The sequence below is a fragment of the Saccostrea echinata genome, unplaced genomic scaffold, assembly GCF_033153115.1.
Source record: "Saccostrea echinata isolate AGI-Se365-2 ecotype Australia unplaced genomic scaffold, CSIRO_AGI_Sech_v1 ptg000008l, whole genome shotgun sequence".
NCBI lineage: Eukaryota > Metazoa > Mollusca > Bivalvia > Ostreida > Ostreidae > Saccostrea > Saccostrea echinata.
The window spans coordinates 4,182,511-4,254,599 of NW_026889757.1; the positions used below are offsets into that span (position 1 = coordinate 4,182,511).

Genomic DNA, 72,089 nt, shown 5'->3' on the forward strand with positions numbered 1-72,089 from the left:
TTGCAAGAAGAGGTTTGTTTTTATATAAAAGAAAAAAAAAAACTTTTCTTCAGTATCCCATGCAATTAATTCGGAATGCTTATAATATACAACTGAAAATTTCGTCTTTTATAAATAAGTGAAGCGACATTAAGATTTGCAGTGCAATATGTTTTTAAATATTATATTACTGTACGTTAATTCATATCAAAAGTCTTACTGCATAAATTCGCTAGTCTTTAGGTCGAAACCGATCTTTTAAATCAAAAATATGATATGTTACAAGGTAAATTTGTAAACGACATGAAAAATTGTTATTTGGTCACGTTTTTATAGAATGACTGGTATTTCCTATTACATTTCCTTATATTCGCCCAGTAAACATTAGATCCGCCCAACTGTTTTTGACACATTACGCTATCATTGTATATAATGTATCCTTAATGTCCCGGTCGTCAGAAAACATAAACTTCCTTTCCTTGTCCACGCCAGGTCAAATCTCTATCTCCATATCCTCGTTATCGGTATTTCCCTTTCATTTGTTCCAATCACTTCTACCTGTTCGATCGGAACTCGGAATCTGGTTTTTCATTGTGTTAGTTTTAACGTGTTATGAACTTGTTTCGTTTAAATGCCTGTCATTCATTCATAAGGAATTTGGGTCGATACGGTAGAACTATTGAAATTCAAGGGAAAAAAAGCTGTGTAAAGTTCCACTCAAAGGAACCTGGGTGTATTCACCTAAAAATGGCGGAGCAGTATAGTAGTTAAATTAATTAGTGATAACCAAGACATATTTGATTAAAAGTGCGTATGTTAATGCGGACTATAATTGAATTCGTTGAGTAGCCGTGTGATAAGACTATTGTGTTACCAAACCACGCTTCTGTACGTTTACCTGAGGATTTTTCCGGGTAATTTAAGATCATTTACACATATACCAACTCTTTACAAACTGGTATACACGCCCTAGAGAGAGAGGGACACTGTAATAAGTTTCCGTATAATCTGCCAATGGATTGATTAACCAGTTCCTAAATGGCTACTGCACTCAATGGAACCAAGGTTTGTTTTGTTTACGTTTGCTAAACGAAAAGTGTAATGAAAAATGTAATGAAACACTATTGGATTCAACGTTTACACATTTGATGGTAATATTAACGTGAGAAAAAATTAATGATGAATGTTGCAAGACGATGACTGTGTACATATTTTATGATGAATGTTACTGTTGCTTCAGAGTTTTGAATCGAGTTTGTCGTCTGCAATCAATGAAAAGTTTACTGTCAAGTATGCAAATGACAATTTATGCATATGGCTTTTCTATATATGTCTTAAAAAATTAATTCAAAACATCAGAGCACAGAACGAACAGCAAATCACCTGGCTGTACTTTTTTGTTTTGCTCAAGTGCATGTAATTATAAATAATTAATAGTTTTAATTAATTCAAAATCTGAACCCGTATACAACTCAAACATACCCGAACGATGTGCATTTACTTTGTACTATTGAAAACATTTTTGATTTCTTTACAAAAAAAAATATGGAGAGTAGATGCTCTTTTCTGTTAACCCCCTTTCCCTAACGCTAAACGATTAAGAAATTTTCTGATTCTATATCTAGGATACAGTGAAGGGCAAGCTGTATTTAATTCTTGATATTGTTTTTAAGTTAAGATTAACACCTATCTGTTGCTTGTTTTTGGTAACATTTTTCTGTATCGCCGTACAAAGTAAGAAGAGGAATTTCAATAACTTTATCAGATGAAACCTTTACAACAGAGAGGTGTCTGGCTTATAGTGTATCATCTCTACATCAAATATCATTTCGAAGTCAGAAAAAAGGACTAGACTTCATTTCTTTCATATCACAAATAACAAAGAATAAATTACAGCTATTTAAAATTTCACAATAGTTCTGTTATATCACACACAAAAACTTGGAAAGGTTGTGTTTTTAAATTGTTTGGATTGGCCAATGTATTTGGTGTGTCATTGTCAATAGGACAATGAAGGTATATATAATGAAATGATGACTTGCTATAGGTAAGCTGTTAAGCTTCTTAACAATGTGTCACGTCCCTTGTAATTCATTCCCTAAAATTTTCAAACGCGGAACTGGTATGTAAAAGGATTGTATACATTGATATTTCTATCTAAAATTCTTTCCATTATTTTTCTTTAAAAAACGTTAGATTTTTTAAGATTCATATAACATGCCCCTCACCTAATCTACCCCTGCAATTTAATCATTTTCAATATGTATGTTAAAAATATGCTAATTCATAAGGTAATTGTAACCTGTTAGTCCAACAAGTTGCAACAAACGAACATCTGTCATGTCATATCATACACTGTTATAACTTAGCTATTAATAGATCTTTCTACCCAGTGACACACCTTTCAAAATGAAAAACAAGCTGTTTTCGAATCAGATAGGAAATCCTTTTTTTATGCACCAGTGAATACATTAAATGTGATACAACCTAATCCCTCCAGAGTTTCAAAATTGTATCAGTCGTGGAAAGTCGAATAAAAAAGTAAAATAATTTGAGGTAGTGCATGAAGACTTCAATTCTGTTCTTATGATTATTAATCTCCTGTTTTCTTTTGTTGTTTTACGTCGTCCGCCGATCACAAACTTTTGTCACATTTTCAGCTTCTTCTCTAGAATGACTGAAACAAAATTTCAACCAATTGTTTGGCATATAGCATCTATGAATAAAGTGAAACAAAATTTTCAAATTTCAATGTCCCTGCCTCCATGAGTCCTAAGAGTAGGAACCAAAACCAAATTAATGCAATCTTAAAAGAAAATCTTCTTCACACCTGAACATGCAGAAGGTAAACTATTTGCATTACAGAATTAGCAGTAAGCCCTTGCCGCTGCAGGGTTCAAACTCAAGGATAAGACTAACTCTTACATTAAAAATGTATTATATATATTAAGATAAAATCTTTACTCACTGACATCAAGCAGGAAATTAAACAGTTGGTATGATTATAGTAAGTACTCAGCGTTGAAATTCATTGCTCTCATGTTCATGTTTCAGGCCTTAAGGTTGGACCAAATCGATCTTGTATTGAAAATACATTACGACTTTGAAGAAAGTTCTTCTGTATCAATGGGTATTTAACAGGAAAACGGCTCTTCAATTCCAAAACTGTGAAATTCATGCCCCAAGGCCCATGCTTTCAGGCACCAGAGTGGGGCTTAGTTGGTCATGTATTGAAAATACAGACACACAAATCTTTTAACTCATGGATGTCCAGTAGATATACCTCTCGCATGATTATTTTAAATGCTTAGCACACATTCAAACTTTTAAATTCATTCCCCATCCCTGGCCGTGGGTTCAGGCACAAGGATGGGTCTAAGTTGATCATACTAGTTTATTGAAAGTGGATTACATATTTGAAATCTAAACATCTAAAAGGCAGTTTGTTGGATGAATAAAATGAGCAGCTAGTCCTCTACAAAAACTCATAAAATTCATGTATCCCCTGTTCAGGCCACATGATGGGGCTATAATTGGTAATAGATTGAAATTTATTGCACAGTATATCTTATCTTCTTTACTTCTGAACTTCTAAGAGACAAGCTGCATGAATCAGATAATAATTTTAAAGTCCTCACTACATTGTGAAATGATATGAGACCAGTTTCAGTTCCAGATGGGTTGATAGCCTAAGAAACTCATGATACTCAGGCTATTGTCAAAGTGTCTCAACAGGTGTCTCAAGCCTCCTGTTTTATTTTGGCCATGCAATAGTACATGTATGTTTATTTTTGGTCAAGTTTGCTTTTCTTTATGCTTTTTTAGAGGCTATCAATGAGTTTTTCTTTCCATACATGAATTTATGCATACCTGAAAACCATCAGCTTTTTACACTTGAAATTTGCTAGTCTCTTTATTTACACAATAACATAACACCAGCCCGATATCTTATCTATCTTATTGCCGTGTACATGACCAGAATATAATGTTATCCTTAAACCTTACCATTTACTTTCCTTTGAGGTTTCCAATTAGAACAGTAAAATTAAGATTTCTCTGAGCTTTCAATCTCTTTTAAGCTGTAAATGTAAGATACAAAATTTGAAAGATTTTTAAAGATACTTTGAATAGAGTCATTGTGACTTTTAAGAATGAACTTTTCGTGGTATTTTGAATGTCCGTATAACATTCCGTAACACAGAATTTAATGATAAGTTTAACGAAACTGACCACAATAGGAATTAAGGGATCGGAAAACTTAGGTTTAAAGTAATCTAAAGAGTTAATTCGAAATCGTAAACAATCTACAATTAACTTCTACTTCTTCAGGTTATGACCTTAATTTTTACCCTAGTAACGCTATGTTACAGTTTTTAGTACAGATTGAATTCACAAGGCGAAGCAGACTTTATGTTGTGTAGTAACAGATTATAAAAAGTATTGACATAGAGAATACACAATGTTAGCTTTGAAAGTAATGAAAAAATGACGAAGATGTGTATTGCTTTTCATGACGTTGACTTTTCAAATGAAATATGAACTAAGTAATCTTTTCGGCAGCCAAATGGATGCAAAACCTTTTTTTTGTTATCGTGATAAAGTATATTTTTAATTGTTGGCTTTTTCGTCTGACGACGGTATGGGCTGCAATCTTCTATAACTATTGAGCATTATATCTGCTGGCCACAATATATGCTACATATAGCGACATTATTGTTTGGCAACAATTCCGTTAAAATTTGTATATATTTTTGCCAGTGACAATATACGCTGGGCGATAGTTTGTAACTTTCAAAGGGATGAAACATGAAAGAATTATCTTATTGCATGGCATCAAATAAGAGATTGAAATGGAATATGACTGTGTTTTTCTGGGGAAAAATTGTTTCTCAATATCCAAACTATTTTAATTGCCTCAAGGAGCAGATTTTATTGAGAAACATGTAACAGCAGAGTCTTTGTTTCTAAGCCTCATAGATATTACTTTTGCATTATAGAAGAACTTGGATTTAAGGAAGCTCTAAACACTGCACACTAAAGAGTTCTAACTGTAGGGTAGTTTTATACAGTTAGAGTGATCTGCCCTTAGAAGTAAGATAGAAAAAATGGTTATTTATAGTTAATTACACAACTTGTAATAGATTAAAATATTCGTAGCATTATATTAGACCAAGAATAAATTGAATTCATTATTTCCATTAATTTCCCCCAATGTTGGTAAACAACAAAATACATAGCGGGATCTAGTCAATTTTCTAACAAGCCTCTTTTATCACTCCTCACGAATATATTAACAGCAGTAAATGAGAAACTTCACCAGTACTGCAAAACATATTCGAAAAGTGATTTTAAACAAAATAATGTGGATATAACTGTACCCCAAAAAAATATCCAAAGAATTTTGATATTAAAGAAAACAATTTGGATACACTGTACAAAAAAATCCAAAGAATTCTAAGATAATTTGAAATAACATGTTTTCCTAATATCAATATTAATATCAAAAGATGACTTTTCAGCACTTTATACAACAATCCATGATAAAAATCATTTGGCATCATAGAAAACTAATTTTTCAATGAAAAAGGTGAAGATAACAAACGGTGATCGATCTAAAAAAAAAAAATCAACGAACAATACAGATCTGTGAACAGGGCATAAAAACGGACCGAAAATATCAGAGGCGGGATCAGGTGCCTAGAAGGAGTAAGCATTCCCTGTTGACAGGTCACACCCGCCTTGAGCCCTATTTATTGATCAGGTAGACGGAACATTCCGTAGTCAAATTTAGTATAAAAACAAACGCCTAACAATTGATATGAAACACATCAGCCAAACTACCACCTATTGATAGATTATATTTGTTGACAAGGTAATTATAAAGACCATAAAATTTACGAAATGCTAACGAGGTTGTTGAAATCCATATAACATCAATATATCTGGCAATTGCCTTCGTCGATTTAAAAATTGATCGTACTCAGAGCATGCTCTTGAGTAGTCTTGTTTAAAGTCATCATTTCGTAAGTTCTATGATCGATACAATGGCCTTGTCAGCAAGTACAATCTATCATTAAGTCAAATTCTGACTGACGTTTTTCATACTTGTTGTAAGACCATTATTTACACACTGAATTGTCGACGGATTTTCCCGTTATTTCCCGATAATGACAAGGAGCACACGTCGGGTGTGACCGGTTGGCAGGAAATGCTCACTCCTCCATGGCACCTGATCCCACCTCTGATGTATCAGAGGTCCGTGTTTGCTCTGCTCCTGATTTGTAATGTTTAATGGACTTCTGAGCTTGAATACTGTTCGTTTTCTCCATATATTTCATTGCAAGACGTAAACACCAAAGCACTAGCAGGTGATAGAGGAATGTTACTACATAATATACCAGGGGATTTTTGCATATTTTGTGATTGGTCACCTAAAATTTTACTTTGTTAAAACCATTCCAAACATAAATACTCTGAAGTTGTTATTTAAAAGTTTCTTGGATTTCTAATCGACAATATCTGTATAGTCTTTGGAGATAAGGACTTCCAATAATCTGTTTCAAGAGAATTTTTTTGTTTTCTGATGAAGCAGAATTTATTTTTAAAAAACTTCTACATAAAAGCTGAATATTAAGCGAGACGCAAATTTAGCGATTAAGCCGTAATTTTAGCGATTTGACAATATTTTGCAAGATAGCCTTACCTCCTTAGTGCTGAATGAATTGTAAGTGATATGCAATTTTAGCGATCTCAACATCTTAATTCGCTAATAATACGAAAATTGAATCCTTGCTAAAAATGCTGCTAATACGATAAAAAGAAGTTTCCTGCTCTGGCCTCCAGTTCGACATTCGTATATATCAATAACATTCTATCAATTAACAATATCCACCTTCATTCATGCGTTGGTTCCATTTATCCCACTGAACTTGAAATAAGATGCCACAGAGTCTGACACATCTGTTTGATATTTGGATGTTTTACTAGAGTAAGACATTAATGCCAAACTAACAACTAAACTTTAAGATAAACGTGATGACTTTAAGTTTTCTTTCAGCAACTTCCCTTGTGAGTGTAGAAATATATCATATGCATATGGTGTTTTTGTCTCCTAATCTATTCGATACGCAAGAGCATAGCTTTTGATTGTGGACAATTTTTAAATCGACAGGCTACTAACAAATTTTGGTGTTATAAAGGTGCCAACAATCTCGCTTAAAGTCAAAATCTCGCAAATTTTATGGTCGATACAATGACATTGTTTGTAAATAAATCCTGGCCTTACGTCGAATTTTGCAGCTGTTTTTGATACAAATTTGTAGGTCGTTATTTTCATGCCGAATTATCTACGAATCACTCCGTTAACCCAAACAAGACAAAGGGATTACGTTGAGTGTGACCAGTAGGCAGGGGATGCTTACTCCTGCATGGTACCTGATCTCTCTGATGTTTTCAGAGATCCGAGTTTGTAATGTTCTGAATTTGTATTGTTTAAATGGACTTTTGAGAAGAACTACTGTAAATCACTTTTTATTTGCGAGAACTTTATTTTCGCGTAATTTCGCGAGACAGCTCGCGAAAATTTCATTCTCGCGTGTAATAGTATTCCTTAAGATTATATAGAGGAATAACAATAATCCGTGAAAATTATGTCTCGCTAATAAAGAATCAATGACTATATCGCGAAAATAAGGTGTCGCGAAAATTTAGTGATCTACAGTACATTAACTGCAAAACAATTTCAATAACTTCGATTGCTACATTTCTGTGCCCCTTTAATGAACTCTTTACTAATTTGTACCTTACTTTATAGATGATAGTGTTTTAATGTAGCAAATTTTTTAATAAGGCAGCCACTTTTTACAATATCTGGCCAACGTTAACAATGCTCTTGGCTAAAGTTAATTAAAAATCATTTCCTTAAGCAAAATAAACATACGCTCCGAAAATCAATGATAACAGTGTATATCAGGAACAAGGTATTTATCCTCACATCAAATTACTGATGTGAAAGAGGTAATAATGAATAAAATAAAGCAACATACATAGCTGTCTTCTGTTTATAAGAATAACGGCTTTATATGAACAAAAAATGAAAAACACATTGACCAATACACTTACTTGGCTGACCAGGACGAGCGGTCAGTTATCGTGTCCTGTAATTGACATATCTTGTTATACATGTGTACCTAATAACAGTAATGGCCCTTTAGTCCATGCAGGAAAATTATATCCACAGTAATGAAACACCCAAGTGGTCCCTATTGTTAACATCTATAAGAAGAAATTACAAATGATGTACATACGAATTTTGATGATATTGATATAGATATGTTAGTTATTACAAGGTGTTTTTGGTCAGAATAATTGCAGCTAATATAATGATAAACTTTCTAAGATTTTTGTTTGTCACAATTAGCGCTTGTTTACATGCTTCAACTCTGCTTAAAATAAAATCATTTCATCCTAAAACAACCCCCCCCCAAAGAAAATAACAAAAAACAAACAAAGAAAAAACAAAACAAAACAAAAAAAACCAAACAAAAAAAAAAACAAAAAAAAAACGATCAAACAAACATATATAAATACCCAACATACACATATAATTTCGTCTATTTTTCAAAATAAATAGAGCAGAAAACTTTTAATAATTTCATCTGAAAGAATTCTTACAAAATACAGATGGGGTATTGCATTATTCACATTTTACCAGCCACAAAATCAAAACCAAAGATGATAGATTTTTCAGTCGATATGGACCCATAAACACATTTTTGTTAAAACGTGTGGTTTAATACATATATTTGTGTAATATTACATTGTGTAAAGCTCCCTGAATGATGATTGTCTTATTTGCAAACCTCGAATTCTATTCTCTAAAAATTTGACAATATAATGCATTTTCTATCTATCAATCAATACCACTGTACATGTATATGGATAAAATTAAACATTTAAAAATGATTGATTGTCAACAATTGAATGAGTCATTTGTGTTTAGTAAGTTTGTACATATATTGTTCATTTTCTTGCACGTGGCCAATACTTCTTTACTTGTGGACAATAACTTCCTTTTTGTGGAATGGCCTTTAGAGGTATTCGTAAATGTGTAAGTAATGGTCTGCAAACCAAGACTAAGTTCCATATCAATACGTACATAAAAATAAAACTGGCGCGCATAGTTTATGTATTTGTTTTTGTTATAGGCTGCCAAGCATGTAAGCCAAATATCCGTGGGTGGATCAGCTGCCCCTAAAAAGAAGGAATCCCTGCCATCCACGCCAGCGTTTGGGGGAGACGAGAGACATTTTAACTTAGCCGTGATTAATGGGGAAGACACTCAGGTCAAACAACCAAGGAATGGCGAGAATGGGGAGGAAGAACTCGATCCAAAGTTTGGAAAAGCGACTTTGTCAAAATCAGCCCCAGTTGCAGACGTAGTGGTAAGATATTTTTGTTTGTTTTGCCCTAAATGGAATTATACACATTAAAAGTTACCAGTACCTTATTTTTCATGGAACTCGTAATAGAACTGTACTTAAAAATTTTTTTTCTCAAAAAATCAGATTATCCTATTGAATTTAATAATCAGGGTGTAGAGATATTGCATGTTAATTACCATAGGTTATGTCAATAAGTTTTTTAGCTCACCTGAGCTGAAAGCTCAAGTGAGCTTTTCTGATCACCCGTTGTCCGTCGTCCGTCCGTCTGTAAACTTTTCACATTTTCAACTTCTTCTCAAGAACCACTAGACCAATTTTAACCAAACTTGGTACAAAGTATCCTTGGGTGAAGGGGAGTGTAAATTCTTAAAATAAAGGGCCAAGTCCCCTTACAAGGGGAGATAATCAAGAAAAGACAAAAATAGGGTGGGGTCATTAAAAAATCTTCTTCTCAAGAACCACTGGGCCAGAAAAGCTGAAACTTATGTGGAAGCATCCTGGGATAGTGTAGATTCTAAATTGTTAAAATCATGACCCCAGGGAGTAGGGCGGGGCCACAATAGGGAATCCAAGTTTTACATTGAAATACGTTAGAAAAATCTTTAGAAATCTTCTTCTCAAGAACCATTGGGCCAGAAAAACTTATATGGAAGCATCCTGGGGTAGTGTAGATTATAAATTGTTCAAACCAAGACCCCCGGAGGAAGGGCGGGGCCACAGTAGGGAATCCAAGTTTCACATTGAAATATATAAGAAAAATCTTTACAAATCTTCTTCTCAAGAACCACTGGGCCAGAAAAGCTGAAACTTACATGGAAGCATCCTTGGGTAGTGTAGATTCTAAATTGTTCAAATCATGACCCCCTGGGGTAGGGCGGGGCCATAATAGGGAATCCAAGTTTTACATTGAAATACATAAGAAAAATCTTTACAAATCTTCTTCTCAAGAACTACTGGGCCAGAAAAGCTGAAACTTATATGGAAGCATCCTTGGGTAGTGTAGATTCTAAATTGTTCAAATCATGACCCCCTGGGGTAGGGCGGGGCCATAATAGGGAATCCAAGTTTTACATTGAAATACATAAGAAAAATCTTTACAAATCTTCTTCTCAAGAACTACTGGGCCAGAAAAGCTGAAACTTATATGGAAGCATCCTGGGGTAGTGTAGATTCTAAATTGTTCAAATCATGACCCCCGGGGGTAGGGCGGGACACAATAGGGAATCCAAGTTTTACATTGAAATATATAAGAAAAATCTTTAAAAATCGTCTTTTCAAGAACCACTGGACCAATAAAGCTGAATCTTATTTGGAAGCATCCTGAGGTAGTGTAGATTCTAAATTGTTCATATCATGACCCCCGGGGGTAGGGCGGGGCCAGAATAGGTATATTAAAAGGGGGGAAATCTAGTAAAGAACAGCATGGCCAAAGTTACGCAGGTGAGCGATGTGGCCCATGGGCCTCTTGTATTTGTATACAAAAGAAACCAATTTCACAATAATGAATATGATCCAGTCTCATTTTATTGTAATTCAAGAGAGAACGTCTTACAAGTGAAATACAACCACCAAATCAAGACGAACTCGCCAATGGTAACGGAAACCATGAAGCCGGACCGCCGTCCAGTGACTCCACGACATCAGATGAGAGATCTTCTCACAGTTCCACACAAGATTTCCCAGAACCATCAGGTTCGGCGACCAGCTGGACGATCTTCGCACAGTCCTACTTCCAGGTTAAAGGCTCCCATACATACCTTTGCTCAGCTTTGCAACAACCACTACTTCCAAAAAAAGACAAGGCAGAAATACTGGTAGGTTTCAAATAATCTGTTAGAAGTACACATTAGATAAATTCTTATTTTTTAATGTTTTTTTTTTTAATTTCAAAGATACAAACAATAAGATGTATAGCCTACTCATTTTAGGTTGTTAAAATTGTTTAAATTTTCAATCACTGGACATCTTAACAAAGCAAATAAAAAAAGTTTGTGATAATAATTGCAACTTTTTGGAATTTAATACTTATTGTTGTGCTACAGGCATCCCTTGCATCTTGGGTAACTATTTTAAGAATCATGGGAGATCTTCCGGAATCTGATCAAGGGGAGAGCATAGATGTGGCTGGGGTGAGTTATTTTATGTAGAAAACAATTTATGTCGAAAGCTATTAGATGAAAGTACATCTGCCTATTTGAAATTCAAATTAGATCACCAAAAGGAACTAATGGCAATTTCTCAAATGAATTATACTGAAGATGAAAGAACATGCATTAAAATTATAATCCAGAAAATTAGCCAATTAGAACGGATATAAAGTCTGCCTCGAAGTACTTCTGAAAAAAGTTGTAACAATTCATTTTTATCATCATGATAGAGTGCACCCCCAATTATAAGTCAAGTGAAGCAGAGTTTTCATAAGAAATACACAAAGCGTGATGTTGACGAGGCTTACAAGAAATACTCGGAGCTGGTGAGTTCATGCGATTAGACATAATTAAAACAGTCTTCCAAAAGTAAAGTATGACCTTGAATTCAAGAAAACAAGGGTCTAGAATCAGAATTATGTATTTATATTTACATATGATTTCAGCTAGGAAGTAAAATAGAAAACTTTATAAAACTCTAAAATGAAAAGGCACATTTTGATGAAACACAAGGTATAGTTTCGAAAAAAAGTATTAAATAAATGAATTCATGTTCAAAATAACATTATTTTTTTAATGATCAAAAATATAAATCATATCGAACCAAAAGAAATACAATATCTATGAGCTTAAAAGTTTGTTTATAATGCTCACCATATGTTTTACATTTTATCAGCACACATTTTTCAGAATTACACTAAAACAAATACAATAAAAATCATTTTTAGTTTAAGGATCCTTCACACTCTGAAGTTCGCAATTTACCATTTCTGTCCGAGAGGGTTAGCTCTATTCTGGAAAAAGTCCAGTATGTCTGTGCTGTTGGAATCTACAAACCAGAATTAAGGTAAGCAGCAGAATAGAAGTTCTTTCAAAATTTAGGTTTGTTGATTTTACAGATTGATAAGCAATCATATGGAAGATCCTCTTATATTAGTAATTTTATGCAAATGATCAAATTACCACGTAAAAACCTTTTATAAATTTTCATTTCAATTTCCATATTAAGCAACATAAAGATATATTTTCAGTTTGAATATGATAAAATTTTCTTCAAAGAAGACAAAAAAGACTTGAGGTGTTTCAAAACGTGTCTGTTACAGAGACGAGATTTTTTGCCAAGTTTGTAAACAGCTGACCAATAATCCCTCTCGGAACAGCACAGTTCGAGGCTGGGTTCTTCTGCATCTATTGGCGGGTTGTTTCACGCCCACAGAAAAAGTAGGTGTCTTGAATAAAGAAAATGTTATGATTTTTTTATATGAATGACAAGGAGTACAAAGGGTTTGTAGGTCGATGTTTCATGTCATTATAGTGAGAGACTTTGATCAACAATGATTCAGAAGAATATAAATCAAGTTCTGGAATTTCAGAATTTATACACTCACTCAATAGGTAGAATATTTTCTTTCAAATGAGGTATTTCTGCTTTCAGTTTTTCCCATGTTTCCTTCATTTCCTCAGAGAATCGTCTCCTATATTTGCATGTCGGGTTGAGCGTCTTGTTCGAAGAACTGCCATAGTGGGAACAAGGGGATATCCGCCCAGTTGGCTCGAATTCCAGGTCTGATCTGGTTAACACATTACGTAATAGCTATTTAAAGAAAGAACAAACAAACAAAATGCATTGTATGGTCTTGTGTTTGATTATGCAGGCTTCCAAGAACAGCAAACCTATACTAATTCCCATGTCTATGATGAATGGACAACGGTTGATAGTAGAGGCAGATTCAGCTTCTTCTGTTCAAGAACTAGCCATGCAAATCTGTCATAAAGCCGGCTTAAAGGATTCATCAGGGTTTTCCATATACATCACGCTCATGCAACGTGTATGTCCTGTTTCTATTTTTTGTAAAATTATCAAAACGCATCTCGACGAAATAAAAATTTAATACCAATTAAAATATTTTTAAGTGTAATATAATAACAATATTGATTAAATATCTTAAACAAGCAATGATTTCTGCACAGATTTCATGTCTTGGAAATGGTCTCCACCGTGTTATGGATGCTGTGGCAGAATGTGAACAACACACACGACAAATGGGCATGCGTGAAAGTAGTTCAACATGGCGGTTATATTTCCGAAAGGAATACTTTGTTCCATGGCATAATCCAAAAGATGATCCAGAAGCTACAGATCTGATTTATCAACAAATTATGCGTGGAGTCTCCGTTGGCGAATACAAATGTGAAAAGGTTAAAGACATTTTGATTTATCCCGATTCTATCCATTGTTACCGAAGGTTGTTACAATATTAAGATGAATAATACATAGTTTCAAAGAAGTAGAAATTATACTTTTTAAACAAAAGAAAAGGGATTTTAAAAAAAAATAGATATTAAAAAAACTTATAATCAAATATTTACCCAAATGAAGAAATATTTGTTAAATTTTGAAAGTAATGAAATATTTTTTTTTCTTAATAAAAAAAACCTAAGGATGAAGATATGGCAAAATTAGCAGCCCAACGTTATTTCATTGAAAATCCAGGAACTGTGGACACAACAAAACTACAGACATTTTTAACAAGTTGGCTTCCAGAATCCAATAAGAAAACCATAGACTTACCATATTGGACAACAAAAGTAATGGAAGTGTTACAAAATGACATAACGAAAGACCGCAATAAAGTTCGGGAACTCAAATGTGATGTAGTGAATTTTGCAAAGGAAAAGTGGCATTCTGTATTTTCACGATTTTATGACGCTAGCAAAATTCAAAATGCTACAATGACATGGCATAATGTAATTCTTGGACTGAATAGTAAAGGGTTACAAATTCTTGATGAGGAAGAGGACGTCAAAAGTTCCATTTCATTTATAGAAATCACAGATGTCTTTAAAGGAAGGTCAGTCTTATTTTTTAATCACTGAACAAATTTAGCCTAAAAATTGATCACGTAGTTAACTTTTTTCAAAGAAAATTAAGATATAGATTCTAATACATGAACCCTGATTCCGTTTTCCACCATTAAATACGAATTAAAGAGTCGGAAGCAAAATTACACAATGAAAACGTATCTTATGTCACAAGATTTGCAGTATAGGATCACAGTCAAATAAAAAATAGTACCACTTACAGGCACTCCGTTACCATTAGTACCCTTCGCTCTGAGGACTTTGTGGTCAATTCTAATCATGCTGACGATCTTTACTTGTTGGTCAATACGTTCATGGATGGTCTACGACGAAGGTCAAAGTACGGAATCGCTGTCCAGGATTCCACGCAAATCGGTGGGTTAAATTAAAATTAATTATTGGAATGATTGAATTTGAAAGATTTATAATGTAAAATTTAAGTAAATCTGTAATGATAACATGATCGTTCAAGTTTTGTTGCTTTTTTTTCCTTTGACATAATTATTAATCTTTCAGACATAAGTTAAGAAATCCAGACTGTTTTGCGTCAGAATGTGTATAAATTAAGTTTCTAAATCTAGATGTCAATTGATATGGCTATTTATGTAAATGTTCCTACAGCTGTAAATATCCCTTATCTCAAGCCGAGGACATCCTTCTTGATGCCATCTAACAATTATCATGCAGCTTTTTATACTTACTGCCATCTTTAACAAGTAGAGACAAACGAAATATGATTTCTTTAACGAAATAGTTTATATTCCCTGGTATTGATGATCATGTTCTAGATTATATGTTTCCTTAAATGTTAGCAGTTAATACAACTGCTGAAATACGTATTGAAAGACGAGACTTTTCCACAGCTGTTCTCTAGAGGACATTCTTGCGGGTTGTCCAAAATTTGTATTTATATTATAAAAATTAATCATGAGTCGTACATATTTTTATATTCTTCAACAAATTGTATTTATTCTTTAATCCGTTAGAGATTTTGAGTTGGAGTGCAGTTGATCAGTTTTTATATTACAGAGGGTGCAATAGGAGTAAGCCTTACCAAGGGCGACCTGGTTGAACTGGAGCAACCTTATGAACATTTTATGAATGAAGATGTATACAGCGCCACCTGTGTTAGAACAGGAAAACTCACAATGATGCCAAGGGACTTAATATACGTCATCCCAACTGTCGATTGTCCAGCTCACGATACCTTAGTAAGAATTAGAGAGCATCAACAATAATAACAGCAAAATATAATCATGAAATAAAATTAAAAATAAAAAAAAACCTACACGTTGTTCAGTTCATAAGACATATCAAAAATTCATTTTTTTGCAGGGCATGTTAACTGTACAATTACGCAAAGATCCTAGTGTTTTCCCCACCCATCGTTGTGTTCAGCGAGAGCATACGTTACAAATGTACTCAAAACTTCATTTTAGGTAGAGTATTGCTTGTATATTTTTGTAACAGACTTTATATAGATTACAATATATATTATTCTAATTGTTTACTAGTATCTAATGTTCAAACGAAGCCTAAAATCTTCTTGATAAAACTTTACAATTAAGATGGTAATTGTACAGGTAATATCATTACATCTTTGTTTAATTAAGACGGAATGATTTATGCTAGTTTGTATTTTAATTACAGACATAGCAGCGATAATGCGGTTACCAAGTTTTTATCCAAAGCTTCATTTAAATCCTCCAAGAAAGAGAAATCACAAACAAACTGGCAATTTCAAAAGGAACCAATCAAAAAGCCGCTACTAAGAAGAACTCATCTTAGGGAGGAGCTTAGAAGAGCCAGTTGTAGAAGTTTTCTTGATATCCTTTACATGTTTCATACTTGAAGCATAATCTATTAGAGATTAGAGGAAATACCAACTGTTTAAAATACTTTTGTCTAGATTTTATGATGATGTGATGTTACCGTACTTTTTTATGATATTGAGACATTGGTTATCATATAAAAGAAATACGCGTTAGGTGAAGATAACGTACAATGATCATCTTATAAAAAACCTACATACAATAAAATATGTAAACAGGGCATAAAACACGGACCTCTGGAAATTCCAGAGGTGGGATCAGGTGCCTAGGAGATGTAAACATTCCCTGTCGACCGGTCACCCCCGCCTTGAGCCCTATGTATTGATTAGGTAGACGGAAGAATATAGTGATGTAGATGACGTATTTTAAGTTATTCGTCCATAACCGGCTTACCTATTCAGCAGTACATGGGGGACAGCCCAATTCCTGACCAGATGTCGGAAATGGAATTATCCAATGAAAACATTATAGAACCAGCCATGAGAAGTGTATGTGATTGACAAATAAATCTTGTCATATTTTACCACTAAATGTTAACTCCGGTGATATTAATGAAAAAAGCATGTAAAATAGACTGATATTCAAAGATAATTAAAACTGGTGTAATGTTATAAACAAATTGCGCACACGTATATTACTTTCTTTCTTTCAGAGACACATGCGCGATGAAATATACTGCCAAATTGTCAAACAGCTTACAAATAACCCAAATAAGTAGGTATTTCTTTATGCCACGAATAACTCCGATTTTTTATGAATATATTACTAGTTCTTTTCCTGTCCATGTTCTAGGTCTGGTGAGGATAAAGGCTGGCGACTACTTTATCTTCTTTGTACATGTGCAGTGCCAAGTTCAGAACTTTATGATGAATGCGAACAATTCATGAGAGGGTGTACACATCACTTAGCCCAGAAATGTCTGAAAAGACTTAACCTCACTAAATCGTATGTTAATGATATCGTTATTCTATTTCGCTGTTATCAAGTATAAATGTAGAATACATTTTCATGATATTCTTTTTCTTCTCAGAGACGGAGCACGGCAGTACCCACCACATCCAATGGAACACGTTGCCATGACAAATAAAAGTAATACAATCAAAATCACCATAGGTTTCCCATTCCAACAACAGCAGGTGTGTATTTACGAAACACAAGCTACTACAATGTAGCCTGCTGTCCAATCCATTTCTGTTTCAGCACATAATAAAATATGTTCAAATCAAATTACTACAATGTAGTTAATAAATAAATCCATTTGTAAAGATAACTTCAATTCAACAAGAGGTCCATGGACCACAGCTCTCACCTGAGTCACTTTGGCTCTGCTTTCCTCATCAACAGATTTTTCCCCTATACATTCCTATGCTTAACTTTGATCATCTATTGGGCCCCATAATATTCCCAGGGTCATGATTTGAACAAACTTTATTAATCTTCACTTCCTTAGGATGGTTTGTTACAACGCACTTTGAAAAATTACGCACTTTGAAAAAAATTTTCAAAGTGCGTTAATTTTGGGACCACGTTAACGCACTTTGAAAAAAAAATATTTCTTTTCAAAGTGCGTGAATATCGACCATATTAACGCACTTTGAAAAAAAAATGTGCACGGTTTGGTCAATATTCTTGCAAATTTTACGTATGATATATAATTATTTGAGCCTGGTTGGATAACTTTTCGGTGATGACATCAGGATCTGGGATATAGACGTTTTAAATAATTTTTAGGAGTTGTCTTGTTTCCAAAGGTTCTCGTAACTGTTATAAAAGGGAAATAGGTCTTAGAAATAATGGAGGAATGATTGTTTAATAGCACAGTTTCGTTTCTTTTTTTCTTTTCTTTTCAAAATTTTATCAATCTCTTAAAAGTTCGGTAGATGTAGGTGTCGATAAGTGACTTAAAGCATCGCATTTTTCTTAGGGAAAAGGGAGCAATTATGATTTTTCCATACCATGAAAACTCTCTCTCTCTCTCTCTCTCTCTCTCTCTCTCTCTATCATATTCATCTATCTGTCTATTGTGAACATATATGAAACAATGGTTGACTCATTTATTTGATAATAAGAAAATAAACATTAGCCACATTACTCACTCGACTTAATTTTTTACCTCGTTCACTTTTTTTTCAAAAAGTTATGCAGTCAGATTACTTCTAAATCTGTAATTTGATATCATAAAAACGCTAGACATGTCAAATAGCATGTTTTAATTACCATGTAAATGCATTTTTTCTGAGGAATCATTGTGGACACATTTTGAATAAAGGTTATGCGGCTCTCTTCTTTAATATAATAGGGTGCGTAATTTTTTTTCCAGGAAAGCTTATCTCAGTTTTTTCATCTATTGTACGTTAACTCAAATTTGTTGAGAGAAATAATATCAATGTCATACCAGTTATGTAAATACATATATCTGTGTAGGAAAGATAGAGAGTTGGGCTGAGGGACTTTCTACCTGTCTTCTCCTCGTTCTCGATGAGGGTAGATCAATTTATCAGTTTATTGGAAGAAATATAACAAATTAATGCTGTCTATTAATATTATTAAAATCTAAGTCCAGAATTTTTGTTTTATACGTATTTTTTCAAAGTGCGTTAAGTGTCTCCATGGTAAAAAATGTTGGTGTACACTCTTAACGCACTTTGAAAAAAAATTTCAAAGTGCATTAATTTTGTCCAAAATTTTACGCACTTTGAAAAATCTTTTCAAAGTGCGTTGATTTTGTCCCAATTTTAACGCACTTTGAAAAAATTTTTCAAAGTGCGTAATTTTTTCAAAGTGCGTTGCCACAATGCTTCCATGTCAATTTGACTAAGCATACCATTGCTGTTCTTGAGTAAAAGAATTTCAAATCTTTTTTTATATACTTATATAAAACTTTGACCGCTTAATGTGGCCATATCTATCACCAGGGGTTATGATTGAACAAACTCGAATAAACACTTCCTGGGGATGCTTCTTTATTAATATGATTAATCATGCCTTTGCCATTCTTGAAAAAAAGATTTTTAAAGATTTTCCCCTATATATCCATAATACATTTATGTAGAACTTGGGTCGTTCACTATGGCCCTCCCCACCCCTAGGGTCATGAATTAAATCAACTTGAATATACATTTCCTGGGAATATCAATATGACTGACCTTGCTTTTGCTATTCTTGAGAAGAAGATTTTTAAAGATAGTTTTCTATGTATTCCTAAGTAAATCTCTGATCGCCCATTGTGACCTCACCCTACCACTGGGTGTCATGATTTGAACAATTTTGACTCTATACTATGCATTGAAATGTTCACATAATTCAACTCATCTGGCTCAGTGGTACCTGAGAAGTCTTTTTAATACAGCCATTATATTGTCGTTGTTTTATAATTATCTCCCCTTTCAAAAGGCCATGCCACATGAACCTTTGGTTGAGACCATCTAAAAAAAGTTTAATAGTTGCTTCTATGTATTTCTTATACATATTTTGCTTTTATTTCATACAGAAAAGTTCTCCAGTATGTATATATCTTCAAGATTAATACGGTTTTTTTCACGTAGCGATTTTGCTTTTGTTTTTGTTAGTGTGTGGAGATGCTATGTTACACAAGTTCCTAGAAAAAATGGACGTTGGTTATTTCAAGTTCTAGCTTTCATTCTTATTTTAAAAACTAATTTTCTCTTTTGACATGAATCAAATGTATACGTGTACGTCTGTACATTTATGAAAGTTTCATCCATCCTCAATTTAAAAACTAACTTTCTCTTTTGACATGCATCAGATGTATGCATGTACGTTTGTACATTTGTTAAAGTAATTACTTTAAAACTTTTTTTTCTTTTTTGACATGAATTAAATATATACATGTGCATCCCTTTCACTCTATACTTCTCACAAAAATATTAACAGCAGTGAAGTAGAAACTTCAGCAGTACTGATCCAGAATTGGTTTTAATGTGTCAGTAAAAACGTGCATACTAATAAAAAAAGATCTCTGTGAAATTTTATATGAAATTTTGTCAGAATTATTAATATCAAAACGTATGGCATTTCAACGCTTTTAATAACCATTCTCCAGGATTAATTATAGACCAGGCTTGTTAACGTTATAGACAACGGCTTCTTAAAAAAAATGGAACTCGGAAAATTTCGTATCCTGTGACTGGTCATCTAAATCACATAAGAACCTTGAGTTCCACATTAAGAATATTTGTAAAGTATCTAACAACAATCTGTTGGAATTTCCATGGGTACTATTTTTGCCCCTTTAATAGCAGAGCTGTATTTGTTATTCTTATGAGGCAGAATTTATAAAAACTTCATGAAAAGAAGTCTTTTGCTATGGTCTTAAATATGACATTTAGACATATTGACGGCATTTTATCAATTAACAATATTTATTTTCATGACGTTGATTGATATATCCCACTGATCTCGAAATAAAAGACGCCACAGTTTCTGACACGTCTGCTTCATATCTAGATGTTTTTCTCCAGAGAGACATTGATGAAAAACTAACACCTTAACTTATTATAAATGTGATGACTTTTCTATTGTCAACCTCCCTTATTTATGTAACAATGTACTTTTATCACCTGCATAAGGTGTTAATGTCTCCAGCTGATTCCATACTCTATACAAATAACTTTTAAGGTGATGACACAAGGGTATCAAAAATTTCGTTTAAAGTCATAATTTCGTAAATTGTATGGTCGATTTTGCTCTTCTTATGATATGTATTGTTGAAATGGACTTTTGAGCGTGATTACTGTCCCCTGACTACACATTTCATTTTAAATTATCTTCATCGTTTTAATAAAATATTTAAAGTAGTATGAAAGAAGATTTTTGTCACTGAATGATACTTACAAAAACAATATATAATAATTTTCATGATTACATTTACATGAAGAGAGAGCAAAATACATATATATAAAATAAAATATCTTTTTACATCAAATATTATATATGTATAATTTTAGAGGGAAAAAATGATTAAATAATTCAGACCGTTAGTTTTTAAAATAAGATCACTTTTATTGCGCACATTTCAAACATTCATGTGAGGCATAAATATTTAATTTAATTTATATTTAGAAAAAGTAATATTTGCTGCAATCTCAGACCTAGTCGCTACACTGCTGTTCTTAATTTATTAATTAATTAATATTCTTTACTACGTACATTTACTTTTACTTTCTGACTGATTGATACAACTGAGTATGCGCTCAACATTTAAATATGATAGTAGTGTGCCAATAAGTGTTTCTTTAAACACGTTGATGTGTTCTTGTTTTCTTTAAACAATAGTTTGAAGATATTGTTGACAGGTTGTTCACTTCATACATGTAACCTCGCTAACTTTTAACTTTGCATGAGTATTGTCATCAGAACAATATATTTTCTATAATTTCAGTCTTTTTTTTACTTGACAAATTATTGACTAATGACTATGTCTGAATACTCCTGTTACAGGACTTTGACGTGGAGGTCAGTTGCCGAGTGGCGGATGTCAAACGTCAGGTTATGGACAAATTCGATCTGGACGCTCCAGAGGAGTATGGACTCTGCTTCGGCCTCAAAGACCGAGGTTCTTCACTTTTTAAACCTAGTGTGTGCTCACATTTTCTTCTTTTCTTTCGTAGTTTTTCAACAAAAGTCTAGTTTTTATTTACCCATTGCCCTTGCAATGAGACATATTTAACTTCGCTATTTGATGTCCCTTTGATATGCATTCCATCGAGTGCAGTTAACAAAAACATTGCTTTTGCAACGCGAAAATAAAACTAGACTTTTTAGTACACAAGTTTTGCCAATTGGTGTAATGATATTAAAGATACGTGTATTCTTTTGATGTGGTGTTTAATGTAGTGCACGTGAATTTACTTTAGCTTAGCAAACGAATATTAATTGAATACATGCAATTAAATTGGTTTTGTTTTTCTTTAATGAACTTTAAATTGCAAACTTATTTTGTTGACAGACCAAAGCACTGGTTCGTCGTTGAAACCCAAACCTTTTTGTATGTAGTGTAGCGGTTCATAATTTATTTTGCATGATCACCTTACAGTATCCATCCATTCTGCACTTTAATAACAATGGGAAAAATTTACTGTGCACAATTGCTTATGGTAATAGATCGTTAAATTCACATGATGTTCGACTGAGGAGCTTTTAAATTTTTTCAAGTTTCACATATAAAATAAGAGGTATAGATTCGGTAAATTAAGCATATAAAATTATAGTGAAGGTTTGTTAAATGGATACTTACCAATTTTGTTTATTAAGTTTATTTTAATCATCAAAACAAAGAAGAAAATTCTTCATATGTTTAAATGTCACGATTCTGCTAGTTCTGGGTCGCTATGCTGCTTGCTAATTTTACCGTTGACAATCATAAGTGAGCTTGGTTTGTGCACGTCCATATACAGTGGTTATGTGTTATTTACCCCCACTCCCCCATTTTTTTTTTAAAGTCAATGTTTATTTCTAGATTTTTTCCCTAGATTAGTCTTTATACGTTTTCCAAATAGAGATATAGCATTCGTAATCATTAAAATTAGATTAATGTAACTGAAATAATTTTTTTCAATGTTTCCTTAAGTCACCGCTAAAGGCAAATCTTTGCTTGTAGAAACTGTTTTACAGTGGCCAAAGTTGGTATAGTTCCTAATTGTTGTAGCCTAGTTACACCCCAGCAAACCATATAGTTATGAAGTTGATAAATAACTGTTTGACTTAACAGTTTCCCAATAAAAATTTAGTCAATGGACAAAATAACAGATTAACTAATATGCTTTTGCAATAGCTTATATTTGTTGTAGCCTAGTTACACCCCTGCAAACCATATAGTTATGAAGTTGATAAATAACTGTTTGACTTAACAGTTTCCCAATAAAAATTTAGTCAATGGACAAAATAACAGATTAACTAATATGCTTTTGCAATAGCTTATATTTATGAAGTGCAAGCTAGCATAACTATGGTTTGCAAGTTGCTACTCTCAGGCTACAGCAATTAGAAACATTAACAAATTTTGGCCACTATTAAAACTGTTTCTACAAACAAAAGTTTTCCTTTAGCAGAACCGAACCTTAATTTTTAAGAACCCTAATCTAAACTTTTAAGGAAGTGTTTACTTCAGTTTTATTACAAAGTATTATCCACGATTAATAATATTTTAAAACTTCTCAATTATAATTTTCAGTGATAAGTGCTCCGGATGGGGAGTACTTTTTGGACTCTTTGACGAACGTCGAGATCTTCTGGGCAAAACAAATGAGATCACAGCGATCAAGTGGTGAGTATTATCCTCAGTTCCCTCCCTTCGTGGTGAGTATCCTCCTTAGTTCCCCTCTTACATCGTCCAACTAATTTATGTAAAAAGAGACAGAAAGATTGAGGATGGTATATGAAGTGTTTATTTCTGGTTAATGACATTAAAAGGACTTTTTCTATTCTGTATTTTGCAGTGACGGAAACCACTACAGGGTCTCCTAATTTCACTGCCCCTACTGCTGTTCACGTATTCTTTTTGAAGAAACTCTGGGTGAACGCTGTACCCGGTAAAAATAGGAATGCGGACTCAATGTTTCATTTCCCACAGGTATGTTTGCAGCGATTAATAAAACTTAAAAATCATTATAGACCTTTCAAAGTAATATTCCATAAGAAATATCTATGTGTATTCTCTGGAAGGTAAACACAATGGAAACGTCTTATATTGTCCATTTCAGGAGGTTCCAAATTATCTGCGTGGTTACCATAATTGCTCTGACAAGGATGCTGGACGTCTAGCAGCCTTTATTTACAGAGCTCAGTTTGGAGACGATGTAACTGCTTTATCTGATTTTGAGTGAGTAATCCCATTATACACTGTGACACCCTTTCAATAAAAATACCAGAACAAATCATTTCTAATTATTCACACTAAAGGCGTTATAGTGCCCATCCATATGTACATGACTTGCGTTTAATTCAGAGCGAATATGAAGGCGTTAATACCTCACCCACTTCTAGAAAAGAAAACCCCGAACGAGTGGAAACAGGTATGTTTGAACGTTATTTAAAATGTTTAAAATGCTTAGATAAAATAACCAACTGTTTTGAACCTGAAAATGTATGAATTGAAGCTAGCACTCAATTAGAGAAGTTCTAAATATTTTTCACGTGTGTTCTAACAGATTGTGAAAGAGGAAATTAGCAAAACTAAAGGAGCAAACTCAAACGATGCCAAGCTAGCTTTCCTCAACATCATACACCAGTGGCCAACTTACGGTTCAGTGTTCTTCACCGTCAAGGTATGTGACATCTTTATCACCGATTTCAGAAAAAAAAATGTCGGTTTCTTTTTGAATAAGAACTAGTCTTCCTATGTGACATTTTTCATATACCTATGTTTTTTTTTTAACTTTTGAGACTTCCTGTTTTCAGCAAAGATCCATGAAGGCATATCCCAAGAACGTTTTGTTTGCAGTCAATGTTAATGGGGTTATGTTTCTGGATGTTACTTCGAAGGTGAATATAATTTTATAACGGAATGAAACTTGAAAGACTAAATTATTATACCCCCAGCTTTAAAAGTGGGGTGCACATAATCATGAGTTTATGTACATGTATGTACGTCGTTAACACTTGGGGTATACCCATCTCTTTTTTCGCAACTCCTCCTATACCACTGAATAAAATTTAAAAAGACACTTTCACAGAATCTACTTGACGTAGTGCCGTTGTGCACCCCCTTTAGTTTCAATCAAACAGGTATTTGGGTTTCTCATAGCAAAACCTGGACACTGTCATTCCTTCTATAACATTGAGGGAAGGGGTTGGTGGGTGGTGGGTTGTTGTTGTTACTCATCTCTTCCGATACCACTGAATAAAATTTATTACGTAGTGCCATTGTGCACCTCCAATTTTTCTTTCCATTCGAATGGATTTGGGGTTTTCCATGGCAACACCTGAAAAATGCCATACTTTCTATAATATTGGGGTTCCCATCTCTTATCCACAACTCCTCCAATCACTGAAAAATTTTAATGAGACTTTTACAGATTTTTTATTATATAGTGCCATTTTACATGATTGTATCTTTTGATTGGACAGATATTTGGGTTTTCCCATAGCAGAACATGGACTCTGCCATTCTTTTTAGAACATTGGGGTACTCATCTCTTGTCCGCAATTCCTCCTATACCACTGAATAAATTTAAAGAGACTTTCACAGAATCCAAATACATAGAGCCATTGCGCATCTCCTTTTTAATGTTCTGATCGGACAGATATTTGGGGTTTCCCATGGCAAAAAAAGTGGTGATTTTGCCATTATATCCAGGTACTCATAATTATGAGAGCGGATATGGTATAGTTTTGTGCGTTCATTGCTCACAATACCTCAAGTTTTGTTTTACACAGTACAACAATTTTAATTGAGTTGACATAAAATAATACATGTAATATGAAGAGTTACTTATTTCCTGTTTTATTTTAGAATATTCTTGCCAAATACGAGTACAGCGAGATACCAAATTGGGCCTTTGACGAACAATCCTTTACACTGATAGTAGGAGAGGGTCAAAGTTCAAACAAGATTTACATGGAAACCAATCTAGTAAGTTCTAAATATAAAAGTATTGAATGTTTTGAAGGATAATTCTGTTGATGTAGTAAGTTTCTAATTAATGCTCCTGTTTATATCTTACTGGTGGTTAATGATTTTATACTCGCATCGATACTGTTCGATTCTGGATCTTTATTTTAACATGCTATATGGACTACATAACTAATGGATCCATTTATTTTATATCTAGGGACATAATATGGATGATATAATTATGTCGTATGTAGCCTGGATGATGAATACACATATACAGAAGCGGCCATCTTATGCTGGTGTAACTGTTGGAGAATCTCTTTGTTAGATATTAATTCCAGAACTATTGATTACCAACTATGTTATAATTAGAACCAATATGAACAAATATTAACAAAGCAAAGGTTGGATACCAGTGTTATTTTTATACAGGCTTGACAATATATTTCTGTGACCTTTGATTGAGAGGGAAAACTCTACACTGTAGGTCTGATAAATTAGGAATTCTTCATAAACTTTTCACTGTCAGTGATGGTTTGTTACAAATATTTCAACTTATGGTATTCTAAATTTACTTGAATTTAATGCGTTTCCGTCTTTTGTTAGGAAATGTCCTTATAATAGGGGGGAAATCATTTTTAATGAAAGAGGGTCGTTTTGACTTTTAAAGTACGAGGGGTGATCAAAAAGTTCGCGAACTATCTCTATATTTAAAAAACCACAATTCAGATCAGAATGAAATTTGGCAAACGTATAGTCATACACATGTTCTATAAATAGCATATGTTAAATAATGTTTTGCTCCGTGTTTGTGACGTCACAATGTGAAAATGACGTCAGTATGTAGGTCACTTGTGACAAAAAATGGTTGACTCAGTCGTACTCGAGCAACGGTTGTAAAGTTTAACGTATATCTCGAAAAAGCCTTTGCAGTAGAATATGATAATTTGTACAAGGTTTGTGAAGACAAAAGACTTACCAGAAGTTCAATCATTAATTGGATTGAATGTTCTAATGAAGGCAGGGAGATGGTTAAAATTGATGTTTGTTTTTGTTGCCCAGCGAAAGCAAGCCGGTAAAAAGATGTGTCCTTAGTTGAGCAATTTGTTTTGAAAGATCGCCAAGTTACAGTAAGAAAAATAGCTGAATATCTAGGCAATAATATAATTATTAAATCCCTAAAATATCGTTCACTTTAGGATTTAAACATATGAAATATGAAAAAAAGAAGGCTCCCATACTTTTTCCACATTGGATAAACGACGCTCCCGAGACAGATGACGGGTTGTGATGGTCATCATGCTAATTTTGGGAAGGGATATCCTTATCCACCCATCCTATTGCCGAGATTAGGCCATTTCTGACAGATGGTCTGTTCTTGTTATAAAAAATTACTTGCATGGTAAGAAATATAAGACTTGGAAAAATCTCTTAGCTTCTGTGAACAGACCGCTACGAAGCATACCACGTGACCGCCTGGATCAAGTGATTCGCGCATTGGCAGAGCAATGACAGATGTGCATTAAAATCGGAGAGGACTACTTTAAAAAATAATGAACACTGAAACCTCATATTATTTCTTTTAACGAAGTAATTCAATTAGTTCGCAAACTTTTTGATCACCCCACGTACATTTCTCCGTCATGAAACATTTCTGTAGAATATTTACAAGAAGGTGAGGAATTTCTCTGTGCCAAAGTCAATAAAGGTGCAAATATTGACGTCTCATAAGAAAGCAAAGAGCAGAAATATCCGGTATTGAACCTAAAATCAAAACCATTGTATGTTATTCTTTTGTATTGTGGTGTTCAAATAAGTTTAGTATTTTAATTAAGTCGTATAATCTTTTGTATATTTAAGATGTTTGTTAAAGTGTAACTGGCTGCATTTAAACGCATTTATTGATATCCAACTTTTGGAATCTAATAAATAAGTTAACAACTATTTTGCTTCGTGATACTTCGTCTAAATCTACTTTTTGCAATGTATCATTTCATGGATTTCATTGTCAATTATATGTAAAACACAAAACGACAGGAAGACTCCATGAGCTGACGAGATTAAAATATTTCAAAATATAAGCTCTGAGTTGTTTCGAAAAAGTTAAAGTTTACTTACTCAAAATTATCATTGAATGCAATCGTTTCCTTCAGTTCTGTAGATGTTAAGCCTATATATATATATATATATATATATATATATATATATATATATATATATATATATATATATATATATATATATATATATATATATATATAAGTACTTGTGTCTTTTGCGTCTATCTTCTGTTGTTTGGAATGTTAATGATGCCGCAACAGGGATAATTACCGTATTCAATATTAAAGTACAAACTATCAAAATTTAGAGTATTAGATTTAATCGTAAACTTCCCTGTCACATTTAATTTTCCTGTTGTCTCTTTATAATAACACTTGTGATCATTTATCAACTGTTTCAATGGCTCTGTCACTGCAAAATATAGAGAATGAAAAATGGTTGTTGAAGGTACAAGGTACACTCGGATTGATCAATTTCAGCAGAAATGGACCTCAGATTGTGCTACATCAAGTAAAGGCAAAAATTATAAGTATTATTACATCTTGAAAACACTTTGATGCCAATGAATCAATGACTGTAATATAATTACATTAGTAAGATTTAGAACTAGTAATAATAAATTACCAATCGAGATAGGCCGATGGAGCAATACACCTTTAAATCAAAGACTATTTTATGTGAAAAAGATACTTGGGGCGAATATACCATTTTATTATGTCATGTCAAGCTTTAAACAAATGTAGAAAATTGTATCTACCATCAACATATATATAAGACGACCGAATGTTATAAGATTAAAATTTATTTCATGTAAAAAGGTATTATATAAATATCCTCGTGTAAATCAATATCATCACCTCTGTAGTTCGTGCCTCCTTACAACACAGAAACGTTACATTGTTTTGGTATAACTTGGTGCATCTAACATGTATAAAAATCGAATTTCTAAAAAAAGGGAGTGGTGAGGAATGTGTTTGGGAGGATACCCTAGCTCCTCTGTGTCAGATTTTCTTTTAGAAATGCACCCATGTTGGATGGTTCTAATCCATTCTCTCTTATGTATTTATTTTTTTACGTATTAAATAAACGAAATCTAACAGCATTCTTTGAACAGACAAAGACTGGGAAAAAAAAATGAGTTTTTTGAAAGCTGGTGCGATCACTCCCAACGCAACCCGGCCTTGATCGTAATCTCACTCGTATAGATTCCCCTCTCTAAAATAATATATGGCAAGTATATTGACCGGTTTCTTGTCTTTCAATCATTTAGAAGCTATACATGTATTTTGCTTGAAAATACAGAGAAATGAGCATAGTAATAATTGGTAACAAAAATATGTATTTGTATAAAACCGTAGATCCCATTTTTCTTTACTGTAAAAAAGTACAAACTAATCAAAGTGATTGCACAGAACAGCATATATACACGGAATTGACGGGGAAACTGCATATTTCTTAAAGAGAATTTATACTCCTTTTATGTTGATGAGTACTGGTAGTGGGGGTGCAGGTACATATGTTTCATTCCTGTTCTTCAGTAAAAACTTCATATGACATTGCATGAGCAAAATAATTTAAAACAAATTTTAAAAAAAAGATTTCTTTATCTAAATGACACCTCGTTAAATTCCTCTTTTAAAATAAATCATTCCACCCCTGATTGAGTAAAGTGTAAGAAAATCAAGTATTTTAATTTTTTGAGCACAAGACGTTCTTTGAAGTCATTGGAATTATAACAAATAATTCAGTTCGTCTTCACAAATAGAAGAAAACCGACGTGATTTGGCCTTCAACTCGACATTCGTATACATGTATATCGACGACGTATTACCAATTAACATTTATAGTTACATTCATTCATATGTCGACTCAATATATCCCAGTGAACTCGATATAAAAGACACCACAGAATCTGTCACATCTGTTTCATATTTGGATTGATTGACTGTATGCTGTTTTACGTCGTATTGGAGATTTTTTCACTCATATAGAGACGTCACCATATACCGATGAAGGACTTCAAATCTAGACCTATACTCGGCACCATTGAGAAATGAGAATTCTTTATGCTGCCAACGCCTACCGTGACACGGGACCTCGATTTTAAAGGTCTCATCCGAGAGACCCGTGAATTTCACTTCTAACTCCGGTTGCTTGACGAAGGAACGTTTACGTCTTAGGTTTGACGCGGCACGGTGAACGAGAATCGAACCCAGGCCTCCCGATCACGAAGCGAACGCCCTACCACTAGATTTCCTGGATCGGTTTCATATGTGCAATTGGATGCTTTACTGACTATGGACGATAAGGGCCAACAAACAACTAAACTGTATGACAAAGTAGATGATTTCAGCTTTTCCACCGTCAACTTTCCCTATTTATATAGTGTAGCTCAGTCGGTAGAGCGCTCGCTTCGTGATCGGAAGGTCGTGTGTATGAATCACGGCCGCGACTGACCTAAGTCGATAAAAAATAGGTAGCAACTGTTTCTTCGCCAAGCGCTCGGCACTTTGAAGTGAAAGTTGCGGGTCCTTCGGATGAAACCTTAAAAACCGAGGCCCCGTGTCACGGTAGGCGTTGACACGATAAAGAACCCTCACTGCTCAATGGCCCTGCATGTCGAGTAAAGGTCTAAATTTGAAGCCCTTCACCGGTATATGGTGACGTCTCTATATGAGTAAAAAATTCTCGAACAGGACGTAAAACAATATACAATCAATCATTTTTATACAGTAGTATTCAGCTTTCACGTGCATATGGTGTTTATGTCTCTTAAAGCTGAACACAATTCGTAAAAGGCAGAGATCTATGTTTGTCCGCCATTTCACAAATTGCATTTTTCGGAAACCTGCATGGCCCCTATATAAGCCGTTCACTTAATTGGTCACTGTTCAATGTTTTCAGTTTTCACCGGTGTGAACGGACGTATTCTACATACATTGTAATAATTATAAAATTCTCGGTTTGTGTGCTAATTCTTTCACGGCAAAAGAGAAAGTTACCAAAGAAACCAGGCACAAATAACGTAAACTTACATCAGTTGCACAGGTCAGTGCAGAATAAACAAACATTAATGCACGTAAACTACAATAAAATATAAACAAACATAATGTAAGATAACCAACACGAACACGTGTCGTCCATTCCAAGCTAGTACCTATGACAAGAAAGCTGTCAGGTGTAACGAATGTGAAGGGTGCTGATATCGGAGATGGGAAAACTAATATGGCGTATGCCTATTTACGAGTAATGTTCAGCTTTTACTTATTCGATACCGAAGCAGGCTACTGACAGATAAATTGATGTTACAGGGATTTCATCAAGCTCGTTTAGAGTCAGTATTTTGTAAACTCTAAGGTCGTTATTATGACCCTCTTTGCAAATATAACCTAACATTAGGCCATATTTTGACTAATATATTTCATACCAATGGTTAGGCCTCAATCTTTATACTAAATTTGACCACAGAATATTCCGTCTAGTCCTGATCAATACACAGGGGCCACGGTAGATGTGATTTTTTTTAATCGATCATTATTCGTTTTCTTCACTTTTTTGCATCTCAGAGATCTGAAAAAAGGGCTGTAAGCTAGCTACCGATGAAAATGAAAAGTTTGCACTTAAAATCCAGTCCACTTGAAACTACCTTCTTTTAACATGGGCATCCCGAAAATATTGTTGACCGTGTCTCACTACAAGTCAAGTACAATGATAAAATAGGTCTACATTACATAATCGATTATCATTGAGCACAAAATTAAGATCATATATGGCGTATTTTTGATAAGTTCAGATTAACTAAAATTAAAAAGGTCTTTCTATTTGTTTTATTACTTTATATAAAGATAGGACTTTCCTGTAAATTACACAATTTAAATCAATCACGTTTCATAGATATTAGAAATTTAAAACAATATCCGATTTATTTACCGACTCTTCATTTAAATATGAGACACAGTTTAAAGTCAATTTAACAATAGAAACATGGGGTTATTCAAGTTCAAAATCGGTGAAAATTTTAATTTGAACGTAAATAACAAATATCATGTTCATCTACAATCAATCTCGTATTTTTATTTTTTAGCTCAGATACGCCATATATAGCTTTAACATAAACTCAAATAATTGAAAGTATCTTTAATTACTTGAAGATACATATATATATATATATATATATATATATATATATATATATATATATATATATATATATATATATATATATATATATATATATATATATATATATATATATATATATATGTATGTATGTATGTATGTATCGTCAATTCATTTGATGCGAGCAAGAATTCAATTGAAGTTTTCTTCAAATAATCAGTGATATCTCAGTACATTTCTGAATTACTGTGCGCATAAATTCAATTGTTGACATCAAAACCTATTTTAAATGAAAATATTTGCAAAATCACCAAAGAGCCAGAAAGGCTGATGACACAGCATGATCTATGGAGCTCCAAGTTAACATAAACTCAACTAAATGAAGATGTCTTCAATTAATTAATCGAAGATATCATAACAGTTCAATTATTGTACGTTGAAATGTACATCAAATGTTGCTCTCCAGATGAGCGCATCAATTAATTTAATACGGCACCAATTGAATTGATTTAATGAAATCATCGATAGGTTGGAATAAAGATATTGTAGACATGCAGGGTTATTTTCGCCTTATCGCAATGACAAGCAATTTAATACATTATCAAATCATTGCCTTGCGAAGTCTTGTTAAAAGATATACAATTTTCTGTCTGCAGAACTGTAGCGTTATGGTTTTATATTTTAGTCTTTGGTCAAAGACTAGAAATATAAAACCATACAGTCATTCATTGAAATCGACCTTTAAAATTATAATTAAGATATTACAACGGTAAATTTGCAAGCGACATAAAAAATTCAAACCAATTCATAAGTATTCATGTATTCATAAGTCAATCGATAAAATGAGTAGCAAACGAAAATGCTTGGACTTTATTCAAAGTAAAGAGAAGTTTTACTGATACTTAGACATTTCATTTAGATGAAAACCTGAAGTATAATAAACGGACGGGGATGAATGCACCCTGTTTGTACAAAAATTCAAATAATGTAATGAATAAATTACCTTTTATATAAATCAATAGAACCCTTGTTAAATTCCACATATTTTAATTTGCGTTTATTATTTTAAATAGTCATTCTGTATCGAAAGATCTTTTGATTAAATTGTCTAAATTCTGTGCCCCTTTCATAACTTCCTGTTAATGTGAAAGTAGCAGGTCACGATGTTTGAATATTTTTCTGAAAAATTTGGTTGATTCTCACTTTCATGTAAATATTAGAAATAAGGTGAAAATGGCACAATGGTCCTTGAATACTTATCTCCAGAACGTGAGTATACTATACTCATATTTTGTTAGAATTTAATATAAAAACAGCTAGAGAGGGCAAGCGGTAAATCTAATCTTCCCGACGCCCGACTCCCGACGGTCCCGGATTTTGGTTTTTTGGCAATTTCTTTTTTATTGATGCACATAAATTCTTCAAACTTTTCATGCACATTTTCTAAGTTTAAATGAATTCATTAATACATAAAAAACCTTTATAAATTTACTTATTTAATACTGGATCGGGAATATCACCTGCCAAAAAGCGGTAAATCTAGTACTCTGTTATAAATGCGAAAACCAAAGACGGACATCGATGTTTTCGTAGAATCGCGATTAAATACAACAAATTGAAGTATAGATTTTTAAAGAAATAAGAGGAAAACCTCATTTACATGCCAGTTAATTTGCATGCACAAAAAACTAAATTTTCCGGGTTTTTTTTTCTTGTTGAACTCTTTGCCTCAACATGCTTGTGTTCCCAGGCTCTACGACATGGGCGTGGTTCTACCTCAGAGCCCCAACCCTCCTTTTTTTATTTAATTTTTTTTCTTCTTTTTCTTTCCAATGTGAATTAACTTTTTATTTATTTATTTTAAGTTTTTCCTTTTTTTAAAATTATAGTTAATTATACAATCGTTTCTTTCTAAATTCAAAAGCTTTCTTTCGGAAGAAATTTGTTATCTAGAACATTTTTTATGTAATATTCTATAATTTTCAACCTAATTAAAATATCATATTTTATATTTCATCTTAGCCACTTCTTTTGGAATTACATTTGCTTTTTTAATTATATGTTTACCTTAATGAAATGCAATAGATTTAAAAAAAAAAAAAGATTTATGAATCATCTAGCATCGGTATACCCTGACACAACAAAGTTACTATAGCTTGGACTGTATATCTCTTCACTTTGAACTGTATCAGATGATTAGATATTTAATTATTTTTACCCAAGCTGACACTGCTTAAATATAGCTTTAGTTACTGAAGTGATAATTGTATTAAATAAATTTTCTATGATTAAAAATGTCTTAAGGAATCTGACTTTAAAACCACTTGATGTTCTGGATTATTATAGAATTAATTTTTTTTTAATTGATAACACCATGCAATTATTCCCGCATTCACTGAAATACTAAATCCATCTTTTTGAGAAAAAAATATCTTCCCAGTTAATATCAATATATATATATATATATATTTTTGATTATCTCTAACAGCTGTTTAATATATCGATGTCCGTCTTTGGTTTTCGCATTTATAACAGAGTACTAGATTTACCACTTTTTGGCAGGTGATACTGCTGATTCAGTATTAAATACGTAAATTTGTTAAGGTTTTTATGTATTAATGAATTCATTCAAACTTATAAAATGTGCCTGAAAAGTTTGAAGAATTTCTTTGCACCGATAAAAAAGAAATTGCCAAAAAACCAAAATCCAGGAGTCGGGAGTCGGGAAGACTAGATTTACCACTTGCCGCTAGAGAGGAACAGAAGTCATTGTTGTTTACTTAAAGGGGGGAAAATACATGCAAACAGGGTGTTCAATCTATTTATCTTGACCTATTTAAATGTGAATAGTGCTTGAATTGATGAAGTAATACCCTGCAGATTTTAATTTATTTAATCAAAGGGCAGATTATTCTAACTGCATAAATTATCAGAATTATATATTATAAAGAATGCTCTTCATTCTGTGCATTGTTGAAAGGGTTCTTAATCCACAGACAACCAGTGAGCTTCACTTAGTTCACAAAGCTAACTGGTTGTTGTTTACATTTTTTTATTGATAAAACTTCTTTGACTCCTGTGGTGGAGCTTCCAAGTAGATGTTTAATAATAGCTTGCTCCTGGTGTGTAAAGTAATAATATAATAATAATAATAATGCTTTATTTAGAGAAGGTAACCCGATTAGTACAAGGTACTATTCTTCCCCAGGGCCTTCTAAATAACAAACAACATATTACATAAAATGAGACAATCAAAGATAAAACATGTAATGATAAGTTCATTAATTCATGAATAATTAAATGTAATGTTCAACTTAATGAAATATACGCTCAAAATAAATAAGTCAATATTTATAGTTCAGGAGACATAGTTTAAAAACAATAGTAATAATCATACAACATGTACAAAGGAAATATATAAACATATATTTACAGACGTTGGCTAATAATAATTTTTTCCACATTTCTTCTAAAAATATGTTAAGATGGTGACAATTTTACATTTAATGGTAGGTTATTCCATAAATGTACACCTGAATATTGAATCGAATTTGTAAACAGAATTGTTCAATGTTTTGGTAAACGAAGATAATAATTTAATTCTGAACGCAGGGAATATGAATCATGGCTATGAAAAACAAAAAGGTCCTGGAGGTATTCAGGACTCATATACCATAAAAAATTTTGTACAATAAAATACACTTATGTAACGTGACTAATTCAAACACATTTAGCCATCCCAGTTTTTCAAACAATGGTTTTGATGGTTCGTCAGGTGCTGCATCAAGAATAATTCTAGCAGCCTGTTTCTGAAGTTTAAGGACTCTTTCAATGTTAGTTTTAGATGCATTACCCCAAACAGTAAGACAATAGTTTATTGAAGGCAAAATGTATGCATTATAGAAAAGTTTTCTGGTACTTAATGGAAGAAATTTCTTAATTTTATGAAGTGTAAATAACTTGTATGATAAGGATTTACAAACTGTATCTACATGATAATTAAACTGAAGAGTTTGATCTATCTGAACACCTAAGAGTTTTTCAACTTCAACATTTTCCAGTTTTTCTCCAGAAATTTCTGTATGAAGTTCTGGAATATCTAACTTTGACCTCTTTTGTTGTGTACACATAAGCATAGATTTTGATTTGTTCATGTTCAAAATCATTTGGTTCTGTATACACCAATTTTCAATTTTGCATAAATCATCATGATCATAATTTAAATATGTTTCAATATTATGTACATTGCTGTCAGATAAATGTAGAGTTGTATCATCTGCAAACATATCAATATTACAGTGATTAACACATAAAGGAAGGTCATTTATATACAATAAAAATAGTAGTGGACCTAAAAAATTGAAAAGCAATTTTTTCGTGCATTGTTTTCAGAACAGTTCAAAGTTGAAAACTATCACTCCACCCAAGTGTGATTTTTTTTTAAAGTCAAGTTTAAAAATAACTCTAATAATTTTAGTAGCTAAATAAAGCTATGTAGGGAATTTAAGGGGTACCCAAATTTAAGTAACATAGCAAATGTAGTGATTGCACCAGACCTGTTATAAGGAAGTCTTTTGGACTTCAAACTTTTGTTCATTATAACCGAGATTCTTTATTGTAAAAAATATATCTGTACAAGGAACTGGGTCTAGGTTAGTTTCTCTAGGAAGCCCATTTAGGACCTATCAAAAGATATTTTTGAATTCGATATAAGGAATTGTCGAATTTGTTATAATGAATATAATTCGTTATTACAATTTCTTTGAATTCTTTATAACAAATTCAATCTGTTGAAACAAATTTGTTGAATTCGTTATAACGAATTCAAAAATATGTTATAGTGAATTAAATTTGTAATAACGAATTCAAAAACCTGTTATAACGAATTAAATTTGTTAAAATGAATTCCTTAATTTGTTATAACAAATAAATTCGTTAAAATGAATTCAACAAATCGTTATATCGAATTCATACATGTATATATTTTTCTATGGGACCCGATTGTTGAATTTGATTAAACAAATTTATTTCGTTATAACAAATTTTAGAATTTGTTTAAATGAAATTTAATTTGTTATAACAAATTTTAGAATTCTTTTAAACGAATTTAATTTGTTATAACAAATTTTAGAATTCGTTTAAACGAATTTAATTTGTTATAACAAATTTTTGAATTCGTTATAACGAATTCAATAAATTTGTTATAACAGATTAAATTTGTTATAACGAATTCAAGGAAATTGTTATAACGAATTAAATTCGTAATAACAAATTCGACAGTTCCTTATATCGAATTCAAAAATATTTTTTGATACGTCCTAAATGGGCTTCCATAAGTCTCTGTGTCCCAGACAATTGAGAAATGAATGTCGCACTCAGTGGTGATTTTTGTGTTATTCCAAACAGGTGGTACAGGCATATTTTTGGTGAAAAAAGAAATTTTACAATACTATTGTAACCTGTTGAAGGACTGTGAAATTCTATTTGTCTATACCCCTGCATTTTTCCAAATATTAGATGGTCAGACAGAATTGTTTTGCTAATGAACTTGTATAAATAATATCTGTATCTGTACATTGTATTTCATCATAGGTGGATGATGCTATTCAAGATAAAGATGGCCTGAAAGCTGGTGTAAGTATTTGTATATTATTTGATGTACATTTAAGTGAAACAAGGTACATTAATTCTCACTGTATTCTTAAAAAAAAGTCTTACCCATGTACCTTTCTTAAATTTCGAATACATTTGTAGCTAATATCTATGGATCACTTGCTTCTCCACGTGTTCACCTGTATAGGCTGTAAGACAAAACATTGAGGGTCCAAGAGCATAATTGCAACAATATAAGTGAGAAAAAACATGAAGAAGACATTTCAATATAAGACAGAGCAAAAGAGGCAGAATTGCAATGTTGTCCTCTTGATGTTTTTTCCTTGACTTAGGGAAGAAAGCAGGAGTTTTTGTACTCTGATATACAGCTAATGTTTTGGAGTATTTTTAATTATTGGTAATAATTCAGCAATATTTCTGTATGTATGCAGTGATTGGGAAGGGCTTGCGCCATGCGCCATTGTCACATTGAAGTGAAAATTGGTGCATAAACTCAACCATTGTTGGCGCCAAGGTGTGCATTCAATTTTTAGTGATGTTAGTTGAAAATATTTTGTGTACGACTTTCTTATTGTTTTACTTTGGTTTTCAAGGCATTCATTTTAATACAAAAAATCTCATTGGTTAAAACATATCAATTTCAAAAACTGCTTCCTATATTGAAGGTACAATACATCACTCTGTATGCTGGTTCCTTCAAATGTGCTTCACTGAATACATAAAAAGATAGATTTGGTTAATAAAAAACATGTTTTTCTTTGTATTACACAGTTGCTTGTCATTTTATTATTTCTTAATGGCCCTTCAGAATATATAAATGGACCATTCATTTTCAAAATGGCCTGTTAAAAATGTTGACAGTTGCGCCATAGTCCCATTGACTTTCATGGCTTTCCCGATCACTGTGTATGTATTAAAATACTCATTTGAAGATAAAATCTACCATTTAAGACATCCTTTTTTAACAATAGTATTAAAATCTATCCAAGTTGAAATGATTTTTTTTTGTGAAAAATACTCAATGAAATAAACTTTGAAGATTTGAATTTATTGAATATTATTAAACATGTTAAAAGTTAGAATTTTTAAAAATCAATAGGGATTTTTAAACATTTCACTGTGCTATAAAAGAAGAATATAAAAGAAGGATATGTTTTTGTGAAACACTGAAGCCCCTATGTGGCAGCTTAAGGCTAAGGTTAAAGTTTTCCAAATGTAGGTCAAACTCCATTGTCAAGGTCAAAAGTTCAAAAATGTTGGTACACAAGGAATAAACATGTGAAATATGAAAGCCCTAGCACCAACTATTTAGAAAATATGGCAGAAATTAAGGTAGGTCATACTCTAAGGTCAAGGTCCTGAGGTCAAAAATATTGGTGCAACAGGAAATGTTTTATCACAAGGATTAAATAAGTGAAATATGAGAGTGGTAGCACCAACTGTTTGAAAGTACCGTAATAAGCAATGTTATGTTTTCTATACTGTAAATGTAGGTCAAAGGTCAAGCTCAGGAGATCAAAATGTTGGTACCCAAAGAAAGGTCTTGTCATAAGGAATACACGTTTGATAGATGAAAGCACTAGCACTAAAGTTATGGCCAAGGTTAAAGTTTTTAAAAGTACTTCAAACTCAAAGGTCAAAGTGAAAAGGTAAAACTTGTTTGCACCCAAAGAAAGGACTGGTCACATGGAATATGCATGTGAAATATAAAAGGCCCTAGTACCAACCCTTCAGAAGTTATTGCCAAGGTTAGAGTTTGGTAAGATTTTGAAAAAGTAGGTCAAACTCCGAGGTCAAGAGGTCAAATTACATTAAATTACAACTGGATTTTAATTTCACCCAACAGTTTTGACAAAAGTATGTTAAGCAACGTAACATGCTTAAAATATGACAGTTTAATAGTTTATGGTTATTTTTATAGGATTTGTTGTGCTTTGAGCATCCACATGTTGCCAACCCCAGACTTCAGCTGGAAAGACCAGAGTCAGCGGTACAGAGGGTGTTTGATACTCCATTAGATGAACTTGTAGCTGCTCACATTAGGTAAGTCTCTTCTATTGTTGTCAGTGGGCAGTGGTAGAATAGTGTAGCAATTGTGTAATCATAGATACACCAATCATTCAAATTGATTAATATGTGCGAAATTTTAAAGTATACATGTATTAAACAGTAGTAGGTGTTGATATCTTTATTTATACTTCTTAAAACAGAATGTAGTATTGGCTTTCAAATCTGCTGAATTGTTATTGTTTTTTAGATGCTGTTGGGCAGTAGGTAACCATGATTTTATAGAAGCTTATGGATGCCAGGCAGTTGTTGTCCAATATCCTTTTAGTAACTTGTCTATGTCCTTTATGAAATAATCTAATGAAGATTATGTTCATTAAAATCTAGTGTTCTATACTTCTGTGCCTTAACTTCAGTGTAGAGCTTTTACCAAGTTTTTTCAAAGCCAAAAAGATGAGAACTGGTCATTACCTATCATGTTTGCTGTATGTCTGGATCTGAGGTTATTTGCTAATTCAGTAAGTTTGTAGTATTTCACAACTCTGTGATGTACAAAACTTAGTCAATATTCCAGCTTATTTAATTATCATTAAAATATGATAAATAACTTACATGTTCAAAGTGTTGATGAAAACTTACAAGCATAATGTATGTGTGCTGTTGTAAATGCACAAGTTTACAAATTTGCTTGGCACAATAATATCAGGTTTATCCTACTTGTACAATTTTGACTACTTGATATCCATTACTTTAATGGTGCATTGTTGATAGGCTGATGCACAGGCACAGAAAAAAGGTAGGGGTAAGGCCGGAGAAAGACTAGAGAAGGCCGCAGAGCTTCTGATGGGCTGCTTCAGGGTCTGTGCTGCAGACAAGTGAGAGTTTTCAACATAAATTTCTAAATGAGGAAAAGAAATTGATTTGAAATCTAATAGTATAAGTTTGAAAGTTACATGTAATCAGGTGAAAATTAATTGAACTTACATTTTTTCAGTCGAGCTTCTGTTGAGGACACAAAGAAATGGGGAATGTTGAATATTGTTAATCAGCTGTTTAAAGTTTACTTCAAGGTAGGTAGAAGCTTTGCATTGTGTGTATGTGATATGATAAAGAAATCTGGAGATATTTTTTTTTCCTTATTTATGCATGTGCTTCCTTTGTAGATAAATAAGTTACACCTCTGTAAACCCTTGATCCGTGCTATTGACAGTCTACCATTGAAGGACAGATTCCCTCTTGCCCAACAAGTCACTTACAGGTTAACATACTAGTACATGTGTATCAGAAACTCATGATAATAACTTTCTATGAAACTATAAGAACATGGGAGACTAATGCTTAGAAAATCCCTGAAGATTTGATCTAATTTGCTCCATGATTTGAGTTAACATAAAAATGTAGAATATAACTCAAATTCTTTGGAAGACATGTTTCACTAAAATGGAGCGAGGACTTACTGATAAGGAAAAATTTTTTTTTTGAATGCATAGAAATGATCAATTTTGCCTACTCTTGTGTGAAGATGTCACAGTCTAAACAGTAGACACATGTATTATATATTTGATTACTTTTAATAGTAATACCAACTTTTGTGGCATATATTGCAATGATTGTTAATATGTATCAAAGTTAACTGATCTACAAGTGTATCAAAGAAAATTCCATGATGATTGAATTTGAGTTTATCTTGTCCTTATTTGACCAACCATGGGCATTTTTCTTGTCTTATTCCCCTATGTTCTTTCCCCATGAATGAAGTTATGCAGTGTGTCTTCTTAATCATGAATGGTAAAAAAGACTTTAAAAAAGTGTTTTTATTTAATAATTCAAGAACAACTTTTTACATTCTAATGATGTTACAAGGACATTACCATAACTTGTGTCAGTTTTTGTGAAGAAGAGGGAAGATGTATTCAAAGACATTGCTTTTCAGTAGAATATGACTGAGAACCTACATGTATTTAAAAAAAAACAACCTTTGTTCTTAATTGTAGTATAAACTCTTTAAATCTTTCTACATGTAAGCATGATTTTCTTCATTACAGATATTATGTTGGGAGAAAAGCTATGTTTGACAGTGACTTCAAAAGTGGTTCGTGTCATTTAGCCATTTGCTTCATTATAACAAACAATAATTTATAAAGGAATGAATGTACACATACATTGACTGTACATATATCTTTGATATAAGCATTCTGCTTTCATCTTTTTGGACTCTGTTGACATTTTCCATTTCTTTGTATATACAGCTGATGAATTCCTCACATTTGCCTTTACAAGATGTCACAGATTGAGTAGAAAGAACAAAAGAATGACCCTTATATATCTCCTTCCTGTTAAAATGCTGTTAGTAAGTATGGATGATGTATATCATAGAACTGCTTAATGCATGTTTGGTTTTCATTTGATAAAGTGTATATACTGTATTTACATAAAATATCTCAAAGTCATTTTCAAGTACATGTACTCCATTTCAATATCATTGCAATGCTTGAAATGAAAGAAAAATTATTCTTTTTTATTTCATGACCCAGAATGTCAAATACATGTACTAGTACTTAAGATTAAAATCACTTACAGAGATACATGTACTAGTACTTAATGATTGAAATCACTTACAGGGATACCTGTACTAGTACTTAATGAATAAAATCACTTACAGGGATACCTGTACTAGTACTTAATGATTAAAATCACTTACAGGGATACCTGTACTAGTACTTAATGATTAAAATCACTTATAGGGATACATGCCGTCGCAGAGAGTGTTGAAGAAATATGATCTGTTACAGTTTGCAGAAGTTGCACAAGCTGTTAGGTAATTTATAGTACTTCACCAAAAAAGTTGATACATTTGACTATGTGTTAATTCTTTGATTTATATTTTCTTGATTATAAAACTATTTTGTATGAATTAAAGATTCATACAGTTCACACTAATTTTGTGGCATTGGAAGACTTGTACATGTATAAATGTTCAGTTTTGTGTTTGCATTAAATGCATGTATGAAGTACTAGTATATGCTTTATTTTGTTTTCCATTTTCAGTTCAGGAAATCTTCTCTCACTAAATAATGCTTTAGAGAAAAATGAAGCATTCTTCATCAAATGTGGCATCTATCTCATCTTAGAGAAACTCAAGATCATCACATATCGCAACCTCTTTAAGAAAGTGTATGTCACATTTCCTGTATATTAAAACTTTTTGTCCTTTGGAAATGAAAAAGGTTTCAAATTTGTAAATTGAATGATTTATCAACAAATTTTATGACTTACACGTAACTATGTAAACTTATTTTCAGTTATCTCATACTGAATACCCATCAGCTCCCCATTGATGCATTTACTACAGCACTGAGAATGATGAAGGTAACTGCAATCATTTTACAAATTCTTTAATTACTATATAATCATCGTCGCAAACCACAGGTATTGTGTTCATTCTATTTCCACAAACCCGTGGCTGCCTCCTACCAAATTCTCTCGTTCTCGCGACTGAATCATTGAATATTTATTAAGTGACGCCAGATTTACCTTGACCAATGAAATCACTCTGTAACAATTTTTGGTACGCTTAAATGGTGGCGCCCATAATGAAATCATGTTTGCTATGCGTGGCAGATTTATTGAAAAAAATACGATAGATCCTGAAGAACATATATTCTAAAATACTTACAAGGTTTTACATTAAAATACAGGGTTTCGAATGTAGACGTTGTGTGAGAACGCTGAATAGCGTTACTCGTTAAGAGAGGAAATTCGAACCGAAGTTGATGTACAGCTCGTGGTTATGATTACATCCAAATAAAAGATAGACTGATCATTTTCATTGGTTCTGACTTGAAGCGTCAGATGTTATTCCATTGGTTGAATGTATGTTATTAATATTTATGAGAACGAGAGAAATTTGACGGAGACAGCCACGGGTTTGTGGAAATAGAATGGACACAAAACCGTGGCTTGCGACAATGCTATATAATATGAATTAAATTTGATGTGGTATTGTAATAAAACAAGGAATTATTTATATGTATCTAGCAAGATTTAGGTTAATTTAATTGTAAACATATATGAAAGTATGTTAAAGAGACTATTAAACATGGGCTTGTTCTTTTAAAAACATTCAGGTTGATGATATTGACAATGATGAGACAGCATGTATAATTGCCAATCTGATATATGAGGTAAGGGTTTGCTTATTGCCATACTGTGCAAGAATACAAGTGCTGAAATTTCTTTCATAATTCACTTTGAATATCACTTGGCTAGCTCCCTCATATAATTGAGACAACTATCCTTTGCTTTACAGAACAAAATCAAAGGCTACATTTCCCATCAGCACCAGAAGTTAGTGGTCAGCAAGCAGAATGCTTTCCCTAAACTATCAACTGTTCTTTGAAGTCAAAAGTGTTCCGGTCCATGATTAGACTTGGGAATCAGATAATTTCAGCCAATTTCTAGAATTGTCATGTGGAGTAACCTGTTCTAGAAATGTTGATAATGTTTTGGAAAACAGTTTTTAATGTTGTCAATATAATAAAGTCTTACTGTTGGGTAATAAAAGAGATCTGAAGATATTCCTGAGGAATTAAGGCTTTGGAGTTGAAACATGCATGCATTGTGCAATAGAGAAACTGTTGTTGTAAATTCTGTTCATTCTGTTGCAGCAGAACAATAAAGGTGTCATTAAGGTTTAACATGGTGTTCTGTAAATTGTATTTTTATTTGAAAGTGTCTGTAGAATAGTTGGTGTTTTTTTTTTTTAAATCTTGTCTGTCATGAGAATGATTCCTATTAATTTTCAAAGCCAAAGGTCAAAGTCACTCTTATTGTAGACTAAAAAAAAGTATTTAAAAGCCTTTTATGCCATGAAAATGTATATTATTAGTAATTTGCTTATAAAATAAAATAAACACTTTCAATTGTTAGTCAAAGGTTTAGGGTCAAGGTCATTTTTGATTAGCATGCAGATTAAATTGGGTAATTAATTTGAAATAAGCATGAGACATCATGACCATTGTAATTACAGAAATATTTTCATTTTTTATAAAATATGAGTAACTTTTAATATATTAAGATTATTTAAACAAGTTGAAGGTTCATAACCGTGAAGAACAGGAATTTTGATAAGAATGGGTATTAATATTAACTTCAGTTAAGATCAAAAAGCATATCTTATGCAATAACTAGGTCTCTGCTCATGCAGATGCCAATCTTACTGCTTTTAAAGTCTTTTTTTCCATTGAGCACCATCGAGTAGTGCAAATTCAAATTTTTTTTTTGTTTCAAGTTTCAAATTTTTATTTGATATAAAGACTCAAGGTGGGTAATATGAATACAAATGAACACAACAAAATGACATATAAGCAAGGATACAAGAATGAGTGTCAATAATGTTAATTACTATATACGTGTATATTTATGAAATTTTTTATACCCGAGTAATATTCGTAAGAGTTACTGCCCATCGCCAATTTAAATGCAACTTCCGGTTATTTGACATCTTCCTCTAAAATGGCGACTAAACGAAAGCAAGATGAGAAACACCTCAAAATGTTACGGGATATGGCGGCTTTACCACACAACAGACAATGTTTCGATTGCCATCAGAGAGGGCCTACATATTTGGACATGACAATAGGGTCATTTGTATGTACAGCATGCAGCGGAATACTGTAAGTGATCTATATATACATTTGTATTCAAATTAACTATGCACTAAAACCCTTCTTCAATTTGACTGTAACTTTCTTGTTACATCACTAAGAGGCAGTTTTCATCATTATATTTCTTTCACATATCGAATAATCGATAGTAACAAATCGGATTAAATCATGAAGAGAAACTGCTCCCAAAACTCATTTTCAACACTAGCCCGAATTTCCCCAGTACAGCATTTTCAAGTGTATAAGGTAGAGAACGACAGCGGGAATTAAACCAAAGACCTCAAAGCTGTGTTGAACTCAGATAAATTATGGGCTCTTTTGTAGTCTTTGTAGATATGAATTATTTTATTTTATTACATTTTCAACAGTGGAATACTGTGCTTTATTTATTGAATAAAAGTGATATTCTCTCACAGTGTGAAAGGATACCAAAATGATATTCTCTCACAGTGTGAAAGGATATCAAAGTAAGTAAAAAGAATAATTTCTGGCCTGTCATAAGATAGAGATAGTAACTTACCATCTTAATAGAGCTAAAACTGCCAATTTCTTCCCAAATATGTTGCTAAAATCCATGCTATGTAATGTTTTCAATCTCACAACTGCTAAGCTATGACGTCTCAACCGCTCAACTATGACGTCAAGCTTATGACAGTGTGTTAAGAAAAGACAGGGGCAAAGGGAAAATCAAAGAAAATCCAATAAACAGAAAATTCAATGTTTTGTAAATGAATATGGAATTTATTTCACTCGTGAGACAGGATTTTTTGATATTTTCACTCGTGCTTCACACTCGTGAAAATGTCTATGTATCATACTGATTGCTGCAAATTGAAAATGATATCATTTGCCCCAAGACTTCCTGACCCTGAAGACTGCATATTCCCTTGGGATTAAACCTCCTTATATGGTTGTCAGTTACTGATTTTGTCACTGATGAAAGTATTCATATTGTAGACAAGAATAAAAATATGAGAGACCTGTACAATTATTTATTGGCATTTTATAAATTGCTTACTTCCCTTTGGTTCTAACAAACATTTAATTGGGACATTATTTTTACAAGACATGAATATATTTTTACTGCTTTTTGTAAATTGACAAGGATATTTTTAATTACCTATAGGTAGCTGGATTATAACCTCATTCATTGGTTAGGGAATATCTTAAAATTTCATAATTACAGCTGCTGTTTCACATTCCTCTTCATATATATTTAAAACTTCCTTTATATTTTTTTATCGAATTCATCCTGTTAACTGCACCCTTAGATGTACATGTATATCCATCTGCAGGGCCCTTGTTGACTGGTCACTTTTCTGGTTGTATTGGTTTTAATTTCTTTTTTTCAGACGAGGAATAAATCCACCACACAGGGTGAAATCAATATCTATGGCCAGTTTTACCCCAGAGGAAATTGATTTCATTAAATGTCATGGAAATGAAGTTAGTTTTATTTTTTTCCAAAATGTTTTTTCATGAATTAAAGATTATAATTAAATACTCTTGTAAACATTTAACAGTATTATTGTGTGTATAATGAATTATATGATATTTGACTGGTGTAATCTTGTTCATTCCATAAAATCTGCAGATCAAACACAGAGTTTTATGACTTATTGTGTATCATATGCAGTTTTGTAGAAAAGTTTGGCTAGGATTATATGACAGTCAGAAAGACCAAGCAGAACCCGACTCCAGAGACGAACAGAAAATCAAAGATTTCATGGCTCAGAAGTACGAGAGGAAGCGGTGGTACCAAGCTCCGACAGAAGCCATGAAAGAGGAAGCCAGACAAGTAAATGAGTCCGCTACAAACCGACAGGTACCAACACGGCCACTGAAGACAATTCTAGGGGACAAAACTCCAAAGCTTGTGGTTCAAAATCAGGTAATATAACAGGAAGTTTCTATTGTAAAGGTATTAAAAAGAAGTAATATCCTCTGACTCATAGTTTAGTATATTGTGACATGTGAGCTGATGTATTCATGACTTTAAAGTTTCAAGTATGACAAAAGTTATGTTCCAGTCAATTATGACATGTACTTGATATAGAAATATTGTATTGCAAAGTTTACAACTGTAATAAACATCAACAGGATGTATGAATCTTATTTCAGAGTAAAATTTTATGGAGACCTACTGGTTTGTCTCCATGTTAATTTTGAGTATAATACTGTCTTGTTTAGAAAATGGAATTCATGGTATCAAAGACATAAAGAAGTAATAAAAATATTGTGTAAACCATGCTAAATGCTAATTTAATTGTTTATGGTAGATACTGTGTATTTACGATTTGTTGACAATGTTATCAAAGTTAAATAAACATCAGAAAGGTTATGTAAACAAAGCACAGGATGTAGTAAGTTTAAAGGCTATCTGGGTACTAAGATTACACAATATTGTCATTGTTAAATAAATACATGTACAGTGATAATAAACAATGGATTGAAACTAACATCAGTCAGTGACCTAAAATGACTTCAAAGGAATATAGTTTAAGTAATTTTGTTTTAATGAGTTTAGTATTGTTAGGTTTGAATTTACCTATCATATCCTTTTATTAATAAAACAAGGATTCATTGCTGAAAGCCACATCATCGTTTCCAAATAAGTTCTGGAAATGTATCTTTATAAGTAATAGGAAGGTATTATTATTATTATTAAGGTCATCATTCAAAATCTTTAATAGCTGAATATTTCAAATAGACTTGTTTAAATTGTTTTCATTCACTGTAGCAGATTTAAATTAAAGAACAGCCCCCCCCCCTCCCCCCCCCCCCCCAAAAAAAAAACTGTACAACTAATTTATTGTATTTATAAATATTTCTTTCACAGTCACCCCAGACAACACCAAAGAATCAAGCAGCCCAGCAGCCCCCTCCTGTGTCCCAGCCCCCAGCATCGCAGAGTTTCTCCTCCCCAGGACAACAAAATCAGTCCTCCCAGTCCTCAGGATCTACCACTATGGACCTATTAGGAGATTTGGGAGGAGACCCTTTTGCATCGTCGGCCCCGCCAGCCCCAAAAGTGGCTACAGGTGGTGGTGGTGAAGGTTTGTTCCATTACAGTGGTTACAGGATTCTTAATAACTTAATAAAGGTTTTATACTCTACAATAAGAAGACCAACTGTAGCTTTGTTTCCCACAAACATGTAAATCAAACACTGCAAGTAGATGCACTGTAAAACTAGCTTTACTTTCATTTCAGTAAATATTCATAAGGTTCCTGATTTATCCTCACAAGTGTTTATTGCTTTAAAGCTGATACATAATTATACTACCTTATCACATATGAGATGTTTATACATGTTAAAAAAGGTTCAATATTGAATATAAAGGACAATGAATAAGATTTTTATTTGCATTTTCCAAAGAAAGGTATTGTGTGAAAGATTATTTTTATGCCTCCACCATGAAATGGCCGGGGGCGTATAGTGTTTACCCTTTCTGTCCATCATTCCATCATAATTAGTTTCCATGAGACTGTGTAAATATCTAATAATTCATGTTTTCTGAACTTTTTTTTTTTGCTGTATGTAGATCCTGAGTTTTTTTGGTATATCTTTTCAGTTTCGACACTGATGACTTGCAGATCAAATTTGAATTTCATGATGATTGACCTATTTTTACGAAAGTTATGGCCCTTAGACTTTGAAAATTTCTTATTCATATTGTTTTCAGCAATTTTTTTTGCTGTGCTTGTAGATCCATAATGATCCTAGGTTTGTCTTTGTATTGATGACTTAAGATCAGATACATTCATATTAATCAAGCAATTTTTACAAAAGTTGTGGCAGTGCCTTAGACTTTCAAAATTTAAAGTTATTCACTGTTTTTAGATCTTTTGTATTAATTTGCTTGTAAGTAATCACCAGTTTATGTACGTTGTGGTCTAGACAACTGCTCCAGAAAACAAAAGCAGCGGTGTTATATTTTATTTTTGTGCCATTTCCACCCCTTTTTCTTTTCTTACTCTTGAACTTTTATATATTTTAAACTTGGATGTCAGTGAGGGTATTTGTGTCACCCTGACAAATCTACTTCACAGTATTTTGTGCATTTGAAGCATCAAAATTACCCAATATTCAGCATAATTAGACATAATATAATGATGAATAAAATTAGACATAAAATAATGATGAAGAAAGGTGCTAAGTTTTGCAAGTGATCATATCCATTAGAGAGAAAAGACAGTTCCAGAGGAATCAAAAAACATGATTGAAATGGAAAGAAAAGAACTTAGACTTAAATTCATGTAGTTTAAAAGTAGACTATCTATGCTATAACTGTACTATTTCAGGGGGTTTTGCTGATTTTAGCCAGTTCTCTGCACAACCTGCTTCTCAACCCTTCCCAGCATTCCAGAGTTCCAGCAGTAAGTTCCTTCCCCCTCATTGTCATGTCATTGCACAGAGTGATACATAGATTTTGACACTTTCTTTTAGACACTCTATGGTCAAATGTAGATAAGTTTTCACATTTCATTCATTTTGAAAAGTAAGTCGTAGATTCAAGTTTGGTCAAAGTGTGGCCTCAGAGACAAGGTTTGGGTCAGAATTGGTGAACAAAGTTAAATACATAATATATAAACATATTTAAAAATGAGAAGGCTTATACGAACAGTTTGTAAAGTTGGCAATAGGCCAATGTACATTGTTATTGATGGATGAACACTTCTACACTCGCAAAACTTTGTAAAGAATGTGAACATTTTTGCTACTGTTTTATTGCACTTATTAAATGCTCTCCAACAAGATTTAATTAAACTTGCTTAGCAAATGAATATCACAGACAACAATTCAGATATATAAAAATTATATTTAACATTCATTAACTGGTATAAAAAATATAACTGAAATATTTCAGTATGCAGGGCTTAAAAACTGATAAATTGTTACGCCTTAGTATTGTATGTGTGTACATAAATTATTTAGAACAGATGATCATACATAAATAGAGATAATACATTTGTTATGATGCTGTAATTTGTTTTTGAGTTTTTATTCCCTCCACATTTCATCATTCCTTTCATGCATGCCTTAAATTGCTAGATTGCAGTTTCCTATGAAATTTCATGTTAATATATTTAATAGAACAAAAAACATGAAAAATTAAATGGTGATATTTTATTTTAATACATGTATTCTATATTAAGTTGTTTTAGCTGTGCCAATATACATGTAATTCTTTGTGATTTCATTTTATGGACCTCATATGTTTTTATAATAAAAACTATCTGATCATGCAAGTATCAACTGAATTAAATGGTTCTTAATAATAGAAAATATATTTATTTTGGAAATGCATATATCCCCTTTTTTTTTTTTTTTTTGGTTTTTCTTTTTCACGTGTAATATTGATGATTTCTTATGATGAATTTACAGATACAAACACACTATTTCCAATGTCCAATACACCAATCAGTGCTGCCCCAGCTGTGAATGGGGGATTTCCCAGTTTTTCCCCAGCCCAGGCCCCTCCAGCGGCACCTGCTGGTAGCGAATCATCAGCATCAGGGGGAAACAAATACTCAGATCTAGGAGACTTGTTCAGCGCTCCTACCACAACAGAGTCCAACACAACAGCCCTAAGCTGGGGTGGCTCCACCTCTGTATCTGGGATATCCTGGGGTGGGGGAGGAGGAAGCAGCAATTCAGGGGGGATTGACTGGAACAGTGGGGGTGGTAGTGGTACTGGTGTGAACTGGAACAGTGGAGGATCCAGCAGCACCATGGGAACCACCATGAACTGGAACACTTCCTGCGGCAGTACTAGTTCTATGGCACCATCAAGTTCAGGTTTGTGGAATGAATAATTTAAATTCTATAAAATTTGATATTCAGAGAAAAAAACCCAGCATTTTGTTAAATATGTACAGCTTTTTTTTTACTGATATGGAACACCTGATTTTTTTTTTAATTTTGGTAACATACAATTTGTCATTCTGAAAACATTACGACTCTTGCAATTGACTATCATTGTGCACATTAATTGCAAGTGTCATGCTGTTTTGAGAATGATCCATACTTATTAATTTCAATTGTATGACATGTAATACTGATGAAAATCTGAAAGTTTTAAATCAGGATTACCATAAGATATAATTAAGTACTGAAAAAGATGACTAAGAAACAGTAGACTCTAAATCCTGTCTTTGATTTACCCAGACCATAAGAAATGAGCATTTAAGCTGAAATAACTAATGCAATACGCTCTGCATTGGCCTCCTAGGTTAAAAAGTTTTTGGAGGAGGTTCATCCCAAAGAAGCTGTAAAGGGATACACACTTCCAGACTTGCTTAGATGCATCTGAAGTATATTTTGTGGATGAGTGAACAGTTTAATTTTTTGGAAAGATCTATTTCCAAGAACCTATAAGCCTTTATTTGACCAAATTTGCATGGATGCTGCCTGTAGAAATGCAAACTACCAGACTTGCTAAAGGATTCTGCATCTGATCTATATTATCCTGTTGCATGAAGAGGATGGATTCTTTTGAGGTCCATTCCCAAGTGCCATAATTATAAGCCTCATCTGGAACAGACTTGCATTAATGATGTGTGGTAGGGGGGTGGGGTTGCAAAATTATAAGACTTGCTTTGGATGTTGCATCAGTCTACATGTACCTGTAGATTTTCTGAATGAGGCAGAATGACAGAAGTTTTTGGAGCAGGCCACTATCAGGTCATTATACGTCCTGCCTGGACCAGACTTGCGTGAATGATGCATCTAAAGATATATTTTAATATTTTTTCTCATAATGCTGCAAGTGACATTTATTTTAATTTCTTGATAAAAAGCCTTTTATCATTAACTATAGGTACATTTATAGAATTTTGATACAGAACATTTATTTTCATGAGACTTGAATAACATTCTCAAGGGGAACTTTGTAATTTTTGATTACCTCTCTTTATTGAAAGAGAAACAGAGAAATTATCTGGGTACATGATTATTATTCAGAGAGTATTATATATATCTGATGCTCTATTACAGCCTTCTCTATTCCGCCCAGTGCTTATTCATATAGCCAGCTGGGTAGACGTGGGAACCCATTCTTCTCAGACTCTGGGGGTAATTTAGCATGTCCTGATTTTTTCTGAAACTTTTACTGTTGAATGTTGCATTGAAAAATTCAGTTAATCAAGGCATTTATGGCTGTGTTTCAGCTGTGTTAGTTGACATTATTTGTTTGAAGTTACTTCATTGTTGTTAAGAATGGCATAGGCCATACATGTGATAAGTCAAAGACCACAAAACTGTACAGGAGCCATAAAAAAACTGAAATTTGGGTGAAAAAACTGTACACTGCCTATCAAAAAATGGTACAAAAAATGGTATAAAATATCACTTAAATTCTTCTGAAATTCCATCGTAATCATTGTAATAAACATCGTATCTTTTATACCTACGAAGATCTGGGTCAGATTCACGTATATTAAGTCATGTATATCAACCTTAGAAGTTGGCTTAATTTTTTTCAATCAAGTTACATATACGAAACATTAACAGTAATTAAGTACCCCTTAAAAAATAAAGCTACCTAAAGGGGTATTTGATACAGATTTATAGCAAGATAATTATCCCAATTGGCAGTTCACACCTTCGCACGCGATGGTTTGTGTACACTACACAATTATCAGAAGGTCAAGTGTCAAACACAGGTGACGTTTTCCAGTGTCTCGTGAGCGAGAATGAGGAAAATGGCAGCATTTAGCGAGAAATTCAAAATACTGTACAAATTTTCATATTCCGTGAATTTTGGTGTCCCGCCGGTACACGATGAATGGGCTCGAAAAACTGTACATTCTGCGTACAGCCGGTACATATCACATGTATGATAGGCTTCAGCTTATGCATTATTAGATAAATGTTGATCAGGTAGGCTGCAGGTCATGCATTTGATTGTTCAAAGAATCGTTCTATTGATATTCATCTGGAATGAGATTTGTTTCAGTAAGTTTAAGAAAAACAAAATTCAGATTAAGTTTGCATATGTACATGTATCTGTGTGCTTCTTTGTGTTTCAGAGAAAAGATATCTAAAAGATAAATTTGATTTAGTCAATCATTGTTGCTTTAAAGTGAGATTTAAATAATTTTTTGATGTCATTTTTGTGCTAGCTGATTTAAAAACTGATTTTGAATGAATTGCAGTAATGAACATTGTGTCCTCAACAATGAAGAAAGGTGGGCATTATTTTGAAAAAAAAAGTCTTACTAAATCTTTCACTTTTATTTGGCATCAATTTGAAATTATTAAAACTTAAATAAAAATTTATGAAATAAAGTACACATCTTGTACACAGATGCAAAATCTAAGTCAGTATGAGCTATACACATACTCCTTGTAGTTTTAGGTTTAGAGAGAAAAGCCTGGTTAAAATATTAGAAACCACTAATAAAGATAATCTGGCATGATATACTACTGTTCATTATCATCAATGCAGTATTTAAATGCCTTATAACTAGAATAAACATATTAATGCTAATATTCTCTTTTTGTTATAGCATGTTTATCAAAAAACTACATTGTATAATAGCCTTTAACTAGAATTCTGCTTACACCTCTCCTTTGTTAGTAACAGAGGCAGCAGAAAATGAGCTTGAATTGACACAATGAATACACTGTAGCCTCTGTGGGTTTCTATCATATGATGATAAATTCTTAATTTTAGCTCTGATGGTGCAAGACCAGAAGAGCTTATGCAATGATAAGGTGTCTGTCACCAATCTGTGTGTCTGTTTGTCTGTAAATTGTTTTTTAGAAAATGCTACACCTCCTACAGGTTTGATTTGATGTCATTTAAGAGGAAATTAAAAAAAAAAAAAAAAAAACCTGAAAAATGGACTTGATTGAGTTTGAACGAGTAAAAGTGGTACATAAAAGAAGACAACACAATTCTATTAATCAGTTTTTGATTTTGTTGAACAGTGTTGCATTGGTTGCAAAAAATGGACACTTCTGTGATATTCTTCAAAATTCTGCTTTAATTGTATCTAATTTCAACAGAAATTGTTTCAAAAAAAGTAGAGTACACCACAATTCTTAATTACGTGTACAGAGTTAAAGATTGGGATGAATGTTGCTGCATTGGTTTACCAAATATGGCAATCTATGTGAAAGTATTTTTTTTAAAAAGATTACTTCTCATAAAGTTTTGGTCTAATTTCAAACACAACATGGTACACAAGTAGACTTCACAAGGGTAGATACTTTTTTCAAAGAGTTTTTGATTTCATTTGAACTGTATGGAAAGGGTTACTTATAAAAGTCTTTTGAAATTCCTTCAAAATGCTACACTTCCAAAAGTTTTTGTCCAATTTCAATAAATCTTGGTTAACAGGTAGATCACACAATTCTCTGTATTGATATTTGCTAGTTGTATTGAGGTAGACAGGAGGACACAACAGCGATTTCTCAAAGATGTCCAAGACAAAAGAGTTCATGATGGTCAAGGCCTTGCTTGAAACACACGTTTCTAAAAAAAGATTAATTTGTGACATTCTTTCAAAATGTTACTCCTCCTACATTTTGATCTGACTTCAATAAATCTTGGTACTAGTTTGAAAAACATAAAGAAACTTGTACATTATTTTATAAGTGTAAACACGAAAGGTTTGAAAGTTCAGATTCAACTTTTCTCTTCTTTGATTGAAAATTTAAACCAGTAGAGCTATGGTTTCATTACAGACATTTTGTTACTTTTTAAGAATAGAAAGGGTTGAGGTTTTTTGGATTGACACTTTAAATATTATTATGTATATTTAAACAGGAGCCAATCCATTTGGAGAGACAACAGCTGCAACCCAATCTAATGTTAGCAATCCATTTGGAGGAAGTGCAGGTGGAGGTCATTCATCATTGTTTGGCAACCAACCTAATGCAGGATTTGGTCAACATTCAGGGGGATTTGGAAATCAACCAACCAGTGCAGCAGGATTTGGGACACACACTTCCATGGCAGGAGGGTATGGAACACCCACATCAGCAGTTGGAGGATTTGGTGCCCAAACATCAGTGGCTAGAGGATTTGGACAACCAGCTTCAAATCCTGGTACTTTTAACATGGGAGGTTTTGGACAGACCTCAACAGCTGGAGGTTTTGGACATGCTCCTACACCAGGGGGGTTTGGACAAAACCCATCAGCTGGTAATTTTGGGCAGCCAGGAGGAGGTTTTGGAGGTGCAGGAATGTCAAATCAATTTCATAATCAGAATGGAGTCTTCAGTTCTATGGGACCATCAAGTACAAGTGGTGGATTTGGGACTGTTTCACAAGCCCAGACAATACCAAATCAGTTTGGAAATTCAATGCCTGGACAGTTTGATAATAAAATGGGAGGGACCCATGGGTTTCCATCAGGATGGGGAGGCCAGCCTGTAGCCACAAATGCACAGTCAGTCAATCCATTTTTGGTATGTCCTGCAATTGATCCCTAAGTAATGTAAAGTGTATTTCCATATATGTCCTGCAATTGATCCTTAAGTAATGTAAAGTTTATATCAATATGTTGATAGCAAGTGACACTATTCAAATATATCTAAGTTGTACCTGGATGCCATGATATCATCGAAGTGTCATGCTTTTTTTCCAGTCTACAGCTGCTCAGTCAATGGCCCCAAAGAGTGGTTCAACAAACCCTTTCTTGTGATGGACAGGAGTAGTTTGTTTTAGCTTTTTATGAATTTAATTTTGAGTGAACACTTCTTGAAAGTCTTTTCAACCAAAGGTGATTTTCAGTTGAACAAAGATGACAGTGGTGCCATGTGCTATTGAATGCTATCAGTGTGGGCTTGCATGAGATTAAGGTGTTTGGAAGATTTCATGAGACTGAAGTCATATTCATGTACATGTATATACTGATGTTATTCAATTTTATTTTAAAGCTTATTTTAAATCAAAGGTATATTAGTTGATGCATAACAGTTGGCAAAGAAGAGTATGTTGTGATATGGAGATTATAGCTCTGCCAGGTGTAAAATCCTCTCTCTTTTTTTCTCTTTTTTTAGTTTGACAATCTATTTAGCTTAGTCGGTACAGTTAAGGTCCAAAATTCATCAACACTGCAAAATTTGACGATTGCTGAATTTGACAGCTCAAAATCTTACATTATTTCTAAGTCGTCTTGTTTCTAGTGAATGTGCCATTGGAAAAAATTAATGAAAAAATAGATTTTCCACAACCAAAAATTACATTTTTTGCCAAATTGATCAGTGGTATGAAATTGTATAAAAATGTGTGCCATTTAATGTCAATAGTTGTTAGTAAAGAGCTAAATTAAGCAAACATTTCCAAAGTTAGCAACATTGTGTAATATGGACCTTTCCTGGACTGTAGTTAGCTAACTTATACAATCACTTAGTTGGAATACAGTAATGCTAGTACACAGGTCAGATGTTATACACATATGGAATTCTATGGTATCAGTTGTACAGAAAATAGGGAACACAATGCAATTACATGTTTATTGGTATAGCGTAAGGATAGAATTGTATAAAATTGAATAAAATTCATTTTTGTTACATGCATTTTTCCCAGAATTTTATTACAAATATTTAGAATATTTGTATTTGAATTACCTGTTTGTAAAACTGATTTTATGTAAATTGTTTAAGATCAATGTAAGAGTGTATTAATTTATGGTTAGTGAAATGTTTTGCTTTTTTGAAGTACAGTTGTGTAAAAATGTTAAAAATTTTATGTATTAAAAATTCTTTGTAGAAGTATTCATATTCGTTTACCAATTTAATGTTGAGTTAATTTTCTTATCTTTGTGGTCTTGATAATAATTGTGTGAGGGATAATTATACGTGTAAAAATAAGGGTGGGGATAGATTTTTAATAAAGTAAGTTTACTCATATTGTTAAGAAATTAATCTGTACAACTTATTTCAAACCAAGTTCAATGTCATGATTCATGAAAAACAATATATTTATATATTTCCATCATATCACAATTGTAAGAATGTATCCAGGGGCATTAAATTACAAAACAAATTACAGTATAACACAAAAGTTAAGTATAAACTTTGTTTCAATAATATGTTTTGTAAGTTTTGTACACCTGTCTGTCTAAAAGATTAGGTATTAAACTCAAAAATATTTGTAAGTTCATGTAAATCCATAGATTATGTCTTCCATTAAAATGATTTTAGTTTCAATATTACAAAAAAATACTATGAGGTTTGCAAATTGTTGTGACAATAAATTAAAAAAAATCATCTTTATTTTAACAAAGTTTTGGTTTGAAATAATGATAAAAGAAATAACACTGCATGTACATGTAGATTTAAACAAAATCTTTCACTTCTCTGTAGGGTTTTGAAAATTTGATTATGATGAATAGAAATTTCCAGAAACAGAGATTTTGAAATTGTTAATGAAGCTTTAAATCTAGTGATGTACAGACTATGACCTTGCCAGTGAAAAAAAGTTTTCAAGATATATTTATTATTGATTAAATGCTTCATTTCAGACCATGCTTTGTTGATATTTGTATGACTATTATTTCCACTACATGAAATATTAAAAAGTTTTGAAAAATCTGGGATTAATCTTATAATATATTTATTTGTTTATTATACATAAAGGTAAAAACATGCTGTTTGTTCAATATCTTGTGTAGAAACAGGGTACTGATTTTAATCTTTTAATTATCTAGGTTGGGTGTGTTTATCTAATCGCTGTTTTCCTTAATTGTCAAAGACATAGCCTTTTTTGGTGTAGGCCATTGCTTTACAGGCATATGTGGCTGTACAATATTGTTTGTTACTATACTTTCAGTATTTATGCACTGTAGATATATTTAAATTGCAATAATTGTCAGAAATATTAATGAGCAGATGCTATATTGAGTCATTCTTAATTTTGTTGTAAAATAACAAATATAAAATCAGATTTTATATGTCATATTTCATGTGTTATATGTCGGTAAAGGACAGGATAAACCTGTTAACGGTCGAGTTAATTTATAGGGACAAGTTCAAAACAACCTGTTGGCAATGTTCTTTCTTTCTTTTGTTAAAGGGTGGGGGTCTATTTTATTGGGTCACCTGAGTGTGTCCGATATGTAACTGTTGTTATCCATGGTCGTGCGTTGTTCGTCGTCTGTGGTGCCTTGGTCAGTCTCCTTAGGATATTTTCATCTTCTCTGTAATGATTGAACCAATTTAACCGATTTTGATACATGTATATAGTATCAATAGATAAAGGGAAAGAAAATTTTAATTTCATGGCCTCTGCCTCCCAGAAGATGGAGGGACATGACCAAAACCATTAAAATTGATGCATACAATCTTCAAAAATATTTATACCTGGAAACAAGCAATCAAACTGTTGGGCAGGCATTGTGATGAAATTAAGTTACTGTAATGAGCGTTTAACTAAAAATGTAAAATTCATGTACTCTGGATTTATTTTAGACTCCTGGGGGCTGTTTTTGAAAAGGTCGGAAGTCGTAGAAAATGTCGTACGACTGAACTTCGATATACGACCGTTTTTCACAGATTTTGGACTTGAGATTACGACAAGTTTCATAAAATGGTCTTACGACATGTCGTACGATCGGCACATTTAAAGACTTGCGACTTACGCTTTACGACTTTTTGTAAAAAGGCCCTGGGCTGGGTTTAGTCGCTCCTATTTTGAAAATGCATTATATTTTCACACGCTTCTCTCTTTACACAGGGACAACTACCTGGCAATCTGCACGAGTATAATGAGTACTCAACCCTTTACCAAAATTGTGAAATTCATGTTCCCAGGGTACATCGATTGGGTTAAGTTGTTCGTATGTTATATATATTTTTTGAAGAATTGGTTGTTGAGCTTCAAAGAAAATTCAATATTTTATATGACTATTCCTCTAAATGAAGCCTCCATCAAATATACCCTAAAGAGAAGTCGCTTTTAGAAATGTGGCAAAATAGGCAATGAAGAGAAATGTCAATTATATATGTTGGTTTAATCTGAATTATAATGGGAAATTTAATGATGCACATTAACAGCTGACAAAGGTAGAAAAATTACTGTCATTTTTTCCTTAAAATCGAAAATCAGACGTGTATTAAATATTGAGACAATGTTTTCTCTTTTCGACACATATGTAGCTCAGTAAGCGCCCGCTCCGAAATCGGGGGTTCGTGGGTTCGTGAAGGGGTAGTCCGAAATATCTGACGTTTTCCAGGCTTTTTTCACGATTTTGATATTTTACGTGCCAGGAAAACGTCAGAACCGGCGCCATTACGAAAACTGGAAATTTCACCGTCTCCGACCGGAGCTGATTTTCGATACTTGCAAACTGAATTAAATGCCGAACTTACAATTTATCAGTAGCACAATGCTTCTAGTACTCACCAATATCGATGAAAAGAAAATATCACTCCACATTTCGATTTGGTCTTACAAGATTTCAAAATGGACGAAATGTAAAGAAAACTCGACCGTCTGATAAATGTTTTCACAAGATTGTATATTTCATAACAAACCCATATAAACGATGCTGATGAGTACTAAAGGCATTGTACTATTGATAAGTTGTGAATTCAGCATTTAATTCGGTTCGCAAGTATCGAAAATCAGCCCGAGAATGCCGCCTCGAGCTGGGTTGCAAAGGACTTAAAACTGCAACAATCAATCATATTGCAAGTATAATGAACTATGAATGTGAACAATGGAGAAATCACAACTTTAGTGATATTGAAAAACTATTATATGTTTTGGGAGTTAGTAAGAACACAAATACTACTATAACATACATCTATTTTGAAACTGGAAAACTTCCAATAGAGAAGATTGTTATGCCCCGGGATCGAAAGATCCCAGCGGTATATTGTTTTTGTCCTGTCTGTCTGTTTGTCTGTTTTTTTGCTTTTCAATTTTGATTCAACTGTTAAAAACTGATAATTATATCCTGAAAACGTGTTATAAATATTCATATGGTGAATGTGAATATCCTAGTAAGCAATCTAAAATTTGGGTTGTAAATATCGAAGAAAAACTTTCTGAAAGTTGACTTGGATTTATTTGGTTTGAACAAGACAACATAATGAGTAATAAATATTTTTCTGTTGTCAAGCAAGAAATAACAGATAAATTCATATAACATCTTTTGGCTGAAATTAATTGTTTATCAAATGTATTTTTACAAGCATAGTGTAGATCATCTATCCTTAATTACAGTTTCTATTTGTCAAAATCAATACTTCCTCTTCAAATGAGCAGAATAACAATGTCTTAAGGACATACGCAAAATACTTCACAAAATTGTAATCTACTGCATGATTATTTTCAGGATATTATCAGTTTAACATCATAGGAGCATCAGATGTTCTTATAGACAAAAAAGATCAGCATACATTACGCGTACCAGAGATTTTGAAAAGATATCAAATGATGAAAATTCTTCTGTTTTCAGAAAATAATATACAAAAATTACCAAATGTATTATTTTAGCTGAAATTTCCTCAAAATTTTTTTTTCGAGGAGGTATACAGCACCATAAGAGTAAAACACTTATTTGAATTCTTAATTACAGAAAATAAGAAAAATAAAGTTCAAAACTTCGTTGCGTATATCCTTGACATATTCTTGCAACTGAAAGCGGACGACATAGAAGTATTGTATAAAAGGAACAAAGATTCTGTGAACTTTCTAAAGATCAGCATAGAAGATGAATTTCACTTTGTTTAGATTTGTCTCTACCGAAAGACTTAAGAGTTAGATATCTTAAAAAAATTTACTGAAAAAAAAACATCTACATTTAAATTTGTAGGAAATCTGATGAACTTTGAAGTTTAGGAATTTTTGACATTTAGCTTTAAGTTAAGAATAAAAAAGAAGTGACGTAATTCGTTCTTTGTGTGCTCTATCTATAATATATATAATGTCTGTGTTTTAAAAATCAAGCACCAAAGAAGCGTCATACCATACGATTTTTTTCTGTTTGAATGTTTGTAATATGTATTAAGTTAAAAAAGAATAATACTAAGTAATATATTTAAAAAAAAAATTTAGAACTTTAAATTTCTTCTCTACTTATTGACTTAACCCTTCACCAAAATTATAAATTTGATGCCTCCTGAAGATAGCATTCGTTTGTCTACCAGATTTCCATGAATATTGAAGATTTCCAATATGTAATGTATTTGAAGTACATGACCAACTTAGCCCCACCCTGGGTTCGAATGCTGGACTCAGATTTTCAAAGTTGTACCCATTAATATATAACCATTTAAGCCCCACCCTGGGAACTGAGCCTTTGATCCAGGGGACCTGAAATTTGCAATTTTGATTTGGGATTAAGTTCTCATGGTAATAATATACGTTTACTAGATGTCCTACAGAAAAGAAAGAAAAAGAATTTCAGATGTAATAGATTTCAATATTGAGCAGCTTTGCCTGCCTAGGCCTGAACCATGGGTCAGAGGATGATGAATTCTGCAAGTTGATTATAATCATGCAAACAGTTCGCCTGCAAGGTGTCCATGAGTAAATATGGTTTTCAAAATTGTAAATTAAATTTATTTTCAGCATATGACCAACTGAGCACCACCCTAGGGCCTGATAGCTGGATCCAATTTTATAATTTTAGACTGTATTATGTTAACATTTTGCCGCAGAAATTTCAAGAGCAGAGAAGATTTTCAAAGATGTAAAGCATCGTCATGACCATCTTCTATCCTAAACCAGGGGTCATGCATTTCACTATTTTGTGAAGATATGAGTACTAATTAGAATCATGCCAACAGTTTGACTTCTAGATATCCATGGCCATGAGAAGGACAATTTGAGAGGTAAAATGCATTTACAATATTTGATCAACTTTGCCCCACCATTGAGCTTGAACCCAGTGGCCATGAATTTTATGAATTTGGTGGACTCTGGGTTCATTGCTTACTAGTATACTAGTAATCATGCCAATTGTATGACCGTTTTAGATCCAAAGGTACTAAATACGAAGATTTTTTTTTTTAGATTTATTTTTTTTTTTAGTTTTTATAGTTTTGTGCACAGCCGTCAGTCCTAAGTGAGACAGAGGCCATGAAAGCCGTAATTTCCCCCTTTAATCCAAAAATGTTACATTCGAAAATTGGTTGAATTTGGTTCAGGGGTTCCTGATAAGAAGTCGAAAATTTTCAGAATTTTACAACTGACGCACAACAGACGATGATGGACGAATATAGAGTATTTTGAACATAAATGAATAAGCAGCATTGATTTCCAAATTTACATGTATCACATATTAAAAAAAAAATTAAAAATTTGCTTTATCACAATTTTTTTTTAAAAAAAGTTTGAACAACCTACTAGCACATTGAAGTTTCCTTATCTGACTTAACGTACACACTTTGAGTATCCATAGGTCCTTTAACTTGGTATGGTTACCTCTACCAGAAGTATTATTTCCTTCAAATTCTACGTCGATGAATGAATAAATACAATATAGTGTGCAATTATATGTGATATATACTTTATTGACGATAATCCACCCTCGGATATGGAATTGACGGTATTTGAGGACCTCCGACATACGGGACAAAATGGAAATAGTACAAATGTAATAAATCTGCATGTGTTCAATTGTCCCTATTTATTTGCTGGTCCTTAATCAATTAAAATATTTCCTTAAAAGGTATGAAAATCAATATTCTTTGGCTGAAACATTTCAACAGTAACAGATATACCCAAAAGGGGGAAAATCATAATCCTTTATGTAAGGAAGATTTTATACTTGTTTTAAAGGAGTTAAGCAAACATGGAATCAAATGAGGAGACCAAATTTTTCTCGAATTTCTTTTTCATAAACTCCACAGTGGCGCCAATGTGTGTTTTATTCATATGCATTGCAATCATGATCGTTTTCTCTACCTCCAAACCGATACCCAATCCACGCCCTGCAGTATGGGGGACAGAAGCTTTGTTGACATTCTTTAGTATGGTGGTTACTTTTGTCATTTGGTTCTTTGTGAAGCACAACCAAATCAAATTCTTTGTCGATCAGCGAAGAAAGGATCCCTCTCATAACCTAAAACTGATTTTCTTCTGGTTATTCGGAGCCATATACGTCTTTAATTCTGCCATGAACTTGGGAATCAACGTTGAGTGTGTGCTTGATAAAGGACCAGAACCGTTTCCATTTGCGTATCACATAAACATCTTATGCCATTTGTCAGAAATATTTTATTGTTTTGGACAATTGGGATTTTTGAGTTTTTATGGAAAATTCAGTTTTAAATGCTCTCCTGTGATTATTCATGGGATATCTCTAATGATTATTGCCCACGTACTGAATTGGTTTCGTCTACTCTTAGATTCCATTATGAATGTCAATAGTAAGTCATGGAATGCTAATGTTACTTTACCGGAAGATTGTTTCTTGACATCCAACATTTCTTCTATCGGAAGAAATATACATCCTTACATTAGACCATTCATCATCGAATACAGCTTACTTTCGACCGCGATAGTTCTCAAAATGTTGGGTATATCTGACAGCGACTCAAAGAAACTGTCTGAAGGAATTGAACATACCGGTAGATTCTACGGTAATGAACAGTCGATAAATGATTCTTTGGAAAATAAGAATATGGAAACCAGACATACTTCATTTTTTCCGCCGATCGGGACTGGCTTGATACTTTCTTTACCTTTTTTAACGGGTTTTATATTTAATTACCTACAAACTCCAAACACAGCAATGATTTTTAGAATAATAAGCATTGTTTATGAATTGGAAGTTCTGGTACTTATTTCACTTGGAAAATGGAGATTTCAATCCGAATTCTATGAAGAAATTGAGGAAAGAAGCACTGCACCCAATAATCAGATCGTGCTAATCTTTGTCACTGCTGGAGCAGTCGCTTACGAAACGTTTGGATGCATTGCTGGACTGATGCTTGCTAAATCGGTTTTAGGCCTTCTGTTGTTTCTGAATAAAATTCTTCAAACTATTGCTATTGTGCTACAGACGATGTTTATAATTTACACCAGTAGATCTACGTTTAAACTGAGATCTGTTCGTACGAGATTATTGAAAGCTAACAGTATTTTTCTTTGCATGTTCTTCATGAACATTTCAAGGTGGTTTGTAGACAGTATCGTGACAGGGAAAAGAACTCAGGCCATAGTTATCCAAGAACAGTTTTACAAAGAAACATATTGGAAAACCATAGAGTATTCTGTATTTCCAGTTAACGTCTTTTACAGATTTATCACAGCCATAGAAATGTTTGAATTACACAGAAAAACTGTAACCCACAACTGATATCAATTTATTACGAGTTCAAAGCTTAAGTCTAAAGCAAAAAGAATTTTTCAGAGAAAAGAACTATTCAATATAATTAAAGTTTTGGATACAGAAGGAGAGTGCATAATGCTATTAACATGTTTTTGAGTATTTTGAATAATCATTGTATCACGTTTCAACTTCATGTGTAAAAATAACCCTGACATGATTATTCAGGGGGCAATCCTCCAACCACTAAATTGTAATTTTTCTAATACTGTATGCATATTTCGAAGGTTAATAACACGGATGCAAAAATTGGAGTAATTTTCTTTGGTGCCTTATAGCGGATGTTTGAATTTACCAGACTATGAAGTATATTTTAAACATATATATAGTAACCTTTAATCTTATGATTTTTTTTACACGTACTTGAATGTGCAAAATTAATGAGAGTGCAAATGCAAAAAAAAAAGTATTTTACACCTGTTCAGTATTATGGCATCTTTCTAACAAGGTTGAGATAGAAATAATATTAAACAGGAAGAACTCAAAGTCAATTAAAGAAATGAAGATAACGGACAGTGATCGAATAATAATAATAAATCTTATAAACAATACAAAATTCAAAACAAGTCATAAAACAAGGACCATTTGGACATCCATAGGTGGAATCAGGTGCCTAGGAGGAGTAAGAATCCTCTGCCGGGAGCCCGTTGTTTTGATCAGATAGATTGATTCGTCGCCAATTCTAGTATTAAAAATACTTAATAAATGGCATAAAACGTAAGTCAGAATACGCCCAACGATATGTTTTATTTGCAAATAAGGTCATTATAACGACCATAGAACTAAAAACGCTAACTTTAAGTAAGTGAGGTTGTTGAAATCCCTGTAACCTCAACTTATTTCTCAGTAGTCTTCCTGGGTTTAGAACCTGATCATACACAGAGCATGCTCCTGAATAAGTTTGGAAATATAAATACCATATGCAGATGAAAGTGGAATATTACTATACATAAATAAAGGAATTATCAATAATGTCAAAATGAAGTCATCCCATTTGTCATTCAGTTGTTATTTGACAATTATCGGTTATAGTCACTAAACATCCAAAAATGAAACAAATGTGATATATTCTGTGGTGTCTTATTTCAAGTTCACTGAGATATATCGAATGTACATATGAATGAAGGTAACTTTTATAGTGTCAAAATTTCCTCCTTGAAACATTTTTTTTCTCACACAAAAATTTCTCTATGACTGCTGTATGAACAATAAACATGCAGCTTTGCACTCGGAGAAGCGAAAATGTTAACAGGTCTCAGATTAAGCATGATTAAACACGAAGAAAGTTTAAGACAATCTCATATACAGAGAATATTACATACTACAATCCATACCATGTGTCATATCAGCCCGTATGGCCCCATATCAGTCCAAGGTCCAAATGCCCGGAGTCTGATATGACATATGATCTGGATTTAAGTATGAGCTGTTTTTTTTTTTATTTATCATAGGTTTATTTTAAAATATTTAATTAGTGAATTCACAATGTTTTGTGCATGCATGACCTTTTTCTTTAAAATCCAATTCTAGGTTATATTAAAACTATATTAAGTCAACAAATTTTAGATTTAGTGCATTAATATTGATTTACTCATATATTTCAATAAATCAAGTTAACTAACTTTTTAAAACTTGATGAAAACGTTATTTCCGGTTTTATATGCATTTTTGCACACTGGTCGTTTATATGGGGTACTGTAACGTCACCTGTATCGCACATTGCATTATTGGTGTGTTTACTACTAATTAAGTATTTGATAAAGAAAATTATTCCGAAGGGGTTTAGATATAATCTAGATAAATAGATAAAAATATATAAAAATACACTGATTACTGTTTTATCTACGTTTTAAAACATGCCATCAACAGTCCATTTTATATTTTATAAACCTTTAATTTTCTTAATTTTATATAAGCCATGCATGGCCATGCCATGCATGGGTCTGCTCAAGTTAAAGAGGCTGGGGGGGGGGGGGGGGGTGGCCATTTTTAGACTATATTGATCTCCTTTAGAAGAAGAGCTCCATATGAAGATATAGAAAATGATCAAATTTTAAAACTAAAATTTTTGAAATTTTTCTTTGCCAAATGATAGTTGACAGCTTAAGATATCATATCTAAAAAATTAAGTTAAATCTGGTGGTTAATTTGTGGTTAATTTGTTGACCCCCAGCCTCCTTAACACAAATAAAGAATACATTTTGAAGTAAATGACTTGTTCCATTGTACAGTAACTACATTTAAAACTTAAAAGCTAGAAAAATATGCGTAGTTTTTGCAAAGTCGCTAAAATATAATAAAAAGTGTGGGATTTTAAGAAAAGCCTTACTAAAAATCATACGCATTGTGATTAATTTAAAATAAGCCAGTTTGTTTCCTTACAAAGAGCACCATAAATGTATATTGTATTTCTTCCTTATCTGCCTCAACTCATAATATCCACAACGCAGGTGTGCTCCATGAATGAAAGGGAAGAGAAATTGGACTTTTCATGTTGTGAAAATTTTTTAAAGTAAAAATATACAGTTAACATTGTTAGTTTGAACAAGGAGTTTATATGCTAACAGAACAAAGTGATATGGCTCACATTTGTATATACTTTTAAAAAAAAAATGGGATGTGAATAAAAATTTGGTCCAGGTTTTTTGAAACTCTTATATTCTCACGAAAATCATCAGGAATATCGACGCGTAAGCAGCAAACATTGTCCTTATGCTCAAACATTGTGTTACTTCCACAAACCTGATAAATGGCTAGGACTTACGATATTACAAAACTGTATTTTGAATTCACTTTATTATCTTGGGAGATGAAATTTGAAATTTTCAGAATCACCAAAATGAAGATTACACTTGAAAGTCAAAGGATCTTTATCGTTGGAAAACTTAAATCAAAAATTATTTTGAATGTTTTGGTATTTATGCCCACTATGATCAGTTTACTTCTAGAAACAATGTTGTAGATAAAATTGCAAATATGCGCATGGAGCAATTAAGCATTTCCTCCTTAGGAATTGATCAAACAATTGAACAGTATAGGATAAGGCACTTAAATAGGGAAGTGATTTATTTGAATCATGTTAAGGCATTTAAAGATTTTGAAGTCACGAATTTAACATTAAAAATGTCCTTTTGTAAATCTCTCTCAGTTTTAAAAATAAAATTCCATTTTCATTGCATTATTTGATTGTAACAGGAAAATTAAGAGGTTTATATATATTGAATAAAAGTCTTTTACAATTTAAAACATTGTTAAACTGAATGATATCAAAATATTTAAAGTATTCTTATTTCAAAAATAAGTCGAAAATATGTCGAGCCTATTCTTGATTATCATCAATATTTCAATACATTATATATCATCAATACATTATATGACTTTTCAACACTTTATGCAAGCATTCCTCATGATAAATTAGAGACCAGGCTTTATAGCATCACAGACAACTGCTTTCTTCAACAAAAATTGTGATTGATCATCAGTCTACAATTTTTTTGTTAAAGCATATTCTGATTCCATACACAGGTACTGTGAAGTTGCATGATTTTAAAGAGATGCTTGAGTTCCCCATTGACAAATCTATGGAGTCTTTGAAGACTAGATCTTCTAGCAATTTGTTTAAATTTCCATGGGTATTTATTGTGTCTTTCATAAGGAGACATGTTAGTCTCACACATCCGTTTCATAACTGGAGAAAGCCATTTTTGGCCAAAAATTAACTTTATTAGTGTGATCATTTCAACCCTCGTCAACTTCCCTTATCTATGTAGCAATATTCCTTTATTATCTATTTAAAGTGTCCATGTCTCCCAATTGATTCGATACGCAAGAGCATGTTCTGCATACAGAACATTTCTAACCGAAACAGGCTTCTGACAAATATGTTGATGATACAAGGGTATCAACAATCAACGTTTCACAAAGACTATAGCGATACAACGACGTTGTTTGAAGGTACAGCCTGTGGTTAGGTGGGGTGTTGACAGGCGTATTTAACACAGAATGTTTGGATTTTATCCAAAAGTTTTCTATGGTCCCGTTATTTATGTAGCAATATACCATTACCTGTATATGGGGTTTATGTCTCACCGTTGATTCGATACGCAGGAGAATGTTCTTTGTACGAACAATTTCTACAATGAGACAGACTACTGAAAAATAAGTTGATGATACAAGTGTTTCTACAATCTCGTTTAAAGTCAACATTTCGAAAATTCTAGGATTGAGACAATGACTTTGTTTGCAATTGCAATCTGTCATTAGGCTGAATGTTGACTGATGTCTTTCATACAAATTATACGGCCATTATTTTCAAACTGAATTGACTACAGATTTCTTCGTTTACCAGATCTTGACAAAGAGCTCAGGCAGTTGTGACAGGTCGACAGTGAATGCTTACTCCTCAATGGCACATGATCCCACCTCTGATGTTTTCAGATGTCCGAGTTTGCTCTTCACACAGTTTGAATTGTTTCATTGGACTTTAAGCATGATTATTAGTTATCTTCACATTTCTTTAAGAATTATTTACTCAGTTTGAAGTTGTGACGCTTTTTCAGTTTCAGGAGAATGTTAATAATAAGGATAAGGGTATGAATTATATTCTCATCGTCGATACAACTGAGGCATTGCATAGGCTTGCACCACCTTTGTTATAGCTAAAATGTTTATACCAACCAACCATGAGTGGCGCAGTCGTTTTGCTGATAAATCTTTATACTTTTCAATTCCAAATTGATATTCAATGTACATGCATTTTGTATTAAGGATGCCAGCGTACGTGTTATTGAACAAAAGGTACTATTCACTTCTTTCTGTGTTTCTTATTACACTGTAATAATACCGAATGGGCTATGAACACTTTCTCTGTTGAACATCTTGTGGTATATTTCACAATCATACTGGAAGAAATAGTATCAATGTTGTTTTTGAAAACTCATTATATATGATAATTATTTCAATATTTAAGGTCTTTGAATGAAAATTAAGCACATTTAGGTTATTATATTTGTATTTATGAAGAGGATTTTGTCCTGAATAATTTCACAGAATACATTTGCAGCTGTCAATCTACAAGAAAATATTACACAAACTCGTAACAATCCTCTACTAATACAATTGCTTTAGACTTTAAACCAGCATGCAGCAAGTGTGAGTGAATTTTCCGTTTTTCACTTTCAGCTTCCTCAATCCTGGACACTTTCTAGGAAAAGATAATAAAAATTCTCCCACACGATTTTTTCCTTAAAGTGCAGTGACAAAGAAGCCGCACGAGTTGTTCTTCAAATTCGATCAATCCTCAGGTATGTATACGTAAATATTTCTTTTTTATAGTTCAGAGATTCTTACATCTGATAAACCTATTTTACAATATGATAATTTTGAAATTAGTATAGAGATTGTTTTTCTTTTTCTTTTTGCAGAAAGATGGCTGACTCGTCGCGTACTACTCCATCCCAGGCTCTCTCAAGCTTCTTTTACACAAACTCTATGTTAGCACCTACGTGCATTCTGTTCATGAGTATTGTTATAATGATAATTTTCTCAACGTCAAAATCAGTTCCAAAACCACGTCCAGTTGTTTGGGGAACGGAAGCAATTATGACTTTTATAAGCATGCTTTTTACGTTTCTTGTTTGGTTCCTTGTACATTACAACAGACGCAGATATTTAAGAGGGCAAGTAAGAGACGACGTGTCCAAGAATGTTAAGCTCGTTTTCCTTTGGATATTTGGTCTTGGCAACATTCTTAATTCTGGAATTAATATGGCTATCAATATTGACTGTTTGATTTTTGGTGGCCCACAGCCGTTTGAGGGTGAGCAAATTACAAGTATTCTTTGTCATGTAACTGAGATATTTTTCTGTGTTGGGCAGTTGGGATTTCTAAGTCTTTATGGATCGCATAGATTTAAGTCATCGTCTCTAATTAATTATGGAATATCTTTCATGGTCATAGCTCATCTTCTTCGATGGTGTAGAACTTTCTTTGATTCAATTTTGGAAGAAAGCAAGCCATCTTTTTCAAATAAAACGTTTGTTGATGACTGCTTTTATAATTCCACCATAGTTTCCATTCGACATATGTTTAATCCATACATCGGACCAATTATCAGTGAATACTGTTTACTATCTGTTGCCATAGCTGTTAAAATGTTTATTACATTTGACTTTGGTTCAAGTATGCAAACGGAAGAAGCGACATTGAGGCAAGGAGATTCAAGTTCTTGTTCCGATATTGAAAATTCGTCAACAATTTCATGGAATATGTTCGACATACAGAGACATCAAATCTCTTTCTTTTTGTCAATAGGGAGTGGACTAATTTTATCACTTCCTTTTGCAGTGGCTTATTTTTTACTCCACTTCAACAACCATAATTTGCCTGATGTCTACAGAATAATCAAAATACCATATGACTTATTGGTTTTATTTCTTTTGTGCTTTGGATATAGACAATTCAACGTACAATTTTATGAAAAATTAAATAGACAATCAGAAAAAACAATATATCACCCAGTTCTTGTCTTCGTAACTGCTGGAGCCATTGCGTACACCACCTTTGGTTGCATAGCTGGTATAATGTTTATTCATCTAGCTTCTGGTCGTGCTCTTCTAGTTGACAAGATAATTCAGGCAATTGTTATAATCTTCCAGACCAAGCTCATACTCCATGTTCAAACATTCTGCTTCAAGGATGCAAATGTCCGTTTCACCTGTATTAAAGTATATAGCATCTTTCTTTGTATATTCGTAATGAACATTATTCATTGGACATTAACTACATTTGCATCTAGACATCCAGAAGACACTATGCATCTAGAGGTAGGTTTTTATGGAAAAGACTATTTAAGAGTGATTATGCATATGATGTTTCCCATCATTTTGTTTTATCGATTTCTGACTGCAATAGAAATGTATGAACTTTACAAAAAGACAAATATTTATCGACAAAGTTGAAATGTACTACTACTAATTTTATGTGTTCATTTTGAATATATTTATTGTGGTTTCATTTAAATTAGGTTTAATTTTCAAGTCTTAAACTATCTCCCTTCTGTGCAATGAATTATGTTTACAACTACATGTATTTATCAGTATTAGATCATAATTGTGCACGTTGTACATTAGAAACCTTATTTTGCACGACTGATTCATCAAAAAATAGTTCTGAATCAAAGAGGTCCTCATTTTTGTATACAATTGTCAGCAATATAGAAGATTTTTATGCACTTTGTCAAAAACAGCATTTCCAACGACATTTTTCTCATTGAACTTATAAAACACTATTGTTTGTGTAATTGCACACAATAAACGTTTTGAAACTAATTCTATTTAGTTAATCTTTCACTTAATTTTTTCCTTCTTTGATATTTCTTATAGTTGATGAATTGTTTTATTATATATTTGTAACTACAGCTTTTGTCTAGTAGTAACCGAGTTCTGAGTGGTAACACTGGCGAGGGAAGATCATCATAAGTAATG

General features: G+C 32.7%; 2 protein-coding genes across 4 annotated transcripts; both read left to right on the top strand.

Moving 5' to 3' along the window:
* The first annotated feature begins 676 nt into the window (after positions 1-676).
* LOC133180947 (myosin-VIIa-like) lies at positions 677-44,334 on the top strand. Its single transcript, XM_061315414.1, has 42 exons — positions 677-1,044; positions 9,186-9,422; positions 10,961-11,236; positions 11,465-11,551; positions 11,800-11,895; positions 12,298-12,416; positions 12,673-12,790; positions 13,005-13,133; positions 13,225-13,398; positions 13,541-13,768; positions 14,012-14,421; positions 14,655-14,806; positions 15,461-15,642; positions 15,767-15,870; positions 16,082-16,257; positions 16,657-16,751; positions 16,916-16,977; positions 17,056-17,208; positions 17,294-17,399; positions 21,724-21,838; positions 23,456-23,548; positions 23,721-23,854; positions 23,985-24,103; positions 24,230-24,296; positions 24,432-24,548; positions 24,682-24,765; positions 25,736-25,855; positions 26,055-26,144; positions 37,610-37,651; positions 39,552-39,673; positions 39,888-39,948; positions 40,054-40,155; positions 40,409-40,512; positions 40,632-40,707; positions 40,801-40,895; positions 41,683-41,729; positions 41,887-41,987; positions 42,382-42,455; positions 42,686-42,811; positions 42,940-43,006; positions 43,765-43,821; positions 43,947-44,334. Exons 1-42 carry the CDS (start codon positions 1,018-1,020, stop codon positions 44,034-44,036), a joined length of 5,034 nt encoding a protein of 1,677 aa, XP_061171398.1. The 5' UTR covers positions 677-1,017; the 3' UTR covers positions 44,037-44,334.
* Positions 44,335-45,133: 799 nt separating this feature from the next.
* LOC133180948 (arf-GAP domain and FG repeat-containing protein 1-like) lies at positions 45,134-58,214 on the top strand. 3 transcript variants are annotated; one of them, XM_061315415.1, is made up of 9 exons: positions 45,134-45,312; positions 46,656-46,749; positions 46,940-47,194; positions 48,143-48,359; positions 49,608-49,682; positions 50,692-51,105; positions 52,303-52,380; positions 55,082-55,725; positions 55,905-58,214. In XM_061315415.1, exons 1-9 carry the CDS (start codon positions 45,152-45,154, stop codon positions 55,959-55,961), a joined length of 1,995 nt encoding a protein of 664 aa, XP_061171399.1. In that variant the 5' UTR covers positions 45,134-45,151; the 3' UTR covers positions 55,962-58,214. The 3 variants fall into 3 exon arrangements, with proteins under 3 accessions (XP_061171399.1, XP_061171403.1, XP_061171402.1); XM_061315419.1 differs by lacking the exon at positions 52,303-52,380; XM_061315418.1 differs by lacking the exon at positions 49,608-49,682.
* Positions 58,215-72,089: the final 13,875 nt, after the last annotated feature.

Coding starts and splice junctions, on each gene's coding strand:
- LOC133180948 (XM_061315415.1), top strand. CDS start 45,152: ATGGCGACTAAACGAAAGCAAGATGAGAAACACCTCAAAATGTTACGG. Junction 48,360..49,607: donor TACAGGTGGTGGTGGTGAAG/GTTTGTTCCATT, acceptor GTACTATTTCAG/GGGGTTTTGCTGATTTTAGC. Junction 49,683..50,691: donor AGCATTCCAGAGTTCCAGCA/GTAAGTTCCTTC, acceptor ATGAATTTACAG/ATACAAACACACTATTTCCA.
- LOC133180947 (XM_061315414.1), top strand. CDS start 1,018: ATGGCTACTGCACTCAATGGAACCAAG. Junction 23,855..23,984: donor CAATGTTTCATTTCCCACAG/GTATGTTTGCAG, acceptor TGTCCATTTCAG/GAGGTTCCAAATTATCTGCG. Junction 42,812..42,939: donor CGCAACCTCTTTAAGAAAGT/GTATGTCACATT, acceptor ACTTATTTTCAG/TTATCTCATACTGAATACCC.